This window comes from Neolamprologus brichardi, chromosome 9, assembly GCF_056152115.1.
Source record: "Neolamprologus brichardi isolate AB-2024 chromosome 9, ASM5615211v1, whole genome shotgun sequence".
NCBI lineage: Eukaryota > Metazoa > Chordata > Actinopteri > Cichliformes > Cichlidae > Neolamprologus > Neolamprologus brichardi.
This window is the reverse complement of record NC_142112.1, coordinates 16,818,932-16,879,098: the sequence shown is the minus strand read 5'-3', so window position 1 is coordinate 16,879,098 and position 60,167 is coordinate 16,818,932. Positions and strand designations below refer to the sequence as shown.

Sequence of the window (60,167 nt, the reverse complement as noted above, 5' to 3'; positions counted from 1 at the left end):
CTTCAAGCTGTTTTTTAAATGAAGCCACAGAGTCGATGGTGTGTAGTGGGGGAGGTAAACTGTTCCAGTGTTGGAGCTAGGGTTTGAAAAGCGCGATCCCCCTTTGTTTTCAAACGGGTCCGTGGAATAGTCAGAAGACCACTATCACTGGCTCTGAGGATCCGGTTTAGAGAGTTTGAAGGTTGAAAAAGCTCCGCGATATAGGTGGTGGCCTCATCTTGTGAAAATATGAACATAAAAGTGAGAATTTTAAACTGATATCTGTACCCAACCAGACGCCAGTGTAAGGATTTTAACATGGGAGTGATATGGGACTTCCAGCCTAATTGCCAGCGACAACGTTTTGTCTAGTTTCTAGTTTCACTTACTTTCTATTGTGAGTTTATGTATTTTAGTTTAGTTTTTATTGTTTGAAATTGTTTTGCTTTTCATTACAATTTTCAGTTCAATTCTATTTTATTTATATAAATAAAATTACAAATCACAGCAACAGTTGCCGAGGGGTGCTTTAGACTGTAAGCTAAAGACCCTACAATAACACATACCCCACAGTGGCCATGAAGAACTCCCTTTTAAAAAGAAGAAACCTCCAGCAGAACCAGGCTCAGGTAAGGGGCTGCTGTGCCAGAGAGCAAGAGAATAATAATAACTAATAATAAGATGCAGGGTGGCGTATAAACACATAGTCAGAAAAGTGACATGAGAAGAATCTTATTGCAGCACAACTAAGGGAGGATTCAGGGTCCCCTGGTCCAGTTCTAACTTTATGCTTTATTCACAATGAAAGTTTATGTTAAAGGAATTCCCTGACTTACACTGTCTTTGTGTCTTTGTTTAGAAGCAGAACGACACAGATGGATCCACTTCCCAACCCTGTCATCGCTGTGGTGGTGGGAAAGATATTTCTGTTCTAAAACTTTTGTGCATACAAAATAATACGACAGGACTTGAAGGAAAGTAACACATTTACTCTCATTTGGGGCGACTGAGGATGGATCAGATGAGTTTCACACCTACCTTGTGTCCTCATACCTGGTGGTAATGGACAGCATGTTGCCTTATCAGCACTGGGGTCTTTTGTTTGATGGTTCCACAGTGCCTCCTTCTGGCCGTGAAGAAGCACCACACCCCTCTACTCTTTCCATTACAGGGAATGTGTAGAAAGCACAAACCTTTAATAATCACAGCTGAGGTCATAAAGTGTAGTTATCCTTCCTTCCTTTCCTTCTTCCTTCCTCTTAAGCACTTAAGGGTTGCTGGAGAGGGGGTTGAAGAGTATCCCAGCTGTCACGAGGTAAAACTCAGGGTACACACTTGACAGTTCACCATTAATTATCACATTCCCAATAGATTATTGTAGTTCCCAAAAGAATCAACAATTAACCTAAAAAAGCAAGTTGTTGGACAGTGAGAGGGAGCCGGAGCACCCTCAGAGAACCCAACATGCAAACAACAGATTCACATGCACAACCTTCTCGCTGTGAGGCAACAGAACTAACCACTGCATCACCATGCTGACCTTAGAGTGCAGTCCTGTGGTGGAAGATGTCACTGTGGGTGCTTTAGATTATATTACATACAAACAAAAAGTACTGGTTTATTATATCAGTGGGTAAAAGAGTCAAGATTGGATCTAAAGGATGTAAATGGACACGCACAGTGCATTTCTGCTCAGTCTGAACACTCAACGCAGCCTCATTCGCCCAACTGAAACTCAGCGTTCAGTATCTCCTTTTTTTCACCAAAAGACTTTCTCTGTATCTCTGCTCTGTTTGTTTTTGACTTGAAACACTAAATAAATGTTTTACTACACATCTGTCTCGATTGTTTAATCAGCTGCTGTAAACTGTCCAAATTTAAAATGCTACATTTAGTAGATTTAGAGATATTTATTTCACTATTTTTAGGTAATGATACTTTATAAACCTGTTCGGCTATTTAACAAAGACAGTATCATCATGTTTAAAGCACTAAGGTCTGAAACATCTTCTTTTGTCCTCCACTCTTCCAGTTTTATGTTTGTTTAATCAAGTGTAATAATACACATTGATTAAATGTCCCAAAGTAAAGAAATCTCTCTGTGAACATTTAGTTTGCTGCCATCTTGTGGCAGCAGCTGGCTACTGTTATTTTCACATGTGCATTGTGTTTTAAACAAACCCATTAATTAAATTGGTGATTTGAAGTAATATATGAAATATTAGTGTTGGGTAAGTCCCAGATTTCAGTATATTTGACAATAGCTACATTTAATAAGAAGATGTGAGATCCAAATATATGCTTCTGTCGACACGTGTTCATTTTGATGAGGTTTACTGAACAAATTTGAATCATCACAACAACCAAAATGTTAGCAACACATTATAAAGTTTATTATTATTACTATGGTAACCATGTCTATGTTTGATTTAGCTGTTTTAGCCTTACCTGCTAACTCAAACACGTTCTGTAGGTGTCACATTTAGAGGACTGTAAGTTCACACACATTCAGACTTTTGCAAACCGGAGTTGGAGATTGCAGAGAGAAGGAGAAGTGTCTTGTAAAAACTTTACAAGTTATACAGATTATTTTCTCAAACAGCAACCAGTGCAAACATGTTTTTCTGGACTCTAAGAAGGAGAAAGGGACAGCCTGATATGTCATGTTTTTTGATATATTTTTTAAAAGTTGCTGTTTTTGTGCAGCACAGTTCTTATTTAATCAAATGCTCTTTGATTTATTTGAATCCTATAATAAAGGAGGTTACTGTGGGTGTTGGAGAGGAGAAGGCCCCTCTAAAAAAGTAAGATCTTTGCTGTGAGATAAAAATCATGTTGATGTTGTACATTTATAAATACACACATAAACATGCATGCACAGTTTTCTGGTTTGAAAGTAAATATTTGTCTGAATATTTGAGCTGAATCAGTTTTTACTGTGTAAGTTGTAGATTTCTTCCCTCTGTGGAGTCAACAGCTTCATGCAGTCGGTTCAGATGACTTTCTTGAGGCACTGAGTGCAGTTTGAGTGCATTACAGCAGACTGATCTTCTCTGTTATCGTTGTGTTTCCAGTGTGAGTGCATGAAAGGGTCTCATGGATCAACATGTGGTCCCTGGGACTCCAGCCACCTCTGCTGCACCAGTCTCACCTCCAGCTGAGACTCAGAGGAACAAAGCAAAGAAAGCTTCCTGGTGGCACAGATAAGGTGAGTTTAACACTGCAGAAATAAATAAATAGCAGTTTTATTATTATTATTGTTATTATTACTGGTATTTTTTACATAATTATTATTATAAATTTGATGTTATTGTCATAATTAGTAGTAGTACTAGTTATATTATATTATTATTTAAAATATTATTGTTATTATTATTGTTGCTGTTAAGTAAAGTAAGTGTATTGCATTTGTGCAGTGGTTCCAGTGGTGACACTTATTAGACACTGTAGGCTGTGCACCAGTTTTTCAGGGTCCTTTTAGGTGCAGTTGTTGCAACCATTGTAAATGTGACACCATCACAGAACAAGTTTATTAAACCAGAAGAAGAAAGAGAACTCTAATATGATGGCTGCACACCAGCTGGACCATTATAATCACATCACATTACTTCAAGGACTCCAACAATGTTCATACAGGGAGGATAAATAAAGTTTTTGATTATTTATTATAAAAAAGAGATGATATATATATAATGCAGCAGGGACTCCACCAGCTAACATGTCAGTTCATTTGACACATTGATTTATTTATCATTTCTTTTTCTCTCTCAGCTTTTCAGTTCCACATTTTTGCCATTTCTTCCACACTTAACTCTTTTCTACAAGGTGAGCCCACAGTGAATGTAGGAGAGGGCAGGTGGCATTAAGAGATTTAAATGGGCAATCTAGGGGCCAGTTAGTTCTTCCTTTGGTGAAAGCTGGGCTCTTCAGTTCAGCATGGTACAGCTCCAAAGATTCTGCAACATCAAACCCTCTGTTTGCTAATGTTACATCACCTGGGCTGAGGCAGTCCAGGTATTTTCAAAAGTTTCTTCTTTGTTTTTAAACTTTAGATATAAACAAAACAAGAAAAGTAACATTTGTCACTCTCTATCTTCACGATGGAAGATTCATGTTCATCTCAAAAGTGTTAGCAACAGTTCTAGAAAAGGAGACAGGTTTGTTCCAGTTTGCAGAAATGTTATTATAAATGTTCAAACTACTGCACTGTAAAATCTAATTAGTTCCCAGAACTCAAAAAACTATGCAAACTCGTTACCTCCAAAAAATTGAGTAAAGTTTACTTAAGATGACTGTTAGGAGAACTTATTCATTGCAAGTATGCAGTACTAAGAATAACTTGATGTTCCTGAAGGTGCTTTATGAATTGTTGACCCACTGACAAACATTTTGAGTTCTACTAAATTAAAAAACAATTTGTGGAAACCTGATTATTATTTAAAAAGAATGATTAACAAAACTTCTTGTAATGGTGTTAAAATCAGCCCAACGTTTATTTTCAAATGGAAAAAGTAAACTACACTGCCGCCATGGCAACTATGACACGTTTAGAATCTTATGACCACTTTGTCCTTTGATCCTTTGATCTTAAAAAACCCTCAAACAGGGGTGAGACACAACCACTTTTAGTCCGTTATTCACAGCATTTATGTTCGCAGCATTCAAACGTTCGCCAGAGAAATCTTTTTAAAAATTTCAATACTTTTGAGAGTGACAGTTTACAGATTCAAACATGTCTCAGAAAAAAAACAATAAAGAAATCCTTGAAGAGAACGAACACCTGAAAATAAACCAGACAGACATGCAGTGCCAACTCCAAGACATGGAGGAGAAAAACAGAGCGCTGCAGGCAAAGCTTGATGAAAGACTGCACACAAAGGAAGAGTTTCTTCAAGAAAAAAGGCTACAGGAGATAAAACAGAAGGAAATGGATTTCAAGCTTCAGGACATGGAGAAACACAACAAAGGCTTGCAAATCAAGCTTAATGAAGCTCTGAAAAAAATTAAAGAACTCCTCCAAGAAAAAGAACAACAGGACATGAAGCAGTGCAAACTCCAAGGCATGGAGGAAAAATACAAAGCGCTTCAGGTAAAGCTTAATAAAACACTGAACAAAAATAAGGAGTTGCTTCAAGAACAAAAACAACAAGAAATTAAACAGAAACAAATGGACTGCAAGCTTGAAGACGTGGAGGAAAAATACACAGCGCTGAAAATAAAGCTTGATAAAGCGCTGCAAAGAAATAAAGATTTCCTTCAAGAGAGAGAACAGCAAGACATGAAACAGAAACATCTGGATTGCAAGCTTCAGAACATCGAGAAACACAACAAAGGCTTGCAAGTAATGCTTGATGAAGCTCTGCAAAAGAATAAAGAAATCCTTGAAGAGAAAGAAAAACTGGACATTAACCAGAGAGACATGCAGTGCCAACTCCAAGACATGCAGGAGAAAAACAGAGCGCTGCAGGTAAAGCTTGATGAAACACCCCACACAAAGGAAGAGTTTTTTCAAGAAAAAAGGCTACAGGAGATAAAACAGAAGGAAATGGATTTCAAGCTTCAGGACATGGAGAAACACAACAAAGGCTTGCAAATCAAGCTTAATGAATCTCTGAAAAAAATTAAAGAACTCCTCCAAGAAAAAGAACAACAGGACATGAAGCAGTGCAAACTCCAAGGCATGGAGGAAAAATACAAAGCGCTTCAGGTAAAGCTTGATAAAACACTGAACAAAAATAAGGAGTTGCTTCAAGAACAAAAACAACAAGAAATTAAACAGAAACAAACGGACTGCAAGCTTGAAGACGTGGAGGAAAAATACACAGCGCTGAAAATAAAGCTTGATAAAGCACTGCAAAGAAATAAAGATTTCCTTCAAGAGAAAGAACAGCAAGACATGAAACAGAAACATCTGGATTGCAAGCTTCAGAACATCGAGAAACACAACGAAGGCTTGCAAGTAATGCTTGATGAAGCTCTGCAAAAGAATAAAGAAATCCTTGAAGAGAAGGAAAAACTGGACATTAACCAGAGAGACATGCAGTGCCAACTCCAAGGTGTGCAGGAACAATACGGAGCGCTGCAGGTAAAGCTTGATGAAACACTGCACAAATATCAAGAGCTGCTTCAAGACCAAGAACAACAGGAAATAAAGCAGAAAGAAGGCAAACAAGCCAAATTAGAAGAAGTGGAGAAAACATGCAAGAAACTTGAGCAGGAGAATACAGAAACAATCGATCAGTTGAGAACCCTCATCCTAGAGAAAAAAGTGCTCGTGGAAAAGCTCATGGAAAAGAAGAAGAAACGCTTCCGCTTCTTCTGGAGGAGGGACACTCCTGCTTTTTCTACTTTTTCTACTTTTTCTACTGCTGATGTCACCTCGTCTTCCTCCACCTCTGTTCCATCTTAACTTTCACCTCTCCTCTCCCTTTCTCTCCCTTTCCCTCCTGACACCTCTCCCTCCCCTGTCTCCCTTTAACTCCTATCACCTGTCCCATCTCCCTCCCCCCTCTCTCTCTTTTCACCCTCACCCCCCAACCAGTCCCGACAGTTGACTGCCCCCTCTAGAGCCTGGTTCTGTCATAGGTTTCTTCCTTTAAAGGGAGTTTTTCCTATCCACTGTCGCACCTAGTGCTCGCTCAGAGGGGATTGTTGGGGTTTTCTCTCCTCTATCTCTTTCCTCCTTTCTATCCCTTTCCTTTACCTTCTTCTTTACAACCCCCCCCCCCCCCCCCCCCCCACCCTTTCTATTTCCTCAATAATTTAATAATAAACACAATTGGCAAAATTTTAAAAAGTCAGATCAATGTCTTCATTCAAGAATTAATTGTCTTTGTTACGGGGTCATGTGTATTTTGTGTTTTCCTCGGGCTGGTGATCCTTGCAGTCGTTGAGCCCAGGAGTCCAGATTTTTAGTGTTTTAATCACATTTAGTGTTACAGTTTAGATCACAACAATAGGATATCCACAATTTAGGATTCAGACATTTGTTTTTTTCAATACCGTAATCATTCTATGATTGAGTCGTTTACAGAACCAGCAGTTAGCAGCAATAACTTCAGTTCATCGACATCTTTTAAAATATGTTGCTCCAGAAGCCTTCAAGGGCAAATTTGCAAACCTCAACTGAGTTGTTGTGTTCTTCTTAGAGACAATAAGCTTTCTCCTGGCAGCCCTTCGAAACCAACCATACATGTTTTGTCTTTTTCTAATTAAACTGTCATGAATGTTAACATTGAACATGCTGTTTAAGGCCTGCAGAGGCTCAGATGCAGCTCTTGGGTATTGTGCAGTTTCTGTGAGCACTGAACAGTCTTTGGGGTGGATCTGAATGCTCCAGACTAGCAAACTTGCTCACGGTCAGTTAATGAAATGCATAGAGCTCTGTGATGAATTTTCACATTTACTCTGTGAATCTTCATTCTTCTAGCTAGTCTTTACTCTTCTAGAAGCTTTCTTTGCTCAGACGTCTGCAGCACTGAGTCTATGTCTTCTCCACTGCTATTCCAAACATGGTGCTGATGCAGGGGTCATTAACACAGTAAGATTTAAGTGCACAAAATGTTCACATCATAATAGTAATAATAATTAGAGGAGAGTATTATGTAGTCCAAGAAGTGTGTGGAGAAGAGAGTTCAGTGTGGAGGAGGGAACCATGGTGTTCAGGAGTCAAACTGCTTTGGGGGAAAATGCTATTGCACAATCTTGCTGACCTGCTCCTGAAGACGCAGAGTCGTCTTCTGGATGGAAGGGTGGTAAACAGTTGGTGGGAAGGGTGGTGCATGTCAGCCATGATGCTAGTGGCTTTCCCAGTGAGGTGTAAATAACCTGTAGACTGGGTAGAGAGCTGCCAATAACACGCTGTGCAGTCCACACTATCCTCTGCAGGGCTCTGCGGTTGGACGCATGGCAGTTTCCATACCAGACTGTGATGCAGTGGGTTAGGATGCTCTGCATGGTACCTCTGTAGAAGGTGTTAAAGATGGGTTTGGATGTGCACCTTCTTCAGTTGCTGCTGAGCTCTTTTTGTCACTGATTTGTTGTTGGTGGTCCAGGACAGGTCCAGGGGCGGATCTAGAGAAATGTTCGTAGGGTGGCATGGAAATCAAATGGGGTGGCAAAATCAAAGCCTTGTTTTAAACACATATGCAGGTGTTACATATGGTTAATGCATAAGTATATGTTTCATATAAATATGGTCTATAACTTAATTATTTTCTATAGCCCACATAATTAAACATTTCTGTTACATAAAATGTGTGAATTTGTATTTTATGTGCTATATAGCCTTTATAATAAATAAATATGTAACCAATGAGTATAAAATCCAGAAAGCTACACAATTCTAACTTAAGCTTCATACTGTTTTTTGTTAGAAAAACAATCAAATTGTTACTGACTACTACTACTGTCAGAAATATGCACTGTCACAAACAATAATTTAAACCTAATTTTTCATGATTTGTTGGGTTAATATTTTGAGGTCCAAAATATAATTGGCCATTTTTGGCTACTTTTGATTGTTTTTGTTTAGTTTTTTTTTTCACCTCAAAAAAAAACTACAGCAAGAAATAAAGACAATATAGAAAATTTAAAAAAAAAAAGAAGAAAAGAAAAAAAAAAGGTAAAGCAGACATTCCCACTTCAAACGGGGTGTGAAACTGCATATATTTTTTATTCCAGAAAATGAACTTGAAATGCTAAACTGGCTATGAAACGATAAAAATGAGACCAGCCAAACTTTGTGCCCAGCTACATTATGTGTTGAGGGTTGCTCAGAGCTTGGTCTACCAAGCTCTGAGCAATTTCTTGGCATCATTCTTTTTCAGCACAACCTCACATGTCCGAATTTACAGTTATTTATTCATTGACAAACTGTATTAACACAACTGGTCTGAAATCACACAAACACATAAAATCCTAGTAGTAGTTATATTTTCTTTTCACTGTAAAAAGTACTAACAAGTTTAGTAAATTATTTTCATAACTTGAAATGCAAATATAAATTGTAAATTTAAAAAAAAAAAAATTATGCAAACCTTTTGTAAATAATAAAGTTCTAAACAACTATTCATCTAAAAATGCAGCCTGTGCATCTCGTGTTTTTTTTTTTTCTTGTAGAGCCATTTAGAAATACTAAGACTTTGCTCGCGAAATTTTGAACACAGTAACACATCTGGTCGATTCTAAGCTAACCAGTTAAAAATAAAGAAAAAACAACTATATGTGCTGTTGAAGATTTATCTGGGAACATAATATATGACATGACCCTGAAAGAATAAACAACATCTTTAGGGATTTCTATGAAACTTTATACTCACCACAAATAAGCCCACTTAAAAATGATATTGATCTGTTTTTGGACAACATAACTCTTCCAAAATTACTAGACAGTCAAGAATGGTACTGGATTTGCCGCTGACACCAGGTGAACTCCAGGAAGCCCTGATAAGAATGCCCAATAATGAGGCTCCAGGTCCAGACGGCTTTCCAGCAGAAGTGAGTGAACTTTGACAGAGTGAACAGGAAAGTTTTACCTGCAACCAAATTTGGTTTTAGAAAGTCTTTCATAAACTGGTTAAAAATATTATATAATTCCCCAACAGCTTGTGTCAGAACAAATGACCAAACATCCTCCAGCTTTTGTCTCTTGAGGGGCACCAGGCAGGGATGCCCACTCTCCCCTTCACTGTTTGTAATTTTTATCGAACCACTAGCAGCAGCAATTACAGTAATTAGGGGCATAAAATGCAAGAAAGTAGAAGATAAGATCAGTCTTTTTGCAGACGATGTGTTGCTTTTTCTCCAAAACTCACAAACCAATCTCTCTGGGGTGATTACATTGATAAACTTCAATAAACTGGTCAAAATCTACAGTCTTTCCAGTTAATTGCTCTCTGCGTAATTCCAATGTCTCTTCTGTTTTTTCTTTTCTCAACAGGTGATCCAGGTGATTGTTTTTAAGTGCCCTTTCTCACTGTCCCTCTTCCCCTCTGTTTTCTTTCTTTCTCTCCTTCTCTTTTTTTCTATGTTTCTTTCTTTCTCCTTTTAATGTCCCCCAGTCATGTCTGTCCCATCTGTAACAGCTGAAAATAAAATAAAATAAATACATAATAATAATAAACGTCAATCAAATGGACCAATATGGCAAGGCCATAATGATCCACTTGGTAAAGTAAATCCGTTGGGCATCTTTCTAGGCCTTTAGAAAATAATTCTGATGGAATCAAACAAAAAAAAGGAACTGTATGTGAGGCATTCAGGGAACACTGGCCATTTATGTGGAGAGAAATCTGTCCCAAAAGTCTTACAAATGATACTCAATTGTATATAGCATTTGTATTCTATTTATTCTACTGTATATAATATTTTATTTTATTCTATTCTATTGTGTACAGTTGCGTACAATATCTTATTCTTATCTTATTCCAGTGTTTTTCTAAATTTCCCACGTGTGGGACTAATAAAAGTTATCTTATCTTATTTTATCTTATCATAAACTAAAATTTTAGAAAAGTGTTCAGTGATTGATAAGTAACTTTTGAGGACTCACAAGTGTGCGCTTCGATCCACAGACAAAAAAAAAAAAATGTTTTGTTTGACAAATTCTATGAAACATTCACGCTCCAGTTTGTTTGTTATTCAGAGATTTCATGGCTTCATGGTGCAGATGAATGACTTTTTGCACCAATCAGGCCGAGTTTATCTGCAAAGCAACACAAGTTATTATGAGGTTCATCAATCAACCAGTAAAAGATCTAATCTTACTGAGTGGGACCAAGTAGCTATCTATACTTTTCCTATGAAAAAACCTTCTAAAGCTGTCTATAGTTTTACTTCCAAAGTTCATCAGCAAACAGTTTGAATGCCTGTAATTATCAGGCTGTACTCAAGCCAGTTAATTAGTCTGAAAACTGCTGTGACTCCAAACCCAAGTACCCTCCTGGGAAATTATGGCTAATGTCACACTTGGATCTGCTGATAGAGAAGTGAGTCCGTGTAACCTTTATTAAATCAGGCAAAACAACACATACTTATGGCGGCCTGCAGAAAGCAAAACAATAAATAAATGGGGGTAAGGGTAAGCTGAAGCCATCTGATGTTTATGTTCATGAATATAACATAGAGACACATTTTGACTTTACTTTTATTGTTTATTAAAATATCTCTAGTTTTAGTTTAAGAACCATCTAGTCCAGCAGGTGGCGGTAATACACGTTAAAGCTCTAACCGCCAAAGTAAAACCCAAAAGAAGAAGAAGCCGCAGAGTTCCCGCTTCATTGCGTTTGTGTTTTAGTTTATTTTTCTTCCTCATCTAAAGTGAAGCACTAAGGTAACTTTGATCTGAGTTCAGTCAATCTTGAATTTAGGTCCTGAGTGAAGTTTTCTGTTGCTCTCCTCGGTCTCTGTTGTCAGTTATTTGTGAACCTGTTGAAAGAAAAAGCCTCTACATCAAGTCAACCTGCTATAAACTAATTTACAAGAAGATATCAACAAATACTAATGAAACACTGAGAAGACAACAGTGTTATTATTAGAAGAAAGCTTTTAAATTAGCTAAGTGTAATCAGAGTTTCTGTTGTTTTATTAGTCTGTTACTGAGCGCTAGTTAGCATCTCTGTGTCACTTTGTGGCACCTGCACAGTTTTTGAATTAGTGATGGGTCGTTCGCGAACGAAATGGCTCTTAGAGCCGGCTCTTTGAAGTGAACGATGCGAGCCGGCTCCTTATTGGGAGCCGTGAGGTTTGTTTTTTTTTTGTTTGTTTTTCTCTCACCCTCTCTCTCGCCCTTTTTTCCGCTAAACTCCGCATGCGCGGCCTGTACTTTGCGCTGGGCAGAGGGGGGAGGGGCGATAGTTACACTGGCAGTAGCACAGGAACAGAGCCAGAGAAAAAGAGAAAGAGAGCGAGGGACAACAATGTCACATTAGAAAGGTATAGTAATCATCCACTATTTTCAGTTGCAGATGATAAAGGATTCAGAAATCATGCAGGCCCATATGACAGAGAATGTGCATCTTCTTTTTGTTTTAATATTTTAATTTATATTTAATTGTGTTGTGGTTTGCAGTGTTTTGTGTTGTTTCACGTTAAATTTGTTTAAAAGGAAAAAGCTGAAAATTTAAATAGTTAAAAGTTTAAAATGTAGATTGTTGTTTTTTGTATTATATGATTTATTTATTACATTTTATGTGGAGTGAATAAATAAAGTATATTTATGGTGTACCTTAGAGACAAAGCACGTACAAACTCCAAAACACGTACAAACTCCTAAGCATGTACAAACTCCAAAACGCGTAAAAACTCCAAAACACGTAAAAACACGTAAAAACTCAGAAGCACGTACAAACTCCAAAACATGTAAAAACTCAGAAGCACGTACAAACTCCAAAACACGTACAAAAGACAACAGAAGTGCTCCAGGTTTCTAGGGCGCAGTGTTGAGCTTTTGTTACCTAGTGGCTACACAAGCCAGGAAGTATCAACAACCGGATTTGGTGTGTGATAGTAACAGGTAAATGAACTTTTTTTTAAAATTATTTGAATATATATGAGTGCTTGTCTATAAATACACAAACAATACACACATGTTTTCAATTGTGTAATTTAAGTGATCTGGGTAGCTCTGTTTTGGAAGTTCAGTAAACGCTAGAAATGTGTTTTGGAGTTTGTACGTGCTTTTTGGAGTTTGTATATGCTTTAGAGTTTGTACGTGCTTTGTCTCTAGGGGCCATATATAAACACATATAAATAAAACCACTTTTTTTACATTAGTAATTCCTTTTCTGCATAATTTTATATTATTGTTAATGATTAAATAATTAAAGCAACAAAACAACCTGAAGAGCCGGTTCGGAGCCGAAAGAGCCGGCTCTTTTTAGTGAGCCGAGCCGAAAGAGCCGGATCTCTAAAAAGAGCCGGAAATCCCATCACTATTTTGAATGCCTCGTGCTATCCAAGCTAGCTAGCTAGCGCCACCCTTCATCCATATAAGGTCACTTCCGACTACAAAAAATCCCAACATGTTGGCGGTAAAAGTGCTATAATGAAATCCATTTATGAGAAATATAAAAATAAATGTATTCCAGGCTAAAACACAGCTGCCTTTGTCAGCGTAAAGTTGTGTTGTCCCACACGGCATGTGATTGTAAAAACCGGCCTCACTCTGAGAGGCCTGTTATTAGAATCATTTCAAAGATGATTTGATCAATTCTGATCAGTATTCAGTAAATGAGTCCGATTAACTGTTAGCAAAATAATAATGATAGGCCAGAGATACCAGAGATGCATTTTCAAAACTTATACAGCCTCAAACCCTAAGAGGGGATCTGTGTTCTTATCGCATTTAAATGTACTGCAGATTTTTTTAAAGCTTCAAACAAAACTGAAATGGAGGAACAAAGATATATAGAATAGAATAAAATAGTCTTTTATTGTCTTTGTACATATTCAACTAAATTGTGGGTGCTCCACACCAACTGTGCATGGAAAACAATATAAATAGTAAGACAGTAAGAATAAATAACATATAAGAGGAGTATATACAAAGAGGATGAAGGCACACATTAGAGAACAGAATGCTCGGAGTGTGACTGAGTGATGAGAGTTACTCAGATCATGGCTTTCTAAACCCACTCAGATAGGATAATCTTCCACGGCACACCTGATCAGTTCTCACGGCACACGTATATGCCGCGGCACAGTGGTTGGGAAACACTGTACTCGTTTATGCAGCTCCATTGATTGTTCTGTTTTCGTTCTTTGCCAGGGCCTTTTTAAAGAGGAATTGCTCTCCTGGTACTGGTGTGCCATACTGCTGAATTTGGTATCGGTGCTCAAACCTTTTGTGTCTGTTTTAAACAAGTTGCCCACCCAGGGAGGCTAAAATTGTTGTTTGTGCTCTCAGATGAACATATGAGACACTTTGACTCTTCAGTGCAGTGTGGAGCCTAACAAAGTTCTGTTTTGTGTCCCAGCTGATCAGCAGGAGGAGAAGAGTCTGACGGAGCAGCAGGGGAAATTTCAGCTACTTGGACTCAGCTCAGCCACTGCAGAGAAAACAATGAGTTTGACAAAGAAGGTGACAGATACTAGTGTTAAGAAATACTCCATTAAAAGCTGAAGTACTGATATATGTTTTATGCTAAACTAATGGAACCTTGTGCTATATTAATGTAATGTAAAAGTAATGTATATAATGCCCACATGACTTTGCCTCTAAAGAGGAAAATGGGCAGGGAAGATGATTCAGCAGGACTCAACCCTAAAATCAGCTGTAGTGGCTCAGTGTGGGGAAAAGAGTCACAGCTCACAATCATTTCTATTGAGAGCTCCAGTAGATTTTCTTAATGTACAGGCTGTGATCAGCTGACCTGCTGCTCTCTGTGAATTCAACCAGATGTTAGCAGATGTTTCATGAGTTGTCCTGGCTGATTTCCATTCTCTACACTGACAGTACACTGTCTTTATATTAGACACTATACTGTTGGTATGTGGGTGGAGCTCAGTGAATGAATGTCAGCATCATGAGCTTAAGTTTAAGTGCATCTCTGCTACACTTGATGTAACCTAACTCTGACATGAGCACCACAGTTTCCGTGCACCAGTCACACACTGTTCATTACTTTAAATCCATCACAGTACAGTAAACTTGCCTGCTTGTCCTGTACTAACCTGCTGAGGATTTTACTGCAGTCTTTGAATCAAAAATGTTATTTTTTTTAGGTAGGGATTAAAAGTAAAAAAAACCCTCAGGTTACAGTCAGACTCTGACATCATCCTTCACTGAACCAAGCTAGTAATTGTCACATTTGATTTATTATTATTGAAGAAATTAGACAATTATAGAAATAGAAAATAGAAAACAGCGACAGGAAATATAAAAAAGTACAGACCTGGTAAACCTACTACCAGTAGGTGGAGATAAGAGACCTTTAAGGTGTTTGGTTCCACACTCCACCTTCAGGTTTAAAACTAGTGTTAATGGAGGGAGTTTGAAGCTTCAGTTTGTTCAATGAATGCATTTCACTCACTGCCTCTGTTTGTATCTCTGTCACTGCAGGACCAACATGGACCGAGAAGTCAGCGCTCTCAGGAGGCCGACAAACCTCACAGAAGAAAGAGAGAGAGAAAAAACACCTGTGACGAGTGTGGGAAGGATTTTACCTGGAAGTCTAAACTAAAACAACATCAGCTCATCCACACTGGAGAGAGACCGTACCAAAGATGTGTACTGGTGTGATCAGTGTGGCAAATACTTTACAACAGACGCACAGTTACAACGCCACATGTTTACCCACACTGAGGAGAGACCTTATCAATGTGACCTGTGTGAGAAGACTTTTAAAGCACCTCGTCACCTGAGACAACACCAACAGATCCACACCAGAAAGAGACTCTACAAGTGCAGTTACTGTGAGGTATGTATTTTTATTTTCCTCTTGTAAGTTCAGTCTGACTGTTTGGAACAAGTCTGCTCATTAAATTATGTTAGCATGTTAGCACTTCTACTGCACCGAAGAGTAGCTCTGAGCCATTATTCAGATTTTCATTTCAGTTATGATTTTTGTGACAAATTAAAGTTTTGCAAATGACTAATGCAAAACTGAAAAATAGGGGGCACCCGGATTTGAACCGGGGACCTCTTGATCTGCACTCAAATGCTTTACCACTGAGCTATACCCCCTCACGTTAAGCATGGAGGACGCATATGTATTTATCATGATCATAATCATTCCCCCACACGAAGTTGGCATAGAGTTCATGTTTATATCTTCAATTACGTGATAACGAATTGATTTCGTATACTTTACATACTGTACAGCACACCATTGTCTGTTTAACTGGAAAGACGGGATTCTGTACATAAGCTATCAGCGGATGTGTCGTCATCAAAACGAGACGCTACCGGATACAGCAGTGTATCGAAAGCAAAGGGGAACAAACAAAGTGAGAATGGTATGATAGCGTTTTTAATCCCTATACCATATTTTTAAATATCTTAAACCTTGTTGTTGCGTACTCTCTCTGCTTTAATAATCTATGTGATCATTTGAAGTCTCGGTGGTGAAGTTGTTTGTCTTTAACCGTGCCCAAACTGAGTAGCTGTGAATTTGATTAGTCACTCGAGCTAATGCCAGCTAGCGCTTAGGTTAGCCACAAGGTCCCTTAGATAAATACAACTTCCAGTATTTGTTACTATTAGCTACATTAGATAGCCATTAGCTAAGTGTTATCAAATGTAAATGGTTTATGTATGTCTTTGATGTGGACTACAGAATTCCAGAGGACTTCGCTCTCAGCTTAAGGACAGTGTACCTGTGGCTGGGTTCTCTCCACAGGGAGCTTACGGAGTGCAGGGCTCCCTCCGTAGTTGGTGAGAAACTGTTAAAAATAAAACTCTGTTGCATGCTAACCTCAAAAAACACATTTTGTATTAGCCTCCAAATAAAGAACAATGTGCTTTTTGTAATACTGTTTTTTCTCTTCTACTTTTATTAAACAGATTTACCAGTGTTAAGAATGAACTGCTTCCAAGCCACCCGCTGGAGCTGTCAGAAAAAAATGTGAGTCATTAAACCAATTAATGCTGTCTTCATGAAATGCTTAAATGGTATTTGTGTTTTGTGCTTGGTTTTACTATAAAAAATTACTTTTTTGTCAAATGCAGCTCAGTTTAATCACAATAGACACAAAGTGCAAGTAGTAAAAATACATTTCTGTGGGTATCTCACTTAGGGCTGGGCTATATCATACCGTTCACGGTAATACCGGTGTAATTTTGGGCAACAATAGGAAAATGAAATATCGTGATAGAATATGGGTAAAACGCGCATGCGCAGTGCCTAGGTTTACATATGCATATGGCGGCGACGCAGAATGAGAAGAGCGAACGTGGATCGTTAAATGAAACGGATGAACCAGAATTGGTTTGTAAAAATGCTGCAACTTCAGTGGTGTTGAACTGGTTTAGCTTTCGTCTGTCAGATACACAACAAAGCACTATTTTTGGTAAAGCATACTAGCAGGCCGTCATTATTACCGTGTTGTTTGGAAAATACGGCACACTTAAAATCAGTCCTTTGATTTTTCTGAAAATCGACAGTGCCCCTTATAATCCCGTGTGCCTTTTGTATGAATTCTGGTTGTGTTTACTGACCTCGAAACGATTTTATGTCGTACACGGCACTCGAAAATCTGTCAAATGTTTTAGTACGACTTTGCTAAGCTACGAACCCGCACTGCTTGATGGATTGTCGGAGCATTACGGCTATATTAGGCAGGAGCCTCGCGGAGTGATACGTACTGTGCTTCAACATAATATTACCGTATTGTGTGTTTATAACCTCTTTTTAAGTTTTGTGGATATTATACATGGTTATGCTGAGGATATGTCGGCCAATTTCCACTGGAAATGCCTTTTGGTTAAACTGTCAGCAAGGAATTTGCACTGTTACATTTTTATATAACTTTAATGCACATAAAAACAGCTGCTTGTTTAAGTGAAAATACATTGATGAGGTTTTTTGCACTAATAAAGTTGTGGAGTTTTAAAGTATTTTGTCTAGTGACAATTATATCGTCAGTTATATCGTTATCGCAAATTTTCAAATGTATATCGTGATAAATATTTTTGGTCATATCGCCCTGCTCTAATCTCACTATTTTCTGTGTTTCTCCATGAGCAGTTCCAGTTGAACCAAGATAAGATGAATTTCTCAACACTCAGAAACATCCAGGGTCTTCACGCTCCTCTAAAACTGCAAATGGAGTACAGGGCGGCCCGACAGGTAGCTGCAGTCCTTTTGCAGGTGTTCTCGTGTTTTGTTTTTCTTTTTTCCTTCTCAGTCCTGACACCAACGGTTTCTTCCCTCCAGATCCAGCGTCTCCCATTCCTACAGAGCTCAAATTTGGCTCTCGATACGCTGCGAAACAGCGATGAGTCCATTGGATTTGAAGACATCCTCAACGGTGGGAACCTTGTCCTTCACTTTTACACCTTCAGTGATATGTGTGTTGACGTGAAACCATAGCTTATACTGTGCTTTTGTCTTTTTCCTTTGTAGATCCAGCCCACAGTGAAGTGATGGGTGAGCCACACATGATGGTGGAGTACAAATTGGGATTGTTGTGAACAGAGTTGTGCACACAGATCCATATTATTATTATGTTTGAATACATTTGTTTATCAACTCCATAACCAAAGTTAGTAGTTGGTGGAGAGTTTTAGTTGTGGAGTACTATTGAGCAGGAAATGGGTGTGTGTGTGTAGTGATCTTGAAAAAAGTCACTCACACAGGCTGCTTTTGTATGATTTCATTTGGTTATTTCTAATAAACTTCATGACTCTCCTCATTGTCCTGGTTCATTTGATCAGTTATTGACATTTTTAGATGAGCTTGCGCTGATAAAATTACCTGGTGATGTGTTCAGAGAGAAGGTGTAACAAAGCCTCACTCTACCCACTCTGAGTATGTTCACCTGTATAGCTAACATTGATTCGCCAATGCAACAGGTTAATAAAGAGCAACACTTGTATTTTAATCCATGTTATTCTTCACTTCACTCATTCTTCATTTGCCTAACTTGAAGTGTCCTTAAAAACTCATTGATATCTAAATCGTTTGTTTTTTCATCCCACAATTCAATTCTTCAAATATGTTATTTAAGTCTAATTGCATGTTTATATGACTGTACTCTCCAATTAGAGCTTAAGGAGCTGTTGGCAAGGCTCTCCACTCTCTTTTAAAATTTGCACTGTGAAGCCTGAGGTTGTTAACATTAATAGCAGGGTGGAAATCACTGAGGTTGAATTTATAATGGCTGCTGCTCGGTGGCATGGGCCGGTCAAACATCTGCAGCGAGTTGAAAAAACGCAGAGTATAGGTTTGTGATTGATGTTTTTCTGGGTGATGTATGACGTTCATGTGAAAATGTGCTAAAGAGAAATCCTACAAATGAACCCTAAAAAGGCACATCTGTGAAGTGAAAACCATTTCATATATCATGATGCTCATTGAGAGAAGGTTTTGTGGCACTGTGAAATAAGCAAACCATGGCTACTTCCAGGAATCTAAAATATAAAACATATTTACTTATTTATCATTCTTTTTGATGGTACATGATTCCATATTTCTTGCTTCATTTATTTGACGTCTTCAGTTTGTACCTACAATATAGAAAAACCCTGACAATGTGTGTCCAAACTTTTGACTGGTAGCTTTCACGACAATCTTTCATACATGCCGCTTCATTTGCTCTTATATGTAACTTTCGGAAAAAGACTTGGTGCCTTTTTTTGTGTGGCTCGTTGGTCTAGGGGTATGATTCTCGCTTAGGGTGCGAGAGATCCCGGGTTCAAATCCCGGACGAGCCCAGATGTTGTCTACAAGACCAAAATATTGTTTAGCCTCTATTTGATCCAGCAATCAGTGAGATGTTCTCTACAGCTGCAAATCACACATGTTCCCATAGTAACTCATTTAGGGGCAGCTAAGAGATCTGATATGAATGACCTCATTGGCCTTGGCCAAGTAGAAAACATCCACAAATATTTCCAAAAATCTAGTGTTGTGTTCGTTTTTTATTTTCAAATATTGAATAACAAGACAAAACTGCAAAGCTGAATTAATTATTTTCACATTCTTAATTAACTGAAGCCTTTCACTGAACTACCAAACAAACAACTTGGTACTCTCTTTCTGGCCAGTGTCATTGAAGTTTTTAAATAAACTATAAACATGTGATGAGCGTCTTTTGAAGTGGATTTTAATATTACGCTGCAGCTGAGAGAGCACTCTGGTCAAACGTCAAAATGGTCTCTAAGTTTACACGTTAGTTTTGACTGCTAATGAAAATATTTTTCTTTACAAATAACTCTCGCACTGAACTAACAGCCAATCCCTCAACAAGTTTGTGCTCTCTGCTCATATTGCCTTCATATTAAATCATTTTGTGCTTTTTAAAGAACTTATTTTAACATTGCACTCAACAACAAACAAATCCTCCATAACAACAAACGTAACTTCAATGGCGAAACTGCATTATATTTCTTCAGGTCAATATACGGGCCCCAAGTAGGAGTGAGGTAAGCCGTGAGTTTGAGACCCTTGCTAAAATGAAATGGTGGAGAGTCCCAGGTATTTATACACCAGTGGGATGTGTCCCTTAAAGGGATCCGGACACTCATCTTTCAAAGCTCCTTAGACTAACAAATGGTAAATGGACTGGTTCTTATTTAGCGCTTTTCTACTCTGTCCGAGCACTCAAAGCGCTTTATACAGCTAATTCATTCACCCAATCACACAAGCACTTCTAAGCTTAAGTATCTAACATTCATACACATTCACACTCCGATGGATGCATCGGAGAGCAACATGGGGTTAGTATCTTGCCCAAGGATATTTGGCATGCAGACTGGAGCAGCCTGGGATTGAACCACCGACGTTCTTTTAGTGGCTGATCCGCTCTGCCACCTGAGCTACAGCCACCACACTAACAGGCCCTGGATGACTGAGAACAGACAAAACTACTATCTTTTAGGCACTGCTGGGAGTTGAACCCAGGATCTCCTGTTTTCTAGTTTAATACTTACTAGACAGGCACTTTAACCAACTAAGCCACAGTGCCACATACACACAGGTGAGTGACTGATGAACACTGAGAAAACCTCCAACCGTTAAATAGATTTGAGCCTAAACAGAAACACATGAAGGGCAGTCTTGTTTCTTATATTAATCACCAGAGGTTGTCGCATAAAAAGAGACGATGTGTTTAAAACTCAGGGGTTAAAAGTGGGACGGTGTTTTTGTTTTTGCTAGCTAAAGGTTCAGCTGCTGTTTTTCACAGGGACAGAGAAGACAGGGAGCTAACATCACATGGAAATGGAGAAAGAACCTCTAGGGTAGGATCTACTCATGTCTGCAGCAGCTAAAAGCCTTCTTTTGACATTAAAAAGCTGTTGGGTTTGCTAAAGAGGCTCAGTGTCAGCTTGTGACTGAAAGTTGTGAACAGGAGTATTTTTGCCGCTGGCCTTTGATTCAAAATCTTAAACACTAAATGGGATTTGAGCCTAAGAAACTCAAACTGAGGATCATCCACAAAGACCAACAAGTCAAAGAAAACAGGCACGTTCTCATTTTTACAATCTCACATGCCAGTGCAACAGGGACTAATATCAGGTTTAAATGTCAACATAGTATACTCACCTAAATCTGTCTCTCAGCCCAGGAAGTCTGAACAGCCCCTGCTATGTAGTTACCAGCACAACAACCTGGATGTGATCCTGATCCCAAAGCTCTACTAAGGGAATAGTTTAAGCTTTTAGCCAATTCATTTCTGTGTTCGGGATTCCCAAAGTAATTCAGAAGGATCAAGGCTCTAATTTTACTTCTAGATTATTTGCACAGGCTCTCCAACAACTTCATTTTAAACATAAATCATTGGTGTGTCATCGTCAAAGTAAGGATTCATTAGAACGCTCCCATCAGCATTTAAATCATTGCTGCTTGTTGCACCGAACTGAAGGCTGATTGGGATGAAAGTTTGCCTTGGCGCTTACTGGCAGCCAGAGTAAGTAAGTTAATCCAATTTATTTATATAGCACTTTTTAAGACATGAAGCTATTAAAAAGTGCTTCTCAAGGGAATATAAAAGCGTATCAAACAAACAACATATTACACACGAACATTACCCAAATGCCTGTCTAAACAGATGTGCTTCAAGCTGTTTTTTAAATGAAGCCACAGAGTCGATGGTGTGTAGTGGGGGAGGTAAACTGTTCCAGTGTTGGAGCTAGGGTTTGAAAAGCGCGATCCCCCTTTGTTTTCAAACGGGTCCGTGGAATAGTCAGAAGACCACTATCACTGGCTCTGAGGATCCGGTTTAGAGAGTTTGAAGGTTGAAAAAGCTCCGCGATATAGGTGGTGGCCTCACCTTGTAAAAATATGAACATAAAAGTGAGGATTTTAAACTGATATCTGTACCCAACCAGACGCCAGTGTAAGGATTTTAACATGGGAGTGATATGGGACTTCCAGCCTAATTGCAAGCGACAACGTAATTCAAACAGAATTCAAACAGTTTAACAGAAACACATGAAAGGCAGTCTTGTTTCTTATATTAATCACCAGACGTTGTTGCATAAAAAGAGACGACGTGTGTCAAAGTCAGGGGTTAAAAGTGGGACGGTGTTTTTGTTTTGCTAAGTCTCCACGACACTCTAAACTTCAGGCTGCTCATCTACAGTCAGCCTCCTCCAATGCCCCTTGATGCCCACTCACACTAGTCAGCTTCTACGACAGTGGGTGGGGTAACTGCAGAGTTACTCTAGTTTTGCTTTTTCATGTTTTCATTTGTTTTTAATTTTGTCTAGTTTCACTTACTTTCTATTGTGAGTTTATGTTATTTATTTTAGTTAAGTTTATATTGTTTTTATTGTTTTGCTTTTCATTACAATTTTCAGTTCAATTCTATTTTATTTATATAAATAAAATTACAAATCACAGCAACAATTGCCTAGGGGTGCTTTAGACTGTAAGCTAAAGACCCTACAATAACACATACCCCACAGTGGCCATGAAGAACTCCTTTTTAAAAAGAAGAAACCTCCAGCAGAACCAGGCTCAGGTAAGGGGCTGCTGTGCCAGAGAGCACTGGGGTCTTTTGTTTGATGGTTCCACAGTGCCTCCTTCTGGCCGTGAAGAAGCACCACACCCCTCTACTCTTTCCATTACAGGGAATGTGTACAAAGCACAAACCTTTAATAATCACAGCTGAGATCATAAAGTGTAGTTATCCTTCCTTCCTTTCCTTCTTCCTTCCTCTTAAGCACTTAAGGGTTGCTGGAGAGGGGGTTGAAGAGTATCCCAGCTGTCACGAGGTAAAACTCAGGGTACACACTTGACAGTTCACCACTCATGATCACATTCCCAATAGTTTATTGTAGTTCCCAAAAGAATCAACAATTAACCTAAAAAAGCAAGTTGTTGGACAGTGAGAGGGAGCCGGAGCATCCTCAGAGAACCCAACATGCAAACAACAGATTCACATGCACGACCTTCTTGCTGTGAGGCAACAGAACTAACCACTGCATCGCCATGCTGACCTTAGAGTGCAGTCCTGTGGTGGAAAATGTTACTGTGGGTGCTTTAGATTATATTACATACAAACAAAAAGTACTGGTTTATTATATCAGTGGGTAAAAGAGTCAAGATTGGATCTAAAGGATGTAAATGGACACGCACAGTGCATTTCTGCTCAGTCTGAACACTCAACGCAGCCTCATTCGCCCAATTGAAACTCAGCGTTCAGTATCTCCTTTTTTTCACCAAAAGACTTTCTCTGTATCTCTGCTCTGTTTGTTTTTGATTTGAAACACTAAATAAATGTTTTACTACACATCTGTCTCGATTGTTTAATCAGCTGCTGTAAACTGTCCAAATTTAAAATGCTACATTTAGTAGATTTAGAGATATTTATTTCACTATTTTTAGGTAATGATACTTTATAAACCTGTTCGGCTGTTTAACAAAGACAGTATCATCATGTTTACAGCACTTTTAAATCTGACAGCAGCACTCAGTTCTCCTGCACATGTGTGATCTTGGAGTGAACTGAAGGTTCAGATGCATCTCTCAGGTCCTGTGTGGGGACTTTGCTGGACTTTTGTCTGTTTCTTAAAGATGTGACTTTAAGATGCTATTCAGCTGGTGTAGATATTGGAGGGGGGGGGGGGGGGGGGGGGGGGGTAGTAGGTTTGAAACATCTTCTTTTGTCCTCCACTCTTCCAGATTTATGTTTGTTTAATCAAGTGTAATAATACACATTGATTAAATGTCCCAAAGTAAAGAAATCTCTCTGTGAACATTTAGTTTGCTTCCATCTTGTGGCAGCAGCTGGCTACTGTTATTTTCACATGTGCGTTGTGTTTTAAACAAACCCATTAATTAAATTGGTGATTTGAAGTAATATATGTAATATTAGTGTTGGGTAAGTCCCAGATTTCAGTTTATTTGACAATAGCTACATTTAATAAGAAGATGTGAGATCCAAATATATGCTTCTGTCGACACGTGTTCATTTTGATGAGGTTTACTGAACAAATTTGAATCATCACAACAACCAAAATGTTAGCAACACATTATAAAGTTTATTATTATAACTATGGTAACCATGTCTATGTTTGATTTAGCTGTTTTAGCCTTACCTGCTAACTCAAACACGTTCTGTAGGTGTCACATTTAGAGGACTGTAAGTTCACACACATTCAGACTTTTGCAAACCGGAGTTGGAGATTGCAGAGAGAAGGAGAAGTGTCTTGTAAAAACTTTACAAGTTATACAGATTATTTTCTCAAACAGCAACCAGTGCAAACATGTTTTTCTGGACTCTAAGAAGGAGAAAGGGACAGCCTGATATGTCATGTTTTTTGATATATTTTTTAAAAGTTGCTGTTTTTGTGCAGCACAGTTCTTATTTAATCAAATGCTCTTTGATTTATTTGAATCCTATAATAAAGGAGGTTACTGTGGGTGTTGGAGAGGAGAAGGCCCCTCTAAAAAAGTAAGATCTTTGCTGTGAGATGAAAATTATGTTGATGTTGTACATTTATAAATACACACATAAACATGCATGCACAGTTTTCTGGTTTGAAAGTAAATATTGGTCTGAATATTTGAGCTGAATCAGTTTTTACTGTGTAAGTTGTAGATTTCTTCCCTCTGTGGAGTCAACAGCTTCATGCAGTCGGTTCAGATGACTTTCTTGAGGCACTGAGTGCAGTTTGAGTGCATTACAGCAGACTGATCTTCTCTGTTATCGTTGTGTTTCCAGTGTGAGTGCACGAAAGGATCACATGGATCAACATGTGGTCCCTGGGACTCCAGCCACCTCTGCTGCACCAGTCTCACCTCCAGCTGAGACTCAGAGGAACGAAGCAAAGAAAGCTTCCTGGTGGCGCAGATAAGGTGAGTTTAACACTGCAGAAATAAATAAATAGAAGTTTTATTATTATTATTGTTATTATTACTGGTATTTTTTACATGATTATTATTATAAATTTGTTGTTATTGGCATCATTAGTAGTAGTACTAGTTATATTATATTATTATTTAAAATATTATTGTTATTATTATTGTTGCTGTTAAGTAAAGTAAGTGTAAAGAAAGTGTATTGCATTTGTGCAGTGGTTACAGTGGTGACACTTATTAGACTCTGTAGGCTGTGCACCAGTTTTTCAGGGTCCTTTTAGGTGCAGTTGTTGCAACCACTGTCAATGTGACACCATCAAAGAACAAGTTTATTAAACCAGAAGAAGAAAGAGAACTCTAATATGATGGCTGCACACCAGCTGGACCATTATAATCACATCACATCACTTCAAGGACTCCAAGAATGTTCATACAGGGAGGATAAATAAAGTTTTTGATTATTTATTATAAAAAAGAGATGATATATATATATAATGCAGCAGGGACTCCACCAGCTAACATGTCAGTTCATTTGACACATTGATTTATTTATCATTTCTTTTTCTCTCTCAGCTTTTCAATTCCACATTTTTGCCATTTCTTCCACACTTAACTCTTTTCTACAAGGTGAGCCCACAGTGAATGTAGGAGAGGGCAGGTGGCATTAAGAGATTTAAATTGGCAATCTAGGGGCCAGTTAGTTCTTACTTTGGTGAAAGCTGGGCTCTTCAGTTCAGCATGGTACAGCTCCAAAGATTCTGCAACATCAAACCCTCTGTTTGCTAATGTTACATCACCTGGGCTGAGGCAGTCCAGGTAATTTCAAAAGTTTCTTTTTTGTTTTTAAACTTTAGATATAAACAAAACAAGATAAGTAACATTTGTCACTCTCTATCTTCATGATGGAAGATTCATGTTCATCTCAAAAGTGTTAGCAACAGTTCTAGAAAAGGAGACAGGTTTGTTCCAGTTTGCAGAAATGTTATTATAAATGTTCAAACTACTGCACTGTAAAATCTAAGTAGTTCCCAGAACTCAAAAAACTATGCAAACTCGTTACCTCCAAAAAATTGAGTAAAGTTTAATTAAGATGACTGTTAGGAGAACTTATTCATTGCAAGTATGCAGTACTAAGAATAACTTGATGTTCCTGAAGGTGCTTTATGAATTGTTGACCCACTGACAAACATTTTGAGTTCTACTAAATTAAAAAACAATTTGTGGAAACCTGATTATGATTTAAAAAGAATGATTAACAACACTTCTTGTAATGGTGTTAAAATCAGCCCAATGTTTATTTTCAAATGCAAAAAGTAAACTACACTGCCGCCATGGCAACTATGACACGTTTAGAATCTTATGACCACTTTGTCCTTTGATCCTTTGATCTTAAAAAACCCTCAAACAGGAGTGAGACACAACCACTTTTAGTCCGTTATTCGCAGCATTTATGTTCGCAGCATTCAAACGTTCGCCAGAGAAATCTTGTTAAAAATTTCAATACTTTTGAGAGTGACAGTTTACAGATTCAAACATGTCTCAGAGAAAAAACAATAAAGAAATCCTTGAAGAGAACGAACACCTGAAAATAAACCAGAGAGACATGCAGTGCCAACTCCAAGACATGCAGGAGAAAAACAGAGCACTGCAGGCAAAGCTTGATGAAAGACTGCACACAAAGGAAGAGTTTCTTCAAGAAAAAAGGCTACAGGAGATAAAACAGAAGGAAATGAATTTCAAGCTTCAGGACATGGAGAAACACAACAAAGGCTTGCAAATCAAGCTTAATGAAGCTCTGAAAAAAATTAAAGAACTCCTCCAAGAAAAAGAACAACAGGACATGAAGCAGTGCAAACTCAAAGGCATGGAGGAAAAATACAAAGCGCTTCAGGTAAAGCTTGATAAAACACTGAACAAAAATAAGGAGTTGCTTCAAGAACAAAAGCAACAAGAAATTAAACAGAAACAAACGGACTGCAAGCTTGAAGACGTGCAGGAAAAATACACAGCGCTGAAAATAAAGCTTGATAAAGCACTGCAAAGAAATAAAGATTTCCTTCAAGAGAGAGAACAGCAAGACATGAAACAGAAACATCTGGATTGCAAGCTTCAGAACATCGAGAAACACAACGACGGCTTGCAAGTAATGCTTGATGAAGCTCTGCAAAAGAATAAAGAAATCCTTGAAGAGAAGGAAAAACTGGACATTAACCAGAGAGACATGCAGTGCCAACTCCAAGGTGTGCAGGAACAATACGGAGCGCTGCAGGTAAAGCTTGATGAAACACTGCACAAATATCAAGAGCTGCTTCAAGACCAAGAACAACAGGAAATAAAGCAGAAAGAAGGCAAACAAGCCAAATTAGAAGAAGTGGAGAAAACATGCAAGAGACTTGAGCAGGAGAATACAGAAACAATCGATCAGCTGAGAACCCTCATCCTAGAGAAAAAAGTGCTCGTGGAAAAGCTGATGGAAAAGAAGAAAAAACGCTTCCGCTTCTTCTGGAGGAGGGACACTCCTGCTTTTTCTACTTTTTCTACTTTTTCTACTGCTGATGTCACCTCGTCTCCCTCCACCTCTGTTCCATCTTAACTTTCACCTCTCCTCTCCCTTTCTCTCCCTTTCCCTCCTGACACCTCTCCCTCCCCTGTCTCCCTTTAACTCCTATCACCTGTCCCATCTCCCTCCCCCCTCTCTCTCTTTTCACCCTCACCCCCCAACCAGTCCCGACAGTTGACTGCCCCCTCTAGAGCCTGGTTCTGTCATAGGTTTCTTCCTTTAAAGGGAGTTTTTCCTATCCACTGTCGCACCTAGTGCTTGCTCAGAGGGGATTGTTGGGGTTTTCTCTCCTCTATCTCTTTCCTCCTTTCTATCCCTTTCCTTTACCTTCTTCTTTACAACCTCTCCCCCCCCCCCCCCCCCCCCCCTTTCTATTTCCTCAATAATTTAATAATAAACACAATTGGCAAAATTTTAAAAAGTCAGATCAATGTCTTCATTCAAGAATTAATTGTCTTTGTTACGGGGTCATGTGTATTTTGTGTTTTCCTCGGGCTGCTGATCCTTGCAGTCGTTGAGCACAGGAGTCCAGATTTTTAGTGTTTTAATCACATTTAGTGTTACATTTTAGATCACAACAATAGGATATCCACAATTTAGGATTCAGACATTTGTTTTTTTCAATATCGTAATCATTCTATGATTGAGTCGTTTACAGAACCAGCAGTTAGCAGCAATAACTTCAGTTCATCGACATTTGCAAGCATTTCTTTATACACAGCATTTCTGTCAGGTTGAGGTCTGGACTTCCATGCAGTAGATTTGCTGCTGTGTTTGGGCTCATTATCCTGTTGCATGGCCTAATTTAGGAGAAGCTTTAGCTGTCGGACAGACGGCCTCACATTTGACTCTAGAAAACTTTGGCATACAGAGGAGTTCGTCGACTGCAAGGTGCTTATTGCTTGTGTCTGCAGAACAAGCTCAAATCACCACAATTGAACCAGCATATGTTAAGAAATAAATATATATTCTTAATGCTCATTTGCTGATTAGATTGTTTTATGAGAGGCCCAGACTTGACCAGGTCACAGGCTGACAGGAAACGGCATGTTTCTGCAGAATATGAGGACCAGACAGAGTGAAACTAAGTTCAGACAAAGGGTGACAGGTTGCCCTGGCAAAAGACTTCAGAAAGGGGAAGTTATTGCAAGCTGCACAGGAAGTTTTAGTGCACAGGCATATTAATAAATCAGACACAAAAAAAAGAGGAACTAAGTAAACTGAGTGTGTGTGACGTGCAGTGGAACTATATAACCATGCTGGCTTCTAATGTTTTCAGACTTAAGCTGGCGTTTCTGTGCTAAGTCTCCATTTTCCGGAAAATGTAAAATTAAAGATCATTTTTTGAGTTAGACCACTTTGAGCCGTGTCTTTTTTGGCCGTTAAAGAATACAAAGAACTTGATTTAATACATACTTGACAGTGGATTTGAGGTGTTTGTGCTGTGTTTGATTTTTGCTTAAGGTACTGCTGTGCATTATGGCCAAACCTCCACTTTGGTCTCATCTTTTAAAAATATGTTGCTCCAGAAGCCTTCAAGGGCAAATTTGCAAACCTCAACTGAGTTGTTGTGTTCTTCTTAGAGACAATAAGCTTTCTCCTGGCGGCCCTTCGAAACCAACCATGCGTGTTTTGTCTTTTTCTAATTAAACTGTCATGAATGTTTACATTTAACATGCTGTTTAAGGCCTGCAGAGGCTCAGATGCAGCTCTTGGGTATTGTGCAGTTTCTGTGAGCACTGAACAGTCTTTGGGGTGGATCTGAATGCTCCAGACTAACAAACTTGCTCACGGTCAGTTAATCAAGTGCATAGAGCTCTGTGATGAATTTTCACATTTACTCTGTGAATCTTCATTCTTCTAGCTAGTCTTTACTCTTCTAGAAGCTTTCTTTGCTCACATGTCTGCAGCACTGAGTCTATGTCTTCTCCACTGCTATTCCAAACATGGTGCTGATGCAGGGGTCATTAACACAGTAAGATTTAAGGGCACAAAATGTTCACATCATAATAGTAATAATAATTAGAGGAGAGTATTTTGTAGTCCAAGAAGTGTGTGGAGAAGAGAGTTCAGTGTGGAGGAGGGAACCATGGTGTTCAGGAGTCAAACTGCTTTGGGGGAAAATGCTATTGTACAATCTTGCTGACCTGCTCCTGAAGACGCAGAGTCGTCTTCTGGATGGAAGGGTGGTAAACAGTTGGTGGGAAGGGTGATGCGGGTCAGCCATGATGCTAGTGGCTTTCCCAGTGAGGTATAAATAACCTGTAGACTGGGTAGAGAGCTGCCAATAACACGCTGTGCAGCCCACACTATCCTCTGCAGGGCTCTGCAGTTGGACGCGTGGCAGTTTCCATACCAGACTGTGATGCAGTGGGTTAGGATGCTCTGCATGGTACCTCTGTAGAAGGTGTTAAAGATGGGTTTGGATGTGCACCTTCTTCAGTTGCTGCTGAGCTCTTTTTGTCACTGATTTGGTGTTGCTGGTCCAGGACAGGTCCAGGGGCGAATCTAGAGAAATGTTCCTAGGGTGGCATGGAAATCAAATGGGGTGGCAAAATCAAAGCCTTGTTTTAAACACATATGCAGGTGTTACATTTGGTTAATGCATAAGTATATGTTTCATATAAATATGGTCTATAACTTAATTATTTTCTATAGCCCACATAATTAAACATTTCAGTTACATAAAATGTGTGAATTTGTATTTTATGTGCTATATAGCCTTTATAATAAATAAATATGTAACCAGTGAGTATAAAATCCAGAAAGCTACACAATTCTAACTTAAGCTTCACACTGTTTTTTGTTAGAAAAACAATCAAATTGTTACTGACTACTACTACAGTCAGAAATATGCACTGTCACAAACAATAATTTAAACCAAATTTTTCATGATTTGTTGGGTTAATATTTTGAGGTCCAAAATATAATTGGCCATTTTTGGCTACTTTTGATTGTTTTTGTTTAGTTTTTTTTTCACCTCGTCTTTCTTGGCATCATTCTTTTTCAGCACAACCTCACATGTCCAAATTTACAGTTATTTATTCATTGACAAACTATATTAACACAACTGGTCTGAAATCACACAAACACATAAAATCCTAGTAGTAGTTATATTTTCTTTTCACTGTAAAAAGTACTAACAAGTTTAGTAAATTATTTTCATAACTTGAAATGCAAATATAAATTGTAAATTTTTAAAAAATTATTCAAAACTTTTCTAAATAATAAAGTTCTAAACAACTGTTCATCTAAAAATGCAGCCAGTACATCTCGTGTTTGTTTTTATTTCTTGTACAGCCATTTAAAAATACTAAGACTTTGCTTGCGTAATTTTGAACACAGTAACACATCTGGTCGATTTTAAGCTAACCAGTTAAAAATAAAGAAAAAACAACTATATGTGCTGTTGAAGATTTATCTGGGAACATAATATATGACATGACCCTGAAAGAATAAACAACATCTTTAGGGATTTCTATGAAACTTTATACTCACCACAAATAACAACATGTGATCCAGGTGATTGTTTTTAAGTGCCCTTTCTCACTGTCCCTCTTCCCCTCCGTTTTCTTTTTCTCCCTCTCTTTCTTTCTATGTTTCTTTCTTTCTCCCTTTAATGTCCCCCAGTCATGTCTGTCAAATCTGTAACAGCTGAAAATAAAATAAAATAAATACATAATAATAATAAAGGTCAATCAAATGAACCAATATGGCAAGGCCATAATGATCCACTTGGTAAAGTAAATCCGTTGGGCAACTTTCTTGGCCTTTAGAAAATAATTCTGATGGAGCTAAATGAAAAAAAGGAGCTGTATGTGAGGCATTCAGGGAACACTGGCCATTTATGTGGAGAGAAATCTGTCTCAAAAGTCTTACAAATGATACTCAATTGTATATAGCATTTGTATTCTATTTATTCTACTGTATATAGTATTTTATTTTATTCTATTCTATTGTGTACAGTTGCGTACAATATCTTATTCTTATCTTATTCCAGTGTTTTTCTAAATTTCCCATGTGTGGGACTAATAAAGGTTATTTTATCTTATCTTATCATATCATAAACTAACATTTTAGAAAAGTGTTCAGTGATTGATAAGTAACTTTTTAGGAAGCGCTACAAGTGTGCGCTTCGATCCACAGACAAAAACAAAACAATGTTTTGTTTGACAAATTCTATGAAACATTCACGCTCCAGTTTGTTTGTTATTCAGAAATTTCATGGCTTCATGGTGCAGATGAATGACTTTTTGCACCAACCAGGCCGAGTTTATCTGCAAAGCAACACAAGTTATTGTGAGGTTCATCAATCAACCAGTAAAAAATCTAACCTTACTGAGTGGGACCAAGTAGCTATCTATACTTTTCCTATGAAAAAACCTTCTAAAGCTGTCTATAGTTTTACTTCCAAAGTTCATCAGCAAACAGTTCGAATGCCTGTAATTATCAGGCTGTACTCAAGCCCATTAATTAATCTGAAAACTGCTGTGACTCCAAACCCAAGTACCCTCCTGGGAAATTATGGCTAATGTCACACTTGGATCTGCTGATAGAGAAGTGAGTCAGTGTAACCTTTATTAAATCAGGCAAAACAACACATACTTATTTACTGTGGAAAACTGCAGAAAGCAAAACCTCTTAAATAAATGGGAGTAAGGGTAAGCTGACGCCATCTGATGTTTATGTTAATGAATATAACATAGAGACACATTTTGACTTTGCTTTTATTGTTTATTAAAATATCTCTAGTTTTAGTTTAAGAACCATCTAGTCCAGCAGGTGGCGGTAATGCACGTTAAAGCTCTAACCGCCAAAGAAAAACCCAGAAGAAGAAGAAGCCGCAGAGTTCCCGCTTCATTGCGTTTGTGTTTTAGTTTATTTTTCTTCCTCATCTAAAGTGAAGCACTAAGGTAACTTTGATCTGAGTTCAGTCAATCTTGAATTTAGGTCCTGAGTGAAGTTTTCTGTTACTCTCCTCGGTCTCTGTTGTCAGTTATTTGTGAACCTGTTGAAAGAAAAACCCTCTACATTAAGTCAAGCTGATATAAACTAATTTACAAGAAAATATCAACAAATGCTAATGAAACACTGAGAAGAAATATGAAGAAAGCTTTTATATTAGCTAAGTGTAATCAGAGTTTCTGTTGTTTTATTAGCCTGTTACTAAGCGCTAGTTAGCATCTCTGTGTCACTGTGTGGCACCTGCACAGTTTTTGAATGCAGCCCAAGCTAGCTAGCGCCACCCTTCATCCATATAAGGTCACTTCCAGCTCCAAAAAATCCCAACATGTTGGCGGTAAAAGTGCTATAATGAAATCCATTTATGAGAAATGTAAAAATAAATGTATTCCAGGCTAAAACACAGCTGCCTTTGTCTTATCAGCGCAAAGTTGTGTTGTCCCACAGGGCATGTGATTGTAAAAACCGGCCTCACTCTGAGAGGCCTGTTGTTAGAATCATTTCAAAGATAATTTGATAAATTCTGATCAGTATTCAGTAAATGAGCCTGATTAACTGTTAGCAAAATAATAATGATAGACCAGAGATACCAGAGATGCATTTTCAAAACAAATACAGCCTCAAACCCTAAGAGGGGATCTGTGTTCTTATCACATTTAAATGTACTGCAGATTCTTTTAAAGCTTCAAACAAAACTGAAATGGAGGAACAAAGATATATAGAATAGAATAAAATAGTCTTTTATTGTCTTTGTACATATTCAACTAAATTGTGGGTGCTCCACACCAACTGTGCATGGAAAACAATATAAATAGTAAGACAGTAAGAATAAATAACATATAAGAGGAGTATATACAAAGAGGAGGAAGGCGCTCATTAGAGAACAGAATGCTTGAAAGTAATACAGTGGACTTGATACAAGTAGAGAATCGGAGTGTGACTGAGTGATGAGGGTTACTCAGATCATGGCTCAGATTTCTAAACCCACTCAGATAGGATAATCTTCCACGGCACACCTGATCATTTCTCACGGCACACGTATATGCCGCGGCAAAGTGGTTGGGAAACACTGTACTCGTTTATGCAGCTCCATCGATTGTTCTGTTTTCGTTCTTTGCCAGGGCCTTTTTTAAAGAGGAATTGCTCTCCTGGTACTGGTGTGCCATACTGCTGAATTTGGTATCGGTGCTCAAACCTTTTGTGTCTGTTTTAAACAAGTTTCCCACCCAGGGAAGCTGAAATTGTTGTTTGTCCTCTCAGATGAACATATGAGACACTTTGACTCTTCAGTGCAGTGTGGAGCCTAACAAAGTTCTGTTTTGTGTCCCAGCTGATCAGCAGGAGGAGAAGAGTCTGACGGAGCAGCAGAGGAAATTTCAGCTACTTGGACTCAGCTCAGCCACTGCAGAGAAAACAATGAGTTCGACACAGAAGGTGACAGATACTAGTGTTAAGAAATACTCCATTAACCCTTTAAGGCCTATTGGAGCAGGAATGCTCCGTTTTGCGTAACAATTTTAAAATCCCGTTAGAACTGCAATTAAGCTAGCACAATTATTTTATTTAGGAGGACTTGTACTTACATCTTATGCCATCAGCTTGCCCTAGGTCACGTTTCCTTCCACATATGTATTTGCAAAAATTGCATAAAAAGCACTTGCAGCAAAAAAACATAACATACCAGAAACACACTTTGCCGATCCGATCAGCTGTTCATAACACTTCCTACTTCATAGCACTTCCTATGTTAGAATAGATGTCAGCAAAAACTATCGTATGTCCGACTTTACCTGCCAAAACCTGCCTTCAGCGATACCTATACTGGTGTTTTTAAAAATTAGTTTGACTTTATTGTTTTCTGTATTGTTTCTGGGATTCTTAGAACTTAAATTTCACTGCTGGAAATAGTTTATTTTGATGCACATGCTGTTTGTTTTGCAAACTTGCATATATTTATGTATATGTTTATTATTATTATGTATAATATTTATTTTTGTTTTTCCTGCAGTATATAAAAATCTCAAAAATACTCAAAACAAATTTCCTGTGGTTGGAAACAATGTGCAACGTTTTTGCATTTACAGTTTTGAGGGATAAACCTCTAAAATTTCTCTAACTAGATATATGTGTAAAAACAATTTTAAATTTTTTGTATTTTATTGCACTTTTTTGCACTTTATGTAGTTACTATGGACTTAATGCATCGATATTATTAAAATTTGGGATATAATGGTCATATTGATGTATAGCAACTTGAAATGCTCCCAAAAATGGCATTAACGGCATGTAAAAATATAAAGATAAGCTCTGACAAACTTGTTTCTATGGTAGGTTTTAAAGGGTTAAAAGCTGAAGTACTGATATATATTTTATGCAAAACTAACTGAACCTTGTGCTATATTATTGTAATGTAATAATCATGTAATAATACAATGCCTACATTGTAGAGGGTGACTTTGCCTCTAAAGAGGAAAATGGGCAGGGAAGAGGTTAAAGTGGGATTCAGCAGGATTCAACTCTAAAATCAGCTGTAGTGGCTCAGTGTGGGGAAAAGAGTCACAGCTCACAATCATTTCTATTGAGAGCTCCAGTAGATTTTCTTAATGTACAGGCTGTGATCAGCTGACCTGCTGCTCTCTGTGGATGTACACAACTGAATTCAGCCAGATGTCTGCAGATGTTTCATGAGTTGTCCTGGCTGATTTCCATCCTCTACACCAGGGGTGTCAAACTCAATTGCACAGGGGGCCAAAACTCAAGCCACACTTAAACATTTATTGAACACACTAAAACCATGTTCTTTAAACATAAATATGAATAAAACCAGACAGGAATATTATTCCACAATAAATAAACTTTAACTTTAAATGTTTTGATCTTCATAAAAATATATCCTGTCAAAATTATGCAAGTTAGAAATATGAACATGCTGCCAAAAACCCCCAAAAAAATAAATGAAAACATACACAAGGTTCGAGCTGCATGTAGACGGAGCTGGGGCATTGCTGCAGGAATGGAACTAATAAACTGTGCGGGCCATTCAGTGTCGTACTTTGCCTTGAGTGTACCATTACACTGCAGCTCCATCTAAATCTGCACAGGTGCAGTTTCCACGTAAATGGGTTGAGAAGCAGCTCGAAATTCTCTTTTTGTGCTTCACAGTCACCAAAGCGCCGTGCGAACTCAGTGCGTTCAGTTTATCAGTGTGTGATGCACTTTACCCACGTACACACACGCACACACACATGGTACGTTATTGCCAGATGCAACGTTTATTCTGAGTTTTTTTATTAGTTTTGACAGTCCGCCGTCTGGACAGCTCCCATCTCAGCTGATCCCAGCTTCCCCTCCGCTGCTCTTCCGTGTCACTAAAAAGGGGAAGGAAAGACATCATCAGCCCAAACTCCATCAGCTGTGTTCTCACCTGCCTCTCCAGCACCGCCCCGTTGAGCTCACTGCACCACTCCTCCTCTGCAGCCGCGCCCGGGACCACACCTCCGCCACAATCAGCAAAGTGCGCCGACTTGTTTCAACATTACTTGCAACATTACTTTAAATCACATTGTGAGACAAACTGCACACAAACAGTTTGTGTGTTTGCTGATGTTTGTTGGGCTGATAGAATCGCTGCATTTGAAATTACCTGCCACATAAAAAATATTACTCTATTTATTCTCGCTCGTCTTCTGTATTGCTAGCTAGATGTTGAAAACAAAACAAAACACTGGCCCACTTTAACCCCTAACTAAGGCATACAGCTTATGATTAGTACATGATCAGGATTGGATTGCATGTGTTAGTGTTTCACTTTGATCTTTGATACCTGCAGTGATGAAATAACTCCCCTCAAATGCCTTAAACCAAAAGTAACAAGCCTGTTTTGAAAATGTAAGGAGTAGAAAATACAGATATATATTTTTTAATGTAGAGAGTAAAAGTAAAAAAAACCCTCAGGTTACAGTCAGACTCTGACATCATCCTTCACTGAACCAAGCTAGTAACTGTTACATTTTGTCACATTTATTCTCTCAGGAGGCCGACAAACCTCACAGAAGAAAGAGAGAGAAAAAAAACACCTGTGACGAGTGTGGGAAGGATTTTACCTGGAAGTCTAAACTAAAACAACATCAGCTCATCCACACTGGAGAGAGACCGTTCAGCTGTGACTTGTGTGGAAAGTCGTTTTCCTGGAAGAAAGCCCTAAAAACACACCAAGTCATCCACAGTGGAGTTAAAGCTTACAGCTGTGATCAGTGCGGCAGAGCTTTTACTCAAAGTAGCACCTTACAGAGACATCTAGTTACCCACTCTGGAATTAAGGCATACAGCTGTGACATCTGTGGAAAAACCTTCAGCCGGCTAGGGTACAGAAATATACACCTACGCATTCACTCCGGAGAAGATGTGTACTGGTGTGATCAGTGTGGCAAATACTTTACAACAGACGCACACTTACAAAGCCACATGTTTACCCACACTGAGGAGAGACCTTATCAATGTGACCTGTGTGAGAAGACTTTTAAAGCTTCGCATCACCTGAGACGACACCAACAGATCCACACCAGAAAGAGACTCTACAAGTGCAGTTACTGTGAGGTATGTATTTTTATTTTATTCTTGTAAGTTCAGTCTGACTGTTTGGAACAAGTCTGCTCATTAAATTGTGTTAGCATGTTAGCACTTCTACTGCACCGAAGAGTAGCTCTGAGCCATTATTCAGATTTTCATTTCAGTTATGATTTTTGTTTACACGATCATGAAAAACGAAAAATGCTGAAAATTGATATGTTGCTGTTATTTAATCTTCAGGCAGCTTCGTGGTGTATCATGGTGTTGTTATTTCTGCATAAATGGCCTTTGGTTTACAGCAGCTCATTTTGTCACATTTATTATTAGAAATATATTAGAAAATTATAGAAATATATAACAGGAAACAGCAACAGGAAATATAAAAAAGTACAGACCTGGTAAACATTTATTACTATTCTGAGTGTTAGCATTAATATTTGTGTACAAGCAGGAGGGATGGGCATGATTTTAGAGTGTTTGAACAATGATTAATTATCTTTAACACCAGGTTGGATGTAATGTGTTACTTAGAGCTGGTCGATATAAGATTTTTTCATATCACGTTATGTTTTTTTCATTTCAGGCGATAACGATATATATCACGATATAAGCCAAATAACTATATGTGTACGATTTAAATGTGCCGTTGCTCACAAGTAAAATGTGAAATAATCAGCAGCTTGTTTTGATTTAAATATTTATTTCCCATAATAAGTTCAACAGGGTAGATGTACTTAAGGAACATGAGACTTTTTCAGATAAATAAAGGCAAATATTGCAAACTACACAAAAGGCAGCCGCTAAAGCGTTTAAGTTTCAAAATAGAACAAACAAAACAGACTACTAAATTGTCAATTCCACTTAGAAACAAAATATTAATTCTAAAAATAAATTTTAGTTAGTTTAATTTTGTCTGTTCTTCTGTAAAACAAACGTTTGTCAATATCAAATAAACTGAGAACTAAAAGGAAATTCTCAATCTCTCCTTGTTGTATAGCTTAGCTTTTCAAACAGTTTTAACAGTTACTTTAGTCTGACAAAAGCCGAATGACGAATTAGCGCTTTATTTATTGTATTTCCAGACTTGCTTTCGGCACAATTTACAGTGCGCGCTACTCTGTTTTTTGTCAGACTTGAAATAGCCGAAATACCTTCACACTACGGAACGTCTATGGCTCTTCCGTTCGACAATCTCTCCGGCCTTGGAACCATCATCTGTTTTCTCTTCGGTAACCTTCGGTCACGCTCTCGGTTGATTTTTTTCTAGTCGGCACATTCATTTCCTCCATTACCTGGGCGGCACGGCGGCTGGCTGCTTCCCAAACAAATACACATGTGCGGCTTGGCACTTGTGCTGTCTGTAACAAGTCACGTGACGTGACGCTGCGGCTGTGATTGGTTCGGCTCTGCGCTAGTTAATTTGGATTGGCTGTTCTTGTTCTTTTTTTTTAAGAGGACAAGAGAGATGAGGCCTATCGCAATAGTTTAATTTTTCTATCGAGAAAAAGTTATTTCGCAATACATATCGTTATCGTTCTATCGCCCAGCTCTAGTGTTACTACTACCAGTAGGTGGGGAAAAGAGACCTTTAAGGTGTTTGGTGCCACACTCCACCTTCAGGTTTAAAACTAGTGTTAATGGAGGGAGTTTAAAGCTTCAGTTTGTTCAATGAATGCATTTCACTCATTGCCTCTGTTTGTATCTCTGTCACTGCAGGACCAACATGGACCGAGAAGTCAGCGCTCTCAGGAGGCCGACAAACCTCACAGAAGAAAGAGAGAGAAAAAAAACACCTGTGACGAGTGTGGGAAGGATTTTACTGTGAAGTCTAAACTAAAACAACATCAGCTCATCCACACTGGAGAGAGACCGTTCAGCTGTGACTTGTGTGGAAAGTCGTTTTCCTGGAAGAAAGCCCTAAAAACACACCAAGTCATCCACAGTGGAGTTAAAGCTTACAGCTGTGATCAGTGCGGCAGAGCTTTTACTCAAAGTAGCACCTTACAGAGACATCTAGTTACCCACTCTGGAATTAAGGCATACAGCTGTGACATCTGTGGAAAAACCTTCAGCCGGCTAGGGTACAGAAATATACACCTACGCATTCACTCCGGAGAAGATGTGTACTGGTGTGATCAGTGTGGCAAATACTTTACAACAGACGCACACTTACAAAGCCACATGTTTACCCACACTGAGGAGAGACCTTATCAATGTGACCTGTGTGAGAAGACTTTTAAAGCTTCGCATCACCTGAGACGACACCAACAGATCCACACCAGAAAGAGACTCTACAAGTGCAGTTACTGTGAGGTATGTATTTTTATTTTATTCTTGTAAGTTCAGTCTGACTGTTTGGAACAAGTCTGCTCATTAAATTGTGTTAGCATGTTAGCACTTCTACTGCACCGAAGAGTAGCTCTGAGCCATTATTCAGATTTTCATTTCAATTATGATTTTTGTTTACACGATCATGAAAAACGAAAAATGCTGAAAATTGATATGTTGCTGTTATTTAATCTTCAGGCAGCTTCGTGGTGTATCATGGTGTTGTTATTTCTGCATAAATGGCCTTTGGTTTACAGCAGCTCATTCCTCTGTCAGGTGTAAATGGAATAAAATAAAACATAAAATAAGTACAAAACCAAACCCTTCAGTAATCTTCTCTTTATGGTTAACAAAGTTGTATTGTTACGTAATGTTATTGCAGTATTGTAGCCGCAGTATCATTGCTTACATATAGCTTTAGTACTTTTAAACATTAGTGTTAAAATACCCATTTAATGTTATAATTGCAGCGTCATTGGGGGTAATAGTTTTTCTTGTATCCCGTCAGCTGAGTGTTATAACTGCACAATTACAGTGTTGTTAATGCAGTATTAAATTAGTATTATTGCAGTGTTACAGTAGTTTACCATGGGTACCCTAAAAACAGTAGTGTGGTAGTACTTAAGTGTAAGTCAGATGTTACTGTAATATTAAATTCAATTCAATTCAATTCAATTTTATTTATATAGCGCCAAATCACAACAAAAGTCGCCTCAAGGCGCTTCATAGATACAGAGAAAAACCCAACAATCATATGACCCCCTATGAGCAAGCACTTTGGCGACAGTGGGAAGGAAAAACTCCCTTTTAACAGGATGAAACCTCCGGCAGAACCAGGCTCAGGGAGGGGCGGCCATCTGCTGCGACCGGTTGGGGTGAGAGAAGGAAGACAGGATAAAAGACATGCTGTGGAAGAGAGACAGAGGTTAATAACAGATATGATTCAACACAGAGAGGTCTGTTAATACATAGAGAGCGAGAAAGGTGACTGGAAAGGAAAAACTCAATGCATCATGGGAATCCCCCGGCAGCCTACATCTATTGCAGCATAACTAAGGGAGGATTCAGGGTCACCTGGTCCAGCCCTAACTATATGCTTTAGCAAAAAGGAAAGTTTTAAGCCTAATCTTAAAAGTAGAGATAGTGTCTGTCTCCCGAATCCAAACTGGAAGCTGGTTCCACAGAAGAGGGCCTGAAAACTGAAGGCTCTCCCTCCCATTCTACTTTTAAATACTCTAGGAACAACAAGTAGGCCTGCAGAGCGGGAGCGAAGTGCTCTAATAGGGTGATATGGTACTACAAGGTCATTAAGATAAGATGGGGCCTGATTATTTAAGACCTTGTATGTGAGGAGCAGGATTTTGAATTCAATTCTGGATTTAACAGGAAGCCAATGAAGGGAAGCCAAAACAGGAGAAATATGCTCTCTCTTTCTAGTCCCTGTCAGTACTCTTGCTGCAGCATTTTGGATTAGCTGAAGGCTTTTCAGTGAGTTTTTTGGACATCCTGATAATAATGAATTGCAGTAGTCCAGCCTGGAAGTAATAAATGCATGAACTAGTTTTTCAGCGTCACTCTGAGACAGGATATTTCTAATTTTAGAGATGTTGCGCAAATGGAAGAACGCAGTCATACATATTTGTTTAATATGTGCGTTGAAGGACATATCCTGGTCAAAAATGACTCCAAGGTTCCTCACAGTGTTACTGGAGGCCAAGGTAATGCAATCCAGAGTAAGAATCTGGTTAGATACCATATTTCTAAGCTTTTCAGCGCCGAGTACAATGACCTCAGTTTTATCTGAGTTAAGAAGCAAAAAGTTAGTGGCCATCCAAGACTTTATGTCTTTAAGACATTCCTGCAGTTTAACTAATTGGTGTGTGTTATCTGGCTTCATGGACAGATAGAGCTGGGTGTCATCTGCATAGCAGTGAAAATGTATGCTATGTCTTCTAATGATGCTGCCTAGGGGAAGCATGTATAATGTAAACAGAATTGGTCCTAGCACTGAACCCTGTGGAACTCCATAATTAACCTCAGTGTGTGAAGAGGACTCTCCATTTACATGCACAAATTGGAGTCTATTAGATAGATATGATACAAACCACTGCAGTGCAATACCTGTAATACCTACAGCATGTTCTAATCGCTCTAATAGGATATTATGGTCAACAGTATCGAATGCTGCACTAAGGTCAAGAAGGACAAGCACAGAGATGAGTCCACTGTCAGAGGCCATAAGAAGATCATTTGTAACCTTCACTAAAGCTGTTTCTGTGCTGTGATGAACTCTGAAACCTAACTGAAACTCTTCAAATAAACCATTCCTCTGCAGATGAGCTGTTTGACAACTACTCTTTCAAGGATTTTTGATATGAAAGGAAGGTTGGAGATTGGCCTATAATTAGCTAAGACTGCTGGGTCTAGAGATGGCTTTTTGAGTAAAGGTTTAACTGCAGCCACCTTGAAGGCCTGTGGTACATAGCCGATTATTAGCGATAGGTTGATCATATATAAGATCGAAGAATTTATCAATGGCAGGACTTCTTTGAGCAGTTTTGTAGGAATGGGGTCTAAAAGACACGTTGATGGTTTGGAGGAAGTAATTATTGTAGATAACTCAGAAAGATCGATTGGAGAAAAAGAGTCTAACTTAACATCAATGGTACTAAGAGTAGCTGTAGATAATATTACATCTGTGGGATGATTATTGGTAATTTTTTCTCTAATGATAAAAATTTTATTTGTGAAGAAGTTGATGAAGTCATCACTAGTTAACGTTAAAGGGATGGTTGGCTCAAAAGAGCTCTGACTTTTTGTCAGCCTGGCTACAGTGCTGAAGAGAAACCTGGGGTTGTTCTTATTTTCTTCAATCAGTGATGAGTAGTAAGCTGTTCTGGCTTTGCGGAGGGCTTTCTTATAAAGCAACAAACTATTTCTCCAGGCTAAATGATGATCCTCTAAATTTGTGACACGCCATTTCCTCTCCAGATTACGAGTCATCTGCTTTAGGGTACGTGTTTGAGAATTATACCATGGGGTCAGGTACTTCTGATTAGAGACCTTAGTTTTCACTGGAGCTACAGTATCCAGAGTCGTACGTAGTGAGGAGGTGAAATTATTAACAAGATAATCAACCTCTGTTGTGGTAGCGTTCAGATAGCTGCTCTGCTCTATGTTGGTACAGGGCATTGACGATGATAACAGTGGCTGGATTATATTCTTAAACTTAGTTACAGCGCTTTCAGAAAGACATCTACTTTGATAAAGTCCACTCTCCACTGCTGCATAATCAATTATTGTAAATGTAAATGTTATCAAGAAATGATCAGACAGGAGAGGGTTTTCAGGAAACACTGTTAAATGTTCAGTTTCTATGCCGTATGTTAAAACAAGATCTAGAGTGTGATTAAAGTGGTGGGTGGGTTCTTTTACATTTTGAGAGAAACCAATTGAGTCTAACAACAGATTAAATGCCATGTTGAGGCTGCCATTTTAACCATCAACATGGATGTTAAAATCACCCACAATAATTATTTTATCTGAGCTCAGAACTAAATCAGATATAAAGTCTGAGAAATCAGACAAAAACTCTGTGTAAGGCCCAGGTGGACGATAGATGATAACAAGTAAGACTGGTTTCTGAGTTTCACAGCTGGGGTGGACAATGTTAAGCATCAGGCTTTCAAATGGATTAAAAGTCTGTCTTGGTCTTTCATTAATTAATAGACTGGTGTGAAAAATTGCTGCCACACCGCCCCCTCAACCTGTGCTTCGAGATTTCTGGTAGTTAGAATGACTCGGGGTGTTGATTCATTTAAACTAACATAATCATCCTGCTGCAACCAGGTTTCTGTAAGGCAGAGTAAATCAATTTGTTGATCAATTATTAAGTCATGTACTAACAGAGACTTGGAGGAGAGAGACCTAATATTTAATAATCCACATTTCACTGTTTTACTCTTTGGTTCAGATGTGGATACTGTATTGTTCTTTCTTTGTAAATGTTTAAGTTATTTGTTGCTGGTTTTTAGTTTGTTTTTTGTCTTTTTGGAAGCAGACACAGTCTCTATGGAGATGGGTTTTTGGGGGGGTAGCAGGAGAGAAGTATTCCTGTAGTATTATGGTGGTAGTATTGTAGTTATTGTAGCCCAGTAAACTGAGTGTGTTAATTGAAACAATTAAATTGTAATTGGACGTCTGCAGAGATGCTCTTTATTTCAGGCGACGTTCAGGATAAAAGTGTTGAAGGACTGACTTACACTGTCTTTGTGTCTTTGTGTAGAAGCAGAGCGACACAGATGGATCCACTTCTCAACCCTGTCATCGCTGTGGCGGTGGGAAAGACTTTCGTTGTGACATCTGTGGAAAAACTTTCAGTCAGCAAGACGGCCTAAAAATACATCAACGTAAACACACTGGAGACAAACTGAAATACTGCAAAGAATGTGGGAGAAGCTTCCCCACATCAGGTGACTTAAAACGACATGAACTCTTTCACAGTGGGGTCAAAAAGCACCTCTGTGATCAGTGTGGGTCATCCTTCACCACTGCAGGTAACCTTAAAAGACACAAACAAGTCCACACAGGAGAGAAACCATACAAGTGCAGACACTGTGACAAAAGCTTCTCACGTTCAGGTAATCGTAACGATCATGAACGTACACACATGGAAAGAAACTACAGCTGTGAGCAGTGTGACAAGAGCTTCAGTAATCTCAGTTCATACTCTGCACACAAACGATCCCACGTTACTAATAAACTTTTTCACTGTTACCAATGTGCCAAAACATTCACTTCATTATCTGCTCTGTGCAAACATCAGCGTGATCACGCAGGGCTGAAATCGTTCCCATCACAGGATGACAGCGAATCTGAAGAGAGAGAAACATCCTCTTCTGGTTTCAGAGTCCAACCTAAAACCCTGGAGATCAGGCTCCACAGAGTTCAGATAAACTCTCCTTAAAGTTCTAATGAGGCTATGAATCAAACTGTTCATGTACTTCAATGTTAATCTTTATAAATTGTTCTTCTGTAGTGTTTGTGTTCAGTGGTTACCTTCCTTTTTATTTTTTCAGTGGCTGGAGGAAAATCAGTTTCCTGTTCAAGTTTTTATTGAATGTAGTTTGTTAAATAAAGTTCTTAAATAAAGTTTAAAAAATGTTAAATAAAGAATTGGTTTAACGACAAAGATTTTGAGCCGTGATGTCATTTCCTGTATTTCAGAGTAAAGACTGAAGTGACAAATGGAAACATGTTTACAGTCATGGAATAAACACTGATGGGTCATCTGTAGGAAGTACTATTGCTGACCTGACAGACTCGTAAATAAAAATAAGTAAAACTGATTTCGTAACATCTGTAAATGATCTCTTGGCTATAGTAGATCTTTGACTTTTTCCTTTTTTAATTGTTTGTTTAAAATAGTTTTCTCTAGCTTAAGGCGTACGGTCCAGGCCTTCAGAGCAGTGGTCTGACTGTTGGAAAACCCACTGAATTCACAGTTGATGCCAAGCAAGGAGGAAAAGCTCCTCTGAAAATTATAAATTATAGCCCAGCAATATCTGGCTTTGTATATGATCACAAATATGTTAAATATATTGCATGTACCATATTTTTCGGACTATGAGTCGCACTTAAAATCCTTTAATTCTCTCAAACATCGACAGTGCGCCTTATGTATGAATTCTGGTTGTGCTTACTAACCTTGAACTGATTTTATGTAATACACGGCGCTCAAAAATCTGTCAAAAAAAGTTTTAGTATGACTTTGGTAAGCCACGAAGTCGCACCGCTTGATGGATTGTCGGAGCATTACGGCTACGTAGTCAGGAGCCTCGCGGAGTGATACGTACTGCGCTTCAACATAATATTACTGTATTGTGTGTGGATAAGGACCCCAAAATGGCACCTGTTAAGAGACATTCTTACGAAGCGGATTGCAAACTCAAGGCTGTCAGTCACGCAGTAGAACATGAGAATAGAGCAGCTGCGAGAGATTTCAACATGAATGAATCAATGGTACGGAAGTGGAGGAAGCAAGAAGAAAGAGTTGAGTAAAGTTTGACTTATCTGACTGTTTTGTTTCGCTTAATGCGTTTTATAGTCCAGTGCGCCTCATGTATGAAACCAGACCTGTTCATCGAAAGTGCGCCTTATAAACTGGTGCGCCTTATGGTCCGAAAAATACGGTGTGTTAAATCTGATTGAACTTATCCCTCGTCTTCTGCAAAGGATGTTGAAGTCAATTCTGTGGATGTCTAGGTTAAGGATAATGACAACAGCACATACACCTGCACCTACACCCCACGTAAGCCTGTGAAGCACACTGTGATGGTCTCCTGGGGAGACTGAGAGTCCATTCAGGGTGAGTATGCACTCACACACGCTCTCACTTTCACTCTGGCATGCAGGGTTTGTCTTTTCTTCTCACTGAAAAGTCTCTTGAGTTTTGGTGTTTGTGCCCACAGATGAATGTGGGAGCAGGCTGTCATCCAAACAAGGTGAAGGTCTCTGACCCTGGAGTGGCAAAGACGGGCCTCAAAGCCTTCCAGCCAACATACTTCACTGTTGACTGCTCAGAGTCTGGTCAAGGTAAAGCTCCATAAATCTGTGTGTGTGAGAGTAAAGAGCGCAAACATATGATCATGTCAAAGAAATATTCCAAACAACAGTAACATGTTTAGAAACAGATATTACAGGGAAACTTATTTAACCCACCTGCTGTCTGAGGCTAAAAATGACTGTAGAGCATTACCTGCAAAGGTAACATGCTAACACAGCCTTTGTCCTCTGCCATCAGGACAAAGGCTGTTTGTGTTTAGGCTATTCCAATGACACCGTTCAGGGTCAAAGTGGATCCTTCTCAAGGCAGAGGGACCAGGACTCAGCTGCAGTGGTAAGAATACTACTGCCTCACAGAGAGTACTAACAAAAAACAGTCTGTTTATTTAGTTTATTGGTCTATAATACGGTCTGAATGTTTTCCGTCATACTACATGGAACAACTCTTCATAACACTTTTATGAAAATGTTTGACGAAATTGACAAGATCAAAATTAAAATCACAATCGCAAGGACTTAAAAACAAGAATAAACATGAATAAACAGGGTTATAGTTGGTATGCTAATGTAAACAGGTCCTTTTGAGCTGTCATTTGAACTGTTTACCAGTCAAAGCAGTAGTAGCAGCAGGCTGTGAAAGACTTTGAAATCATCAACAACCACAACAAAACACATGCTGTTAAATATACACCTGTGCAACAGGCGAGAGAAGAAATACTCACACATGCGGGCGTGGACAAGGAAGCGTTCTTCTGGCTGTTATGCATCATATTAAATGGGAGAATGTGGATCGCTTCCCTTTCCCGTGACAGGGTCCCCTGGGAGTTGCGTGACCTACGGTGGAGATCACATTCCCAAGAGCCCTTTCAGTGTCGTCATGGCAGCCACACTGGACCTTAGCAAGGTCAAGGTGACAGGCCAGGGAGACCGTATGTACCTCTGTCATTGTTCTTGGACATCCACACCTTCTGACACCAAACCTCAGGCTACATAAAGCCTAGTGATAACCTATGAAACCATTATTTGCTTTTAAATGTTTGTCTAAGCATGAATGTTTTTACGATGGCTTTTCCCCCCTTGTACAGTTGCCAGTATATTGATGTTTTTATTTAATTTTTTAAATGAATCTAAGCTTTTCAAGCAGATCAGAGGTGTCAGTGTATTTTCTTTGGTCTCTGTTCTGGCAGAGATAGCTGTTGGCAAAGACCAGCTTGTGCTGGTGCTTGTTTATTCAAAGAAGATGATCTGATCTTTTGGCTCGTCTGTCCAATAGTGTAGATTTCTGGTGAGTATCAGCTGAACTGGGTATGTAAATCGGGCCATCCAGCTGCAGTGTTAATCTGACGCCACTTGTGCCAAAAGTCCAGACAAATGTCATTTGATCAAGGAGCAAATCTGAGCCAAATAGACTGATCATTTTTTTCCTGTTCCAAGCTCCTGTAGAACTCGGGGAGGGAAAGCTGCTGATGCTGATTCTTCAGAGAATCATCACACTGGATTTTGATGAGCTCTAATTGCAGATTCTCTTCCACTTCTTCGGCATCCACCAAGAAAGGAGTGGCTAATAGCTTGATTTCTTTTTCAATGACAGAAAAATCCTGGAAGCGCTGTCTGAATTCTGTTTCGAGACATGCAATCCCAGACACATATTTCCCTTTTTTAGCAGAAAGGTTGGCCTGTGGATAATCAGTTCTGATCTAGGACAGTGTGGGGAAGTGCACAACGTTGAAGTTGCGCAGTTGTGTCTTAAAGAGATTGAGCTTCACACAAAATACTTTCATGAGTGCATAAAGTTGTGGTACAAGCTTCCCTTGTAGGCTCTTGTTCAGGGTGGTTAAATGATCAGTAAGATCAACTAAAAATGCTAGGTCTGCCAACCATAGCGGGTCATTCAGCTCATGAAGAGGTCGGTCCTTCTCTTTCACACATGGTCAATTTCTGACCTCAGACAGTAAAAACGCTTCGGCACGGCGCCACAACTTAGCCAGCGCGCCTCCAAGTGGTATAGTAGACCCCCATATTCAGCATCCACATCAGAAAGGAAAGCCTGAAATTCTCTGTGGTACAGTCCTCTTGCTCGAATTATGTTGACAGTTGTAACAATTGTGTTCATTACATCTCCAAGGTTGACTGTCTTGGCACAAAGGGCTTCTTGGTGAACAGTACAGTGCATTTTAACAGCCTCACCTCCAGTCTCTTTCACCTGAGCGCACATCATAGACGCCATTCCTTTGTGTGCACCTGCCATAGCTGGAGCCCCGTCTGTTGTATCTCCACACAGCTTGTCCCATTTAAGTCCCATTTTGTCAGTTGAGCCTGACACAGCTTCAGAAATATCCATACCCGTTGTTGTGCCTTTTAGACTCTTAAGATCGAGCAGCTCCTCTGTAACTCCATGTCTTGGGCGACCTCATAGCTGGCTATTGTAGCCTTTTCCTGGGCTTTTTGAGCACAAAAAAATGCTGTTGCTGACCCTGCAGGACAGCTACCATTTACTTTACTTTCTGCTCTCGCTCAGCACCACTGTAGGATGCATAGGCCTGATGTTTGGTTTCATAATGACATTGTACATTATACTCTTTCAAAACTGCCACAGTTTCAGTGCAGGTCAAACAGACATACTTCTGCTTGAATTCTTTGAAGAAATATTCACTCTCCCACCGTGTCTGAAATTTTCTGCACTCACCTTCTACCTTTCGCTTCTTTGGTTCTGACCTGTTTAGTAACTTGGGGTAAATTTCTTCTAGGATTGTCCTTTTTGGTGGAGCAACTGCTTTGATCAACAGTAGCTTCCCCTGGTGTTAAAACTAAGAAGTGCAGTACACTCAAGCAAAAGTTGAAGTGTGGGCCAATTAAAAATGGACCGCGGGCCGTAGTTTGGACACCCCTGCTGTAGACATTAGCACACACTCCAACAGGTTTTCATCCTCTAGAGTCACTTGGATGACACTGAAAACACTACGTCCAGATAAACTCTGTGTATATAGTGTATTATCTTACAAAAAATACAAACAAATGTAAAATAAGTCTTTTATTTTATAAATGTAATGCTTCATTTTAGGAGGAAGGTGGAGGAGCAGCTCCAGCAGAGCAACACCAGAGGTGTGTGGAGAGGACTGAACACCATCACTGGACGGAGCACTGTGAGCGGAGGGGGTCCAGAGTCTGGAGACCAGGTTCTGGCTAACAGATTGAACCAGTTTTTTAACAGGTTTGATTCAGTAGCTCTTCCCTCCCCCATCCACCAGAGCTCTTCACACCTCTCTGCAACCCCCCATAGCACCGGGGACATGAAATGCACCTCACCTGTCCCCCTTTTCCTTTTCCTTCAACGACTCTACTGGGTCTAAGTCGTCTCCACCTGCTACGGCGGCTGAGATCCTTTGGGGTGAACAGGACACTCCTCAGGACATTTTATGACACTGTGGTGGCGTCTGCTATTTTCTGTGCTGTGGTCTGCTGGAGTGGTGGAATGGCAGAGAGGGACAGGGGGAAACTCAACAAACTGGTCAGGAGAGCCAGCTCTGTCCTGGACTGTCCGCTGAAGTCCATCGAGCAGGTTGGGGAGGAGAGGATGTTGTCTAAGCTAACATCCATCATGGACAACACCTCCCACCCCCTGCATGAGACTGTAGGAGCACTGAGCAGCTCGTTCAGCAGTGGACTTTTACACCCACAGTGTAGGAAGGAGCGCTACCGCAGGTCATTCTTACCAGCAGCTGTCAGACTCTATAATGCAGCTTAACATTCCTGTGGTCGTCTTACTCACCAGCTTGTTTGTTTACTCTACATTTTATACATATCTCTGTACAATTTTCTATCAATTTTTTTCTATCAATTTTTCTATACATACTCTGTACATTGTTACCTGTATATACGAACTTCAGTTGCTTATAGGACCACCTTGTGTCTTCCTTTTATATTTTATTTTCCCTTGTTGTAAGAGCTCTGTAACACCAAAATTTCTAATCCGTGGGATAATAAAGGTTTATTCTATTCTATGTTTTATATTTGTTTGTATTTTATTTGTATTTTCTGTATTTTCCTTCTGCTATCTGTACCTGAGCTGAGGTAACGCAAAAATTTTCCCGCCGTGGGATCAATAAAGTCTTATCTTATCTTCTCTTACAGAATGAACCTTTTGGGATTTAGTTACCTGGATGATTGAGCATGCATCAAGACATAACTGGACCCAGTTTGCACTTTTGTTTGAAGGGAGTTACACACCACGGTGTAAGAAATCTTCACTTTTTGTTCCAGTTTCATACATAAACACCCTCATCCTTATACAAAATATTATACTCGCTCCAAAAATAGTAAATCTAGCAACATCTGTGTCTGAAACACAACAGTTCTAATATGATTAGATCAAATTTGCACTGTCCTGAAAAGAGAGTGACACGTCCAGTTGTGTAAAACCTTTTTCTATAGACATTAGCACACACTCCAGCAGCTTTTCATCCCTTTGAACCCAAAAAGTAATTGCTCAGGACCCTAAACTTTCTAAATATAATGCTTCCTTTGATGAGAACAATGTTTTTCAGTTTCTGAAATGCAGTTGCAGAAAACCTGAGCTATGCTATTTTCATCTGGAATGGCTTATTCTTTGTAGAAAGGTTTTTCTACTCATATATTATCCATCTGACCTGATAAACTTGGACACAGAATCACAATCTGAGATTACAACATACAGGAGTGATTGTTAGTAAAAGTGGGTTTCTGCATACCTGTGTAGATATTTCCTTAAACATCAGAAGTAATTTACAATGAATGATTCTGGTGGGTTTAAGTCAACCCTGCTGGTAAACAGAAACTGTTACTGAAAGCAGCCACACAGACACCTCAGTACGTTTTACTTGCAAGGGGAGCGTCGGAGAGCAGTGCTGCCACTCGCCTGTCCAAGCAACTCCAACTCCTCTGCGTCCGCCTCACTCGTTTATTGACAACAGAGGTTACACGCAATTCACTTAACCACCAAGACAAGCATATGTATGTGTGTGTGTCACTTCCTGACACCATACAAGGCATGATATCAATCAACGACCTAGCGTGTGTCATGCTGAATCAGCAGAAGTGAGCGTCTCGCTAAACTATAAAAACAGGAACTTGCCAAAGGTCACAGAAGTGTGAAATCTAAGTGTGTAATGGGGAATTATAGCATGTCTGCACAAAGCTGAAAATAAAGCTTCTAATCGTCTAGCTCTTTCTGCACAATGACAACCATATTAGGACACATAAAAGCAATGGTTGTATATATCTTAGCACAAATGACAATCTTAAATGATCAATTCTGACATTCCCTCCTGTTTGTCGTTTGTGCAAGGCACTTCTATTGTTGGTGATCCACATCTGTTTTTCTGCTCTAGGGTTAGGGGCAGAGCACGTCCTACACCCCCCGTAGTCTTCCTCAATGTCACCGCAGGATCACTTTCCACCTTTTCGGATTTCACTGTTGTTCACAATCTCCTCATGACGATCTGTAGCAAGCCGAGTGGTACAGCCCTCTGCCTCCTCTCTGGATTGCTGGCTGTGCTGGAAATGGTCCCTGCTTCCCACTGGTCCTCTTGGAGCTTCCTCTCCTGGTCTCAGTCTGCACCTGCACCTCAGTCTCTCCTTTCATAACACTCACGTCATGGTACCTGCAATTTAAAAAAGAAAGCTCCCCCACAAAAGCCTCTTTTGCCACATGGTTGTTGCAATGTGTCAACTCAACACAATTAGAGATACACAATAAAGTTGCACATTCTCTATTAAAAGTTTCAGGGCTTCTCCCCTGGAGTAGCTCCGCTCCAGGCCTTTAAACCTGCGTTAGGAGATGTTAGTGTGGTTTTCATGTTAAGTCTCTTTAACTTCTAGCTTCACCTGGAGCCTGCATCCTAGAAAACAAAATCTATAAGTTAATACAACTTCATATTTGCAAGCAACTGTAGGCCATAAGAGTAATAATGCATCCAACACCACAGACACCAGTGTGCCGTTTATTTCCCCAAATCATTAAAAACACTACTGTTGCCATAATTTCCCCAAATCATGGATCATCCCATGTATTTATTCCAAACTACTGTAACCAGTGACTTTTCTTAAGTAATGTCACTCACTTATTTTAACACTATGAGCTCAATAGTGGTGTGATAATGAGCCCAACACTAAAGTGTTCTGTAATCACTGCACATCTTGCACTCATGTCTGTCTGTGTCTGTGCCGAATCCTCCACAAGCACTCTTAGAGAGAAACAAAACATTAGCAGTGGAGCGTCCTGGAGGTCAGGCCTGGATTAACAGATTCCAGAGGTGCTGCTGTGAAAGGAGTGACACTGATTTTAACACAGTATGTATTTCACATTGCACACACATTTTTCCCACTGTGACATTTAACATTTTCCAACAATACAGTGTGATACTATAACCAACAAGCAGCCAGTGAAACAGTTTCCTTCACATGAAAATCACAGAAAAGTGGCAGTTAAAGGGTTACGTCTGCAGGGCCCACACACACTCATGTGAACCTACAGTCTCCCCCTCCTCTGGTCTCTGTCATCCTCCTGCTCCTGCAAAAACAAACAAACAACAAACAAACACATACATCCACCTTTTTTTTTACTGTTTGGGGTGGATTAGGCATTAGAAGTGACTGATCCTAAAATGGTTACTGTCCTTAATCTCAATTTCAAGTCAGTCACACTTAGTCCACATCATCAGTCCAGTCACAGTCCAGTCACACGCATTCATACCAGTTATTGCTGAGAGTGGAAAACCACACACTACTTTGAGCATCCACCCACAGCAATATGACATCATTACAAAAATAAAAACAGTTCACTATGATTTAGGAATAGACTCAATCGCTACAATCCTTTTAGACACTTACCATCTAATATGGTCAGCGTCCTAGGCAGATGAATTTGCTCCGAGGCCCATTGAAATCTGGAGAAGCTCACAGTATATTTGCTCTCAACGACAGATTTTATAGCGCTTTTAATTCCAATCTTGCAGGCCTGATAAAAGAGAGCTGACTATTAAATCATCAACACACAAAACATCATCATCAGAGGGCTGACACCTGACAGGTTTTCTCTAAGTGCACTGTTACACAAATATTAGCCCAATTCCAGACATGTCCACCTATAGAAACACTCTCTCTCTCTCAAAAAAAAAACAAAAAACCAGCCCAAACCTAACTGGCAGAATCACTCTATCACTAAAACAAAAACCTCAAATCTGCCAGATTAATCACAGAAAGGTTTTTGCTTCCTAGTACAACAATATGTTTGTACTAGGGAGCAAGGAACAATTGACTTATCTCACAATCTGATGGCTTATTGGAGCAGGACTCCAACAGGGTTGGAAATCAAGTCATGTTGAGCCACAAACAACATTCCTATAACAAGGTAGAAGACGCATAGAGTTTTTGGCAGTGACTTTTATATGTGCTTTATTTATCTAGTTCCAAAAATGTGGTTGACATTAAAAAAGTGTTTTTGAAGAGTAATGTGGGCAAGAGGACAGCAGGTCTTGCAAGAAATATAAGAATAGTTGTGTAAAGATATTTTAAGTGGACAAAGAGGATAAGGCGTTTGTAAACCCTGTTCAGTGAAGTCTATCTAGCAAGATATGCAAAGATATTGGAGATAAAAAAAATAAAAAATAAAAAAACACAGGGAATCATAGGAAATATTTTTTGTCAGGCAATGACTTGTTGGCACGAGAAGAGTGGTCCTTGGTAGCCATGACAACAAGGGGGTCCCATAAATCGGGCTGGGCTGTTTGTTGCTGGTAGGAAAAAGAAAACACACACAAAGTCAGGGGAAGCCCAGGCTGAACAAGGTTCATCCCTTGGAAGTTTCACTCCAAGATCACCTGCCTGGACCTCCCCCTAGCAGGTGAACATAGAGAGTCAGGTGAGCCGAGGGCTCGAACCCGGGCCTGTATGTTACTAACCTGCTTTTTTCCCTGCACAACTCTTTCTCCACTTATCTCTCAACAACCACTCCTTTTTCATCTCTGCTACCTTGCCTTTGTTACATCCTCTTAGCTAGCATCGATGACTGGACAAAAGAGCAACCCAGTGCTTTTCTCATCATTTCTTTAGTCACGCTCAATTCATTCACCTCTACGGATTAGCTAAACCAACTTTACAAAACAAGTTTCCCCGAAGAGCCCACTTCTCATCTTAGCTGCCTAGATTTCAGGACCTAGCTAAGGACAGTAGTTACTGACATTTAATTTACCGAAAAATAGCGGCGGGGCCTCGGTCCGTCTGTGGGGTAGTCCAGTTTACTGAAGACACCTCAGGCTGTCCAATAAATATAAATATCATGCTTTATTGCAGCTTGAAAAACTCCATGCCCTTGGCTACAAACCAGCGCTGCTTCTTGGGAAGAAGAGCAAAAAAGGAGAAATCGGATGTGAAATATTAACTCCTGGCTGCAGACTAACAGCCTATGTCCAGGAATCCCTTCAGAGGATGGGCTGATGTTATGAGTACCTTTGTGAAGGTAAGATTCAGATCCTGCAGTTTTAAAGTTATGATTTATGTTAGTGTCTAAAAATATTTTCTTATGTTTACCTGTTAGAAGACCATTTTATTGTAAAAACAGAAATTCAATCATCACTCCTTCTCCCATTTTCACATAAGCAGCACATAATTTATAAGTGTTGGTTCCTTCCTCAGCAGTAGTTAACAACATATGGTGGCTTATTTTTCCTTTCCAAATCTTGAGTGACAGCCACTTTTGCTGCTATCACGCTTAAAGATAGAAAGAAAGCAAAGTTATCAAAAGAATGATCTGCAGATTGCAGCTACTTGGACAACTGACAATCTATTTGTGCCTGTTTTCTTCCTTCATTGATATATGTGTAACTGACACACGTGATGTGTAACTGACACACGTGATGTGTAACTGACACACGTGATGTGTAACTGATACACGTGATGTGTAACTGATACATGTGATGTGTTACTGATACACGTGATGTGTAACTGATACACGTGATGTGTTACTGATACACGTGATGTGTAACTGACACACGTGATGTGTAACTGATACACGTGATGTGTTACTGATACACGTGATGTGTAACTGATACACGTGATGTGTTACTGATACACGTGATGTGTAACTGACACATGTGATGTGTAACTGACACACGTGATGTGTAACTGACACACGTGATGTGTAACTGACACACGTGATGTGTAACTGATACACGTGATGTGTAACTGATACATGTGATGTGTTACTGATACACGTGATGTGTAACTGATACACGTGATGTGTTACTGATACACGTGATGTGTAACTGATACACGTGATGTGTAACTGATACACGTGATGTGTTACTGATACACGTGATGTGTAACTGACACATGTGATGTGTTACTGATACACGTGATGTGTTACTGATAGACGTGATGTGTTACTGATACACGTGATGTGTAACTGACACATGTGATGTGTAACTGATACATGTGATGTGTTACTGATACATGTGATGTGTAACTGATACACGTGATGTGTAACTGATACACGTGATGTGTTACTGATACACGTGATGTGTAACTGATACACGTGATGTGTTACTGATACACGTGATGTGTAACTGACACATGTGATGTGTTACTGATACACGTGATGTGTTACTGATACACGTGATGTGTTACTGATACACGTGATGTGTAACTGACACATGTGATGTGTAACTGATACATGTGATGTCTAACTGATACATGTGATGTGTAACTGATACACGCGATGTGTAACTGATACATGTGATGTGTTACTGATACACGTGATGTGTAACTGACACATGTGATGTGTAACTGATACATGTGATGTGTAACTGATACATGTGATGTGTAACTGATACACGTGATGTGTAACTGACACATGTGATGTGTAACTGATACACGCGATGTGTAACTGATACACGTGATGTGTAACTAATACACGCGATGTGTAACTGATACATGTAATGTGTAACTGATACACGTGATGTGTTACTGATACATGTGATGTGTAACTGACACATGTGATGTGTTACTGATACATGTGATGTGTTACTGATAATCTATGTTATTTAAAGTATTAAAGTACTTACACACTGTAAATGGCATAAAATCAAGTGATGGTGTAGCTTAATAAAATAGTGATGGGTATAGATAATGTTGCATCAGAACCTTTGTGGATATTTAAATGTTAGTAATCTGGGCAGAAATGATCACATTTTACTTTAGTTTGTTTAAAGGTTTAAGTAATGTTTTAAATATTGTATTGGGAGTATAGCTACTTTTAGTTGCTCCCTTGTGACAAAGGATCGCTCCGCGTGTTTAATTCGGGACCTTTTTACACTGATGCTCTTCCTGTGGGCAGTTGTGTTCCTGACTGGGATCACACCAGTGACCCTTTGCTTAAATGTGGTAACCAGTACGCTGTTGATGAAGGAAAATGGAAATAACTGAGACAGTCCCTGAATAATTAAATGTTGCTGATCTATTGCTGAATGGTGTTTAAATGGCCATTACAAATCAAGCTGAAAGTGCTGTAGTGTGTCTTATGGTCGTTGTTACATACCCATCTTTGTACAAATATATTGAAACATTATTAATAAAAAAATTAAATTAAATTAACACATTCAGTAGCTGTTGTGAGATGAACTGGCATTTATAGTACATCTGTTCCAACACAGTGAAGTCACATGCAATTTAGATAATCATCATAAGACGTTTTACCAAAAGCTTTGTAATTCTTTTCAGTCTGTCAGTGTGGCGTCTGTGTCTACACTTGGATTTGAAGTTTATAGAGGTTAAAGAGCACGTTGCACACGGGCCTTGAAGAAAAGGTATGTAGTCTTAAGCACGATGTTTTGGTGGAGTCAGGGGTCTGTAGCATTTTGCACTTCCAGTAGACTGACGTTTGGTCATCATCATCATCATCATCACTGAGTCACAACATCTTCTCCTTCACCCTCAAACTTTAACTCCACTCTGTTCCCTTTCATACGTCATATATACTTAATCTGCTACAAACCAGGAGGCGTAAAGCAGGATAGAGTTAAAAGTTTGACCCATTGTGTAAACTAACTTGATCTATGAATGATCAACAACCAGGAGGAGGCAACGATTATGGAGGCACGGGAGGTGAGGACCACACAGGTGGAGGAAGTGAGGAATGTGATGGAGAAGATTGAGCTCAACAAGGGACAGGATGACCCACTGAGCACTTCAGAGGGGTAAGTGGAGCACGCAGGCAACAAGACCAGCAAAGGTGATTTGTATGTTTGTATGGATTGTATGCTTTATATGTGGAGTCCAGGCTGCATTTTAGAGGAGTACCTGATGGCTGAAACAACAGTAATTCATGTTCCCTGACCAAGGATCAAGGAACATGTATTTTACAGCAGTTGATACATGTACAGTCAAATCTGTTGGATGTTGATATTATTACATTTAATGTAACCATTTAAAATGATTTTGTTTTTCTCCTAAAATCACATTCGTCAACACAGGATCCACCAGGGGGAGAGTTTTTGGTGAAAGCCACAAAAAGACAAAGATGGGTATGTCATTGTTTGTGGAAGTATTTAGAATAGTTTGATACACTGTAGTAGAGTGTGTGTGGTAGTGTATGGTAGATTCGATTCAAGGAACATTATCATATGAAGATGAAAACCAAAGTTGTGCGATCTCTGAAAGTGTTTTGTTTATTTGCTTTTTGTTTGTTTATTGTTTATGAAACTGGTGACTTGGCTGTGATCTTCAGTCCCAGAAGCATCAAGATCCAGACCTAAGAAGAAAAGGCCACTAGTAAGTATGCTTTTGTTAATGCTTTTAATCACCACGGCTCATTTCATTCAGTACAAATACCTGTAGATATGTGATGATTCCAAGTTTACATTACACTAATGGCAGGAAACTGCATACATGTGTCACCTTATACACATACCACATACTATAGAATTCAGTCCCCTTTGCTTTTTGCAGTCTTATTGCAATATATAAGTACTTTTAACAGATGATGCAAGTACAGTTAAATGCATTCACTCCAGTAAAAATGCTTCTAACACAATGCTGTTGCAAGCAGCAGATTTTCTTTTTCTGTTCTCGATGTAGATTAGATAGAACTTTATTAATCCCTCGGGTGGTTCCTCCGGGAAATTCAGTTTCCAGTATCAGAACACTGACAGAAGTTGCATATTACAGAGTTAGAATATCAAGTAAAGGGGAATGAGAGAGTACGAGCATAAGCATAAAAATATAGCACATATACACACCCCACACATCTGAGGCTCTACAGGCCACAGTTAGCATGCTAAATGTTGGAGTTCATGGCAGTGCAATTAGAAAAAGACTCAACAAATATGGCCTGTTTGGAAAGGCTTCCAGGAGAAACCATTTTCCCTCTAAATACAACATGGCAGCATGGGTTAGGTTTGCAAAGTTGAAAACTTAAGCCCTAATTCACAGCTTCAACATTGGTGAAAACCATATCAGATAAACAGGTTATACCAACGGTTTTGCTCGGGTGATGATTATTTGGGCTTTTTTTGCTGCCAAAGAACCTGCAAAGTGTCCAGGCACTGAGTGAGCCATGAAGTACTCTAGAGTCAAAGAGATCATCGTTGGGTCAGTGACTCCAGAGCGCAGCAGCAAAGCAACAGCAGAGTGGTGCTGCGGTGGCTCAAAGTTGAGACTTCAACATGATTGAAAGTTAAGAAAGCTGTGAATTAATAAATATCTGCAAACTTTAATGAACCGAAGAAACATTGTAAAGACAAATGGGCCGGAAATCCGTCCACACTGCTATGAAACACTAATAAAAAATGATTATCTCAAGTTTTTGCTGCTACAGTTGGTTCCATCAGCTGCTGAATCACAGGTATAATGATGATGTGGTGTAATAATCTAGATCCAGAAGCTTAAACTGCTTTTTCACGTGTCTGTAAATGAATTTCTTTCTTATCATTGTCCCGATTGGTGTCGGCTGACACTTGACACTCTGTGGCTCCTGATTTGTCTGTTGTCAAGGTCTCACCTCAGTGCGATTCCTCACGTTTTGTCATGATTAAAGGATGAATGTGAACACCGCTAACTTTTCCTCTTTCTGTGTTTTTCAGCACTTTCTATCTCTTTGAGGCAGTGTGGGAAAGCTCCCTGCACAACTCCCTCCTGCTCAACCGCGTAACTCCCTATGGAGAGAAGATCTACATGACCTTATCTGCGTATCTGGAGGTCAGCCGCTGCTCCACCGTGTTGTACCTGTTTGTACGTGTTGACATCAAGTCTCTTGATGTCATCGTGTCTAACACACACCCTTTATCTCCTCTCTACAGCTGGACCATTGCATCCAGCCTGCCATTATCACCAAAGACATCTGCATGGTCTGTTACTCCCTAGACGCCAAGTTGTCCCCACCCCGTTCTCTCAAGAACCTCTTTGGGACTGAATACTCCAAAACTCCTGACTGGTAAACCTGGGCTGCTGCACTGTGGCCATCTCTGTTTCACAATCAAAGATATCTGCCCTGTTACAAAGTTTCCTTCTTTCCTTAGATAGCCTCATCCTAGAGCACCAGTGGGAGCTAGAGAAGATGGAGCAGCTGCAGGAGGTGGGGCCTTAAAAGATTTATAAAGAAATGAATCTCTGTTTAATATCGTAGAGGGAAAAAAGACTTTTCAACTCAAAGACCAAAGTGCTATTCTAAAAAGGGTTTTTTTAGAGTACAGACTTTACATGACTAACCCTCCCCTTTTCTCCCCACCTCACATTCGCCCCCATCTTTCATCCAGGTGGATGAAAAGACCCGTCACCTTCTGGCGCTGAGAGAGAAGCTGGGACAGGCGGTTCCCGTGGGAACAGCTCCCACCACCAAGTCCCTGAGCGAGTCTCTGTCCCCCAGCGTGAGCTCGGGCACTCTGTCCACGTCCACCTCCATCTCCTTGCAGATCTCAAGCACCACCTTTGAAAGCGCCATCAGGCCGATGGCGCCTTATTGTGTCTTTCTTCACCTCATCACTTTTTTCTGTGTGTGTTTTTCTGTTGATGCCTTTCAAACAAAACTAGCCATGATATTTTCCACCTTCCCCCTCTGACAATTAATATCAGTTAACCCCGCCCCCTTTCAGATTTGTTTACCAAAAGAAAAGAAAAAAAAAAGTCATTAACGCTGTTTATTATTTGTCAGACCGGTTTCATTTTCATACTTTGTAAATATCTATGTTGTATGGAGCTTGAACTAAAAT

General features: G+C 39.3%; 3 protein-coding genes, 2 long non-coding RNA genes, 3 other non-coding genes and 1 pseudogene across 11 annotated transcripts; 7 read left to right on the top strand and 2 right to left on the bottom strand.

The window, feature by feature from the left end:
* The first annotated feature begins 4,711 nt into the window (after positions 1 to 4,711).
* On the top strand, positions 4,712 to 6,698 carry LOC148101316 (uncharacterized). Its single transcript, XM_087846024.1, has one exon. It carries the CDS (start codon positions 4,712 to 4,714, stop codon positions 6,386 to 6,388), a length of 1,677 nt encoding a protein of 558 aa, XP_087702150.1. The 3' UTR covers positions 6,389 to 6,698.
* A 7,291-nt stretch (positions 6,699 to 13,989) lies between these two features.
* Positions 13,990 to 18,333, top strand: LOC148101314 (proteasome maturation protein-like; annotated as a pseudogene). The gene is made up of 8 exons (XR_015719615.1): positions 13,990 to 14,059; positions 15,041 to 15,398; positions 15,803 to 15,936; positions 16,257 to 16,354; positions 16,484 to 16,544; positions 17,667 to 17,768; positions 17,856 to 17,949; positions 18,045 to 18,333. The product of XR_015719615.1 is annotated as a proteasome maturation protein-like (transcript).
* On the bottom strand, positions 15,593 to 15,664 carry trnac-gca (transfer RNA cysteine (anticodon GCA)). Its single transcript has one exon. It is a non-coding gene; the product is annotated as a tRNA-Cys (tRNA).
* Positions 18,334 to 19,282: 949 nt separating the features above from the next.
* Positions 19,283 to 19,354, top strand: trnap-agg (transfer RNA proline (anticodon AGG)). Its single transcript has one exon. It is a non-coding gene; the product is annotated as a tRNA-Pro (tRNA).
* A 1,164-nt stretch (positions 19,355 to 20,518) lies between these two features.
* trnat-agu (transfer RNA threonine (anticodon AGU)) lies at positions 20,519 to 20,607 on the bottom strand. Its single transcript is given in 2 exon segments — positions 20,519 to 20,554; positions 20,570 to 20,607. It is a non-coding gene; the product is annotated as a tRNA-Thr (tRNA).
* A 5,874-nt stretch (positions 20,608 to 26,481) lies between these two features.
* Positions 26,482 to 27,846, top strand: LOC148101311 (uncharacterized). The gene has a single exon (XM_087845496.1). The coding sequence runs from the start codon at positions 26,482 to 26,484 to the stop codon at positions 27,538 to 27,540; it is 1,059 nt and encodes a 352-aa protein (XP_087701622.1). The 3' UTR covers positions 27,541 to 27,846.
* A 4,492-nt stretch (positions 27,847 to 32,338) lies between these two features.
* LOC148101310 (uncharacterized) lies at positions 32,339 to 44,562 on the top strand. 3 transcript variants are annotated; one of them, XM_087846018.1, is made up of 5 exons: positions 32,339 to 32,420; positions 33,800 to 33,903; positions 36,502 to 37,065; positions 38,755 to 39,351; positions 43,652 to 44,562. In XM_087846018.1, exons 2-5 carry the CDS (start codon positions 33,886 to 33,888, stop codon positions 44,330 to 44,332), a joined length of 1,860 nt encoding a protein of 619 aa, XP_087702144.1. In that variant the 5' UTR covers positions 32,339 to 32,420; positions 33,800 to 33,885; the 3' UTR covers positions 44,333 to 44,562. The 3 variants fall into 3 exon arrangements, with proteins under 3 accessions (XP_087702144.1, XP_087702146.1, XP_087702145.1); XM_087846020.1 differs by lacking the exon at positions 36,502 to 37,065; XM_087846019.1 differs by lacking the exons at positions 32,339 to 32,420; positions 33,800 to 33,903; positions 36,502 to 37,065 and having other exon boundaries at positions 38,707 to 39,351.
* A 1,106-nt stretch (positions 44,563 to 45,668) lies between these two features.
* Positions 45,669 to 49,323, top strand: LOC148101309 (uncharacterized). The gene is made up of 3 exons (XR_015719620.1): positions 45,669 to 45,733; positions 45,837 to 45,960; positions 48,992 to 49,323. It is a non-coding gene; the product is annotated as an uncharacterized LOC148101309 (long non-coding RNA).
* A 7,577-nt stretch (positions 49,324 to 56,900) lies between these two features.
* On the top strand, positions 56,901 to 59,516 carry LOC148101308 (uncharacterized). Its single transcript, XR_015719618.1, has 5 exons — positions 56,901 to 57,158; positions 57,435 to 57,485; positions 57,689 to 57,732; positions 59,043 to 59,157; positions 59,259 to 59,516. It is a non-coding gene; the product is annotated as an uncharacterized LOC148101308 (long non-coding RNA).
* The last annotated feature ends 651 nt before the right edge of the window (positions 59,517 to 60,167 follow it).

Coding starts and splice junctions, on each gene's coding strand:
- LOC148101311 (XM_087845496.1), top strand. CDS start 26,482: ATGTCTCAGAGAAAAAACAATAAAGAAATCCTTGAAGAGAACGAACAC.
- LOC148101310 (XM_087846018.1), top strand. Junction 37,066..38,754: donor ACAAGTGCAGTTACTGTGAG/GTATGTATTTTT, acceptor CTGTCACTGCAG/GACCAACATGGACCGAGAAG. Junction 39,352..43,651: donor ACAAGTGCAGTTACTGTGAG/GTATGTATTTTT, acceptor GTCTTTGTGTAG/AAGCAGAGCGACACAGATGG.
- LOC148101316 (XM_087846024.1), top strand. CDS start 4,712: ATGTCTCAGAAAAAAAACAATAAAGAAATCCTTGAAGAGAACGAACAC.